We start from the raw sequence: 72,089 nt of genomic DNA, 5'->3' as shown, positions 1-72,089 counted from the left end.
ACAGGAATTGGGCTTCGTTATTTTAAATCTAGTGGGTCAGCCGAGAACTTTTGGAGGATAAGATGATGATGCCACTAATACAGAGAAGCTTCAGCAAATCCGATGGCAGCAGCTAAGATTAATAGCCGACAAGTGTTCCAGTATCTCTCATCCAGTGACCATAATGTAACTGTCAGCGAAGGGGAAAGTGGCAACAGTAGAAGGAGACAAGCAGAGGGAAACATGATTGGATTAGATATCAGGAAAACGAATTGGATAATTTCTTGTCTAACACACGGAGCATATTGATCCAGGTTCTCCAACTGTGGTGTTGATCTTGAATAAAACGTCAGTTCAACTCAACTTGTACTGTTCTTGTTCTTTAAAAATCACGACCTGTTTCGGACCCTAAGGCCATTACCCAGTGGTATGTGCCAGACGTCTTGAGAGAACACATTCGTTCTATGTTTTCTCATGACACCTGTCATACACCAATGTACAATGGCCTTAGGGGACGAAACCGGTACGATTTTTAAGGCAAAAATGCAGTTTGAGGTGATACTTTATTCTGTATGGCGGTGCATACATAGCAGCATTTCCGAAGGAATGCTTCAGATACATGTTGACTTGGGTGCGCAGCCACTAATCGAAAATTTGCAAAGAGTACAGAACGGCTATACTGCTAAGAAACAGGCAAATAGCCAAGCTACAATCCCGTCGAGCCCAGAACTCACGAGGTTGAGACGAAAAGCAAGAAGCTTATCAATGCGCTGTAGGCCAATCGTCGCGCACTGCGAGGCTCAACGAATGCAGGACAAGATGTGCCTCAAACTGAAAGAATACACTGGAGAAGTTTCATCGAGGGAAATTGCTATCTGACGTATGAGGAAGACCGTACAGGCTGTTGCCAGAAAAGGTGAAAGGATTTACTGTCATGTCCACGATTCGTAGATGATGTGTCAATGACTGCTGGACTGAGGGAGTCAGCAGAACTAGATAACGAATACGTCAATCAGGTATTCGTGTCATCTTTTGCTCAGGAAGAAGTTGCTGTCACAGTTTTCGAGCTCAAAGCTCCGGATGGCGTCTCGCTTGACGTGCAGATGACATGTCCACAGATAGTGCCCTATTTGACAGTATTAGTGAACGATGCCTTGAGAACAGAAAGGATTTCGGCGTCGGGAAACAACTAGAGTATTAGTAATTAAAAGGCGAAAGGATAAAGATCCGGCGTCATCGTAAAGCTAGAGACTCGTTTGCTTGTTGGAAGTCTTGGTCAAGATCCGGGAGCGTCTGCTTTCCACGGTTGTAGGTACACAGGGAGCACTTTGGTACGAACCAGTGTCAATATGTAATCACAAAAGAGAAGACTATAGGTAATGCGGTTAATAGAGCTCGAAAGATTTTAAAAAAATTCGATTTCGAAGAAAGCATTTGCACTCACGACTAACATCACAGGCGCATTCAGTAATCTTCGGCGGCCTGCGATGTTCACACCCCTCGAAAACCTCTGGGCCTTCGGACATGTACAGAGTTCTTTCTCTTATTGACGTATCGGTCAATGGCTTGCGGGGTAAAGGAATTTAATCAAAAAAATTACCAATATCTGACCCAGGGCTCCATAAATCGTCTGTTGCTTTGGGGTCTTAGTACTGAAGCCTCTGTAAGACGGACGAGTATTGTTGAAGGTGTTGTCATACTTGGACGGTGTCCATGCAGTTGTCTCTGCGCTCTTCAAGACGAAACTTGAGGAATAGAAGAACGATGTGCTTCTTCAGACGTAGTGGTGGCGCACAAGCAAGGGGCTATCAACAGACACCCATAAAACTTCGTAACTTCTTCTGATGGGAAGACACTCTGCCACGATAAATGTTCTTGCCTGAGGCTTGATGGGATCGCTATAAAACGCAGCACTGTTTGCAGGTGTCTAGACGAGAAAAGGAACTTCCTGGCACACGTAAAATCTGTTACTCAGGAAGCGGCCAGTAACTATCTTCACGAGTGCCCTTGTTGGCATTTACAACTAAGAATTGCCGCTGTTTATTGTGCGGTTATATCATGCAGCTATCTTCAATGCTGCTTGCTGTGGGCTTTGCTGCCAGCGTCTGGGTGCATCGCCTTCGACTCGAGAGCTACAGAAGAATGTTTTGGTTGTGATCTTCAGTTCGAAGACTGGTTTGCTACAGCTCTCCATGCTACTCTATCCTGTGGGAGCCTCTTCATCTCCGAATAACTACTGCAACTTACAATCTTCTGAATCTGCTCACTGTATTTATTTCTTGGTCGCTCTCTACCTTTTTTACTCGGCCACACTTCCCTCCAGTACTAACTGATGATCCTTTGATGTCTCAGAATGTGTCCTATTGTCCGATCCCTTCTTTTGGCCAAGTTGTGGGACAAATTTCTTGTCTGCCCATTTCTATTCAGTACCCTCTCATCAGTTACATGATCATCCCATCTACTCTTCAACAAGCTTCTGTAGCGCCACATTTCGAAAGCTTCTATTCCCTTTGTGTCTAAACTATTCATCGTCCAAGCTCACTTCCATATATAGCTACCTCCAGACAAAGACTTTCTTTCTAACACTTAAATCTACATTAGATGTTAACAACTTTCTTTTCTTCACAAATGCTTTTTTTGCCATTGCCCGTCTACATTTTATAACCTCTCTACCTTGGCCAAAATAGCAAAACTCATCTGCTACTTTAAGTGTCTCGATTCCTAATCTAATTGCCTTAGTATCACCTGATTTAATTCGACTACATTCCATTATCCTTGTCTCGCTTTTGTTGGTGTTCCTTTTATATCCTCCTTTCAAGACACTGTCCATTCCGTTCTGCTGCTGCTCCAAGTCCTTTGCTGTCTCTGGCAGAATTACGTCATAGGCACATCTTAAAATTTTTGTTTCTTCTCGCTGTACTTTGATTCCTACTCACAAGCTTTCTCTAAGGCTACACATGCTATAAACTTAGGATTTTCTATCCTTAACCTACCTTCTAAGATAAACTGCATACACAGTATTGCCTTGCGTGTTCTTACATTTCTCCGGAACCCAAACTGATCTTCCCCGTGATCAGCTTCTACCAGGTTTTTCATTCTTCTGTAAAGAATTCATGCTAGTTTTTTGCAGTCATGTCTTACTAAACTAATAGTTCGGTAATTGAGGGTTGAACAACACTTAGGTGGTATTTTGTTCTACTTATTTTCATTTGTATGAACTAGTTTTATGCTTATTAGGCCATCTGCAGATCCGAATATGGCCTAATAAGCCGAAAACTAATTCATACAAATAAAAATCAATAGAACAAAAAACCGCTTAAGTGTTATTCAACCCTCAATATGGAATTGTTCTATCAAGAAGCGACGGAAGAATCCATAAACAATAGTTCGATAATTTTCACACCTGTCAGCGACTGCTTTCTTTGGGATTGGTATTACTAGATATTTCTTGAAGTCTGAGGGTGTTTCTCCTGTCCCATACATCTTGAACACCAGATGCAAGAGTATTGTCATGGCTGGCTCTCCCAAGGCAATCAGTAGTTCCGAGGATATATCGTCTACTTCCGGAGCATTGTTTTGACTTAGATATTTAAGAGCTCTTTCAAATTCTTCTCGCAGTATCATATCTCCCATCTCTTATTCAACTGCGAACGCTTCCTTTTCTCTAATATTGCCTTCAAGTTCATCTCCCTTGTAATAGACCCTCTATATACTCCTTCCGCCTTTCAGCTTTCCTTTCTATGCTTAGTACTGGTTTTCCATCTGTGCTCTTGATATTCATACAGCTGCTTTTCTTTTCCCCAAAGGCCATTTTAATTTTCCTGTATGCGCTATCTGTCTTTCGTCTAGCGAAATATGCTCCTAAATCCTTACATTTTTCGTCTAGAGTTTCCGGATTTGCCATTTTGCACTTCCTGTCAATCTCATGTTTTAAGAGCTTGGATTCCCATTCACCAGGTTCATTTACTGCATTCTTAAATTTTCTCCTTTCATCAGTTAAATTCAATCTGTCTTGTGTTATCCAAGGATGTGTACGAGGCCTTGTCTTTTTACCAATTTGATCCTCCGCTTATAACACCGCAACTCTGTGGAGGATTATACATTTTCTACGTGTTTTACGAAATTTGTTTTATTAGTTGTGCTGGATATTATTGTTGTAAATATGTTGTCATGGTACAAATGCTATTTGTTATTTGAGAAAGAGACTACGCATGGGATATTAACATTTTGTAAGTAGACACGTTGGCCTAATCAGGGAAAAGCTATTTTCAAAGAGTACATAAACTGTAGCCAAAATGGCTTCAAAAACTGTAAATGCATTATCGCTGGGCGTGCGAGCGCACCAAAAAAGTAGCAGTTCGGAGTCGCGAGGAGACTGCTGTTGTCGTTGGTTGTGTGTATTCGCCAGTGTGGCTCTGCAAAGGTGAAGAGATAAAATGTCTGCTTCCGAAGTGTGGAGCAGTGAAAACTGGAATGGTTGTTTCGGCGGATGTTTAATAAAGGCAAACTAAGTGTATGGCATTTAGTGGGCACAGTGCAAATGCACCAAGAGTAATGTAAATCACATCACAGTACTGTGGGCCCATGTTATTGGCTATGGCATGGCAAGAATATCAACCTGTGCCCTATTGTACCATTAAATGAAGCCGATCAATAAATCAACGGCATCATAAAGTAAAGTAAGGTTCAAATGGTTCAAATGGCTCTGAGCACTATGGGACTCAACTGCTGTGGTCATAAGTCCCCTAGAACTTAGAACTACGTAAACCTAACTAACCTAAGGACATCACACACATCCATGCCCGAGGCAGGATTCGAACCTGCGACCGTAGCGGTCGTGCGGTTCCAGACTGTAGCCCCTTTAACCGCTCGGCCACTCCGGCCGGCTAGTAAAGTAAGTTCTAGACTTTTTATAACTAGAAGTGTAATAGGATGACCAGCGTAGTCGTTATCCAAGTAGTATCCATCCTACCCTTTTGTACAAACCGAGATAATCAGAAAATGAACTGAAAAGAGCATTAATTTATTAGATTATCAAAACATAATTTATCCAACTTATGGACAACTACGAAATAATGAAATCTTTGGCTGTAGTACGAATAATGTTAGAAATAGAATGATGCAAAAGCCAGTATTAATTCATTTGTTAAAAATAGAGTAACTTTCATAATAAAAAATTGGTTGTAAATCTTAACGTAACTTGGACACTGAATTTCCCTGTCAATGACCAGCTTCTAATTTATAGCTTATGACATAATTTATAACTTTTATTACAAAGAAATATCAGAGTAACTGATAGGTAAATGACAGTCCTTATCAATAAGTATATTCAAACAATCTTTCTGCCTGCTACAGTTACAACAATCAGTATTACGGTGAGTAACGTAACAAAAAGTTTCCGTCCACAGCCAGTAAACCACCTTACTTTAATTGATCTTTGAAAATTAATGTAATATGTTGTATGTGTTTGCTATTTTATTATTATCTACTATGACGTGTGGTGTGACGTACTTGAGATAATGCGTTAGGTACTGTTCCTAACTCATGACGGCAATAACTATTCTTACATAAGACTGCTTACGAGTATAAAGTTCAGTTTCAATTTAATTATTCTTGTTGCGGTGAGGAACTGGCGACCTTTGTTTATTTTTATTAATGACATACTTTGAAAAACTTTTTTCCAGATTTTCCACTAACTACTATTAATTAAAAATTAGTTTACGTAATAAAAATACCTGAAGTTAACCGAAATTTGTTTCTAATCGTCATTGCTAAAGTACTGAGCAGTGGCGATTCGATTATAACACCATCTACTTCTCTCGATTTTGCCTTATTCTTCGGAGTAGATGCCTTTTCCCCACAGATTACGGACTTTAGGTACACGATCATACAGAAAAGCCTAATTAACCGGGGAGGTAGGAGAGTTATACGCTGTCTTCACTATTTCATCTCTTACAGCTAACTATTCGTCTTCTACATTATTCCTTCCTCCTCTTCTAGTTAACTGTTGCCTAATACTCACTCTGAAACTCTGAACAACAGCCAGTTCTTTCAACTTATCCAGGTCCCGTCTTTCTTCAGTTTTAATCTGCAGTTTATAATCAATAAATCGAGTCCACATCTGCCTTTGGGAACATCTTACAATATAAAATATGTTTCCTAAATCTCTGTCTAACCATTATATAATGAATCTGAAATATTCCGGAGTCTCCAGGTCTCTTCCACGTATACTACCTTCTTTTATGATTCTTAAACCAAGTGCTAGCAATGATTAAATTATGCTCTGTGCAAAATTCTGCCAGACGGGTTCCCCTCTCATTCCTTTCCCCTGTCCATATTCACCTACTATTTTGCCTTCTCTTCCTTTTCTTGCTATCAAACTGAGCAAGGTGGTCAGTGGTTAGCACACTGGGCTCGTAATTGAGAGGAAGACGTTTCAAACCCACGTCCGCCGTCCGGAATCAGGTTTTCCGTGGTTTCCCTACATCGCTCCAGGCAAATGTCGGAATGGTTCTTTTCAATGGGCACAACTGATTTCCTTCCCCATCCTTGACACAATCCGAGCTTGAGTTCCGTCTCTAATGACCTCGATGTCGACGGGACGTTGAACCCAATCTTCCGCCTTGCTTCATCCTACTATCAAATTCCTGTCGCCCATCAGGATTAAAGTTTCGTTTCCTTTAACTATCTTAATAATTTCTTTTATCTTATCGGACATTTCTTCATTCTCTTCATCGTCTGCAGAGCTATTTGGCATTTAAACTTATACTGCTGTGGTAGGCGTGGGCGTTGTGTCAATCTTGTTATCGAGTTCGACACATGTTAGGTCGTTGAAGTTTTCTTCGTTTCCCTATAAAAAGAGTCACGGCCATAATGCAGCACCTATAAATGTTACAAATTGCATGCATACGTCGTAAAATTTGCCACATTGTATGCTATAACTTGGTGAAAATAGCGTTTTGATATATTCACTAATTCTGGATATATTTGGAGTGGCTTATCTGAGCTGCCTAACCCTCTATAAATGTGTATATAGTTACGAAAAGTAAAACAATTTATTCGGATTTATGTTTGTCGTGTATTATCAGGACAACAGCTGATGACATTCAAGCAGTCTACTGGTTTTCTAAAAATCCAACGAATACATCGTCCTGGTGCTGTCCTCGAACTATAGCTTTGGTTGCTTTACCGCTGTCTCTATATTCTTTTCAATCAAAAAAATGTACGCAATGTTATTTTCCTAAGCTTTGCGGGAGATATTGGCGAGAAAAGAGAAAAATGAATGGTAATCAGAACCACAGAAGTTCGTAACAGAGCGTTATTACGTGGTGTGTGTAAGCTGCAAGATTAGTCGGCCTCGTTCTGGAAAACAAAAGAAAAAAAAGAGAAAGAGGAACAAGTCGCCGCGGTACACAACTTTTTGCACGAACAGGTGCGCCGTGACTCGGCGGAAACTTGTAGCTCGCACGCGACCAAAGCTTCGCAAAGACTCTCTCAGTAAGATATACAGACAAGAGTGACTTTTTTTGCTTAATTGCATAAACGTGTCATGGTGCAGTGAAGCAATGAAATTTTCTCGGAATGATGAACGTCATTCGATATTAATCATATAGCCCCGCAGTTTTCACAGTTCCTTTTCTTACTATGTTCTATGAGATTCCATAGAGCCTTAACTTGGAGGTACTATTCAGTGCTTTTTATTTAGCACCTCTATGAATGTTCGGACAGATTAGGCTCAGAAATAGAGAGAAACGGGCTTGGCAGGTTGTAAAATGTGGGCAGTAGGCGAGAGACACTGGCAGAATTGAGCGGTAAGGACTGGTCATGTCAGGCGTGTCCAGAAAGTAATTTCCGATCTGCCGCGAAATGGAAACCTCAGTGAAAATCCCAAGAAGCTTTGCACAGATGTTTTGGGCAGTGTCTCTAGTATGCCCGTCAATCATGTCACGTTGCAGTTCGCATTTATGAGAGCACTCCAAGCAGTTACAGATGCCTAGAAAATTGTGACTCCCGAGCCTAGCATGGGTGCCTGCCGAGAGATTTCGCCTGATTTATGCAAATTTGATGGATTTCCTTCTTCATGACATTTCTCTGCCACACACTGCAGGGGAAATGAAGACGCTCCGGCAGCGTTTTCGGTGGGAAGTGTTTGATCACTCGCCACACAGACCAGCTCCCTCTGATTTTCATCTCTGCTCGCATGAACCACAATGGCTATGAAGACAACTTTTTGGCACAGACAACGAGCTGCAGACAAGTGTAGGCAATTGGCAGACGCACAGGCGGCTGGCTCTTATGAGGAGGGAATTGAGAAGCTGGTACATAACTACGATAATGCCTGTGGCGGAGCGGCTAGTATGTAAAGAAGCAGTTGGAAAGTGTAGCTAACTGTTGCAAATAAAACATTCCTGATTTTCACTGTGGTTTCCATTACGCCAGCGATCGAAACTTATTTTCTGGACAACGCTCGTGTAATGCTCCGCTTTTTCCTTGACTAAGTAGTTAATTTGAAGCCCTTTACCATAAATAAGAGAGTCTCTAAGAAGCTTACTATACAATGTTTTCTACGTACTAAAATTCAGTTATATACTAAGGTATTTAGCAGAGGGCGTTCCCGGACGACACAAGCGCTGTACAGGGATTTTGCGAGAACAAGTCTGGCCGAAACAGGCTTAGATCGCCACACACACGTCAGCTACCCTCCTACTGTCCTTTTTTTTTTTTTTTTTTGTAGTGTGAAGAGCCTGTATATAAAGACAGGTGGTGCACCACCTCATATCTCAATACCATACTGAAGATGTGGATTTATCACTCCTACGTATATTTGTCTCAAGCTATCATGATCCAGGAATACCGATTGTGAGACTCTTTCCAGTAGATTTACGTTGGTACTGATTGTCCTACAAATATCGTTTATACGTTCTTTCCGTTGCAGGTGTTCGTCGACAATTATACCCAAAAATACGAGGTGTGAAAAAAATGTTGCTTACCGTTTTAGTCAAGTTTAGTGTTGTCTCCATCAAAGTAGTTCCCTTTTGATTGCACACACCGTTTTCAGCTCTTCTGCCATTGATGCTAACATTTCTGGAACTCATCTTCTATAATATCCTCCAAGACCCTCGTCACAGCTTTTTGAACATCTTGTGTTGTTTGAAAATGGTGTCCCTTGACCGCCGTTTTGACTCTTGAAAATAGAAAAAAGTCACATGGAGCGGTATCTGGTGAATAAGGTGGCTGTGGTAGTACTGATATTTGTTTTGAGGTTAAAAATTGCTGTACTGACAGCAGTATAGGATGGCGCATTATCGTGATGCAGAATCCAATTATCAGCAATATTGGCACGGACGAGAAGAACTTTTTTACGAAGTCTTCCTAAAATTCAGTTTTCCGCAATCATTTTCACGGATAATCTATGATCAGTTCATGCACCCTGGCCAAGTTGACATCCGTCCGTGAGATTGATGGTCGTCCACCGCGGTCTTCACCTTCAACATTCGTTCTGCCTTCACTAAACATTTTATGCCAACGAAAAACTTGAGCTCTCCAAAAGCCTCCTGAAGCTTACCGTAAGTTTTCATCGCGTTTCACCCAATTTAACGCAAAAAGAAATGGCATACCATTGCGCAATATTATGCGGTTCCATTTCCGCGACACAAACACGTGTTATTACAGCACAAGTCACGACTGAGCAGTTGCATCGATGTGCCGCTTGGACTAGAAACATCTTATAGACCAAGGTCAAAGATATTGTGCCTAGGCAAGCCTGCAGGGTTGCCACATCTTGCAAAGAAAACCAGTCTCATTACTTTATTGTCGCACCTCATATGTGTTTGTGTAGCTAAAGGCCAATGGAAGTGTAAAGATCTGGTAGAGAAACATAGCTGTTTTCCTTGAGTGGTCCATAGTGTAATAGTGGAAAGTAAAATAGCCTTCCACTTTCAAATGGTTCAAATGGCTTTGAGCACTATGGGACTTAACGTCTGTGGTCACCAGTCCCCTAGAACTTAGAACTACTTAAACCTAACTAACCTAAGGACATCACACACATCCATGCCCGAGGCAGGATTCGAACCTGCGACCGTAGCAGTCGCGCGGATCCAGACTGACGCTTAGAACCGTTCCGCCACCGCGGCCGGCCCTTCCACTTTGAAAGGTGTAGTAGAGTGGTCGTTCATATTGCTATATGACATAATTACAGAAGCTGATAGTCAAGGGTGCCTCGATGTTTGGTAGAGCCTTCTGTGGGTGTTTGGACTTGTGGAAGATAGGGGTTCAATAAAAGTTGTTTATGCCAGTAATTACGTTCTGTGTACTAACTAAAGACTGGCGTTATATGGATAATCCAGGTTTTCCTAGGAACAGGAATTCTGCGCTGCGTAATACTCAATGCGCCGGGCGTAGTACTTCGTCCCTTCGACGGTGACAAAATAGTGGTGCTGCCTTCTAAGAGATCGCAATGCGTAGTGCGCCAACGCTTTACGCCAGAAGTGACAGGCAAACCGGCTCTGGACGAGTCTAAATCGTTGTACGCTGCGTTATAGTGCAGCAGTTGCTGCAGGTCAGGTAAAATTCGTGTGTAAAATGGCCAGAAAGAATTCTGAAAGGCTACAAGTGCGTTTGAGTGCCGTGGAAAATGAACTGTTAATTGACACAGTCTCTCAGCATATCGATGTATAGGACATGATGAATCCACACTATACAAATATAGACCATGACTTGGTTTGGACAGAAATTAGGAACCATATCAACATGACAAGTAAATAAACTCAAATGAAATAATGTAAAAGTTAACGTAGTTTTTGGTTTCATTTACTGGGTGAACATAAATGCGCGACGGATTTAAGCATTGCATTCCAGCCGAAAATGCACTATCCTGTTCGTGTGGCACAAAATTCCAACCTCTAGGGAAACCCTGCTTTATACTGCATCGCTGTCTATGCAACATGCATTCTCCCCTCAACTAAAACAGACATTCCTTCCTTAAAGGCTTGTTGATGCAATCGCGCGACAAAAGTTTGCTCCATAAATCTGTCTGAGAACCGTTGGCGTCATTCCAGCTGCGTGCCGGTTAACAGTGGACAAGTTAACGTGCCGGTACATAGCGGCGCTTGTCTAGCAGAAGATAGAGTGCGGTCTTAATTTGACATTGCGCTAACGGAACTCTGGCGACCGTTTGGGAGAGACGCGAGCCAACCTTTTGTCGATAACAAAGATACTGGGTCACAGTACATGTTTATGTCGTAAAAAGCAGTTACAATGGCGACACTACGTCTTACGACACGCAAGTGCCGAAGACCTTGACTAAACATGGTTGTAGGTAGAGGTGAAAAATCAACAATGCACACTACACCAAACGCATAGAGTTACCAGGCGTTGATTAGTGGGACTTCCTCGATAGACGCGAAATGGATAGAGGGGAGATGAGTTCGTAAAGTGTCGTGAAACCTTAGAGGAAATCTTCCTACACATTTGAGGAAAGTTTGTTTAATGTGTACAACAAATGAATTACAGCAATACGAACGTCAAGGAACAAGAAACGTAGACTGGTTTTTAACATCTGTCGACAAAAAGGCTATTAAGAATAAAACATCATCAATCCTCCTCCAATAAAACGTTTATTTAATGTGAGCGCGTGATCACGTTGTTTATAAAACTAGAGCTTCGGCTACTGTTGCAAGTGCGCATCATCATGGTGATGTATTTACATGACGATGTACTCACGTATCCGGAAACGTTTTACTGTGGAAGAGAATAGTCAAGGCAGTCTACGCTCGCAAATGAAGCTTTAGTGGAATTAAATACAGACGGCGAAGAAGCTGTCCGGAATGACCAGAGACACCAGGAAGTACTAAAGTAAAGCAGTTCTCAACATAGAGGCTGATTTGAACATGGTTCAAATGGCTCTGAGCACTATGCGACTTAACTTCTGAGGTCATAAGTCGCCTAGAACTTAGAACTAATTAAACCTAACTAACCTAAGGACATCACACACATCCATGCCCGAGGCAGGATTCGAACCTGCGACCGTAGCGGTCGCTCGGTTCCAGACTGTAGGGCCTAGGACCACACGGCCACTCTGGCCGGCTGATTTGAATAGTGCAGAGCTTTACTAGGCACGGTTTTATTGAAGATGATGATCACAATGTAATATATAAAACGAATATTTGTTTGTTTGTTTGTTCGTCTTCTAAGCTTTTCTATAACGTTCATCCGACTGCGGTGAAACTTTGGTGAGTTGCTGTTACAGTCGGGAACCGCGCGACCGCTACGGTCGCATGTTCGAATCCTGCCTTGGTCATGGCTGTGTATGATATCCTTAGGTTAGTTAGGTTTAAGTAGTTCAAAGTTCTAGGGGACTGATGACCTCAGCAGTTGAGTCCCGTAGTGCTTAGAGCCATTTGAACCTTTTTTTTTTTTTTTTTTTTTTTTTAAGTTGCTGTGCATAGGCCCGCGAAGGTTTCTGTAGGGATAGGGACCACTATCTCGGGCAGAAGTGGATGTGCGTTTCCAAATATGGTGACAAAACAGCGTAACTCAGGAACATCTTGATCAATTTCAACCAAATTTTGTATATGTATGCGTCATTATTTGTGTGTTCATTTGTATAAAACTACAGTGAGGATAATATACCCCGACCACCCATAGAGGTTAGCGTGGAGGATTAGAAGCCGCGACGTGTAAGAACATTCGATGACGATCGATAGTAGAATTGAACCCATAGTGTTTAAGGTCAACAGGTCATTGGTGACAACTGGGATTAATATTCATACCTAGGAAAAAAAATGGTTCAAATGGCTCTGAGGGGTACTGCCTTAGTTCAAAATGGCTCTCAGCACTTTGGGACTTAACATCTGAGGTCATCAGTCCCCTAGAACCTAGAACTGTTTAAACCTAACTAAACTAAGGACATCAGACACATCCATGCCCGAGGTATGATTCGAACCTGCGACCGTAGCAGTCGCGCGGTTCCGGACTGAAGCGCCTAGAACCGCTTGGCCACCATGCCCGGCCATCCCGAGGAGTCGTGTGCATGGAGTGAGGGCGCGTAGACAGTGACACATCAGTATATCTCTGTAACGACTGAAGCAGTTTCAAGCAAACTTGGTACACGTATCACTGGAGAAAATTACTGTGACACTAAGGCAGTAGCCGGCCGGGGTGGCCGAGCGGTTCTAGGCGCTACAGTCTGGAACCGCGCTACCGCTACGTTCGCAGGTTCGAATCCTGCCTCGGGCATGGGTGTGTGTGATGTCCTTAGGTTAGTTAGGTTTAAGTAGTTCTAGGTTCTAGGGGACTGATGACCTCAGAAGTTAAGTCCCAAAGTGCTGAGAGCCATTTTGAACTAAGGCAGTACCCCTATCGCTGAGCCTAGGGATAAAGTGGTTGGCGTTAAAGTGTTACTCTGGAAGGCCTGGAGCAACCAAATCTGGTACATACATGATTTTTTATCTGCTTAAAAACACTGTTCCAATAAGATCAAATAAGATACCTTCTAACCCTAGGGTTGGGGTGCTGATGAGAATGGATGACACACAAACAAATTCGAAAATAATCCATCGATATTACTTTTCTGTACTTACAATTAGTTAAATTGAAAAACTTTAAAAGTATGAATCGCAATGTGCCACTTGTTCTTGTTGTCGAATGCGTCAAACGGGCCTTCAGAATGTACACTGTACAACAGCCAATAATTTTCTCAGCGTATATTTGCATATATATGTGTATATAAGCATGAGGCCGAAACCATGGGAGGAAAAATTTAACGTCGAAATCTAGCCGCCTAGCGAGTTGCAGCAGTGCTTCAGTCTCTGGACTCACATGAGGTGGGACGTTTGTACAGTTCCCGCCTGACCGTCCATATTTAATTTTTCGTGGTTAACCGTAAGTGATTTTAAAACAAACGCCAGGGTGGTTCGTTTCACAAGGACACGGCCGATGTCCTTCTCCATCTTATTTAAACACGTGCTCCGTCTCTAACGATCCCATCGCCGACGGTACGCTAAAGCATAATCTACTTTTATTCCCTTTCGAGGGCCGTTTCTCCGGTCATGAACCCGAAGGCGCGATGCGCCTCCCCATTCTTGCATCGTACATCATCGACTACGTCCCTTATAGACTCATATCTAGACCTGCCTGCAATTTCTTTCCTTCCACCATTCCTCAACTACAATTTTCAGCATCCACCCAAGCAGAAATGTGATTTCAACTACTTAATTTTTTTTCGATTCATAGTGTTATATACTGTGTTTTTGACTCGCTGACTCCTTGCTCGACGTCTTTATTCCTTGCTCGATTCATATATCTTATTTTCAACAGTCCTTGCGACATCAGACTTCAAAGGCTTTTCATTCCCCCGCTCCAATTACCCACATTTCACATCTATACGGACTTGTGTCCCACATATGTTGTTGTTCTGGTCTTCAGTCTAAAAACTGGTTTGGTTGTAAAAGTTATCGCCAATCAGTGTTCCTACTAGAGGTCTCAAGGGTCCTACTATTAGGAGCCGCAAGCGGATGTTCACTACTGTTTTGACGCAGCCACTGACGAAGAAGCATTATGGGCCTCTGACAATGACTAAGAACTCTAAACTGGCCAACCGAATAAATGTGAGCATTCACTGATAACATTTACATGCAAATTTAGTGAGTTCACAGACCCTCTGTGTCAACAACATGACAAATATGAATGAAAACTCGTTCGATTCAGCTCTCCACGCTGATCATTTCTGTAAAAAGGTTCTTCATCTCTGAATAACTGATGTAACCTACAGTGAGGTGTGGGAAGTCACAAGATAGCAAATAACTGTTGTAACCTACAGTGGGGTGAGGGATAGCGATATGCGCTTAAGGGATGGTGATAATATCGTATACACAAGGTATAAAAGGGCTGTGCATTTGTACTCTAGTGAATCATGTGAAAAGGTTTCCGATGTAATTATGGCTCCACGACGGGAAATCGAACTTTGAACGCGGAATGGTAGTTTGAGCTAGACAAATGGGACATTTCATTTCGGAAATCGTTAGGGAATTCAATATTCCGAGATCCACAAAGAGTGTGCCAAGAATACTACATTTCAGTCATTACCTCTGACCACGGACAACGTAGTAGCCGACGGCCTTCACTTAACGACAGAGAGAAACGGTGTTTGCCTAGGATTGTCAGTGCTGACAGACAAGTAACACGGCGTGAATAACAGCAGAAATCAATGTAGGACGTACGACGAACGTATCCGTTAGGTCTGTGTGGCGAAATTCGGCGTTAATGAGCTATGGCAACAGACGGTCGACGCGAGTGCATTTGCTAACAAGCACATCGTCTGCAGCGTGTCTCTTAAGTGACTGGAGAACAATGACCTGCTCAAATGAGTCCCGATTTCAGTTGGCAAGACATGATGATAGATTTAGAGTGTGGCGCAGACCTCGCGAAGCCACTGACCCAGGTTGTCACCAAGGCTCTGTGCAATCTCGTGGTGACTCCACAATGGTGCGGACTGTGTTTACGCGGAATGGACTGGTTCCTCTGGTCCAACTGAACCGATCATCGAGTGTAAGTGGTTATGTTCGGCTACATGGAGCCCATTAGCAGCCATTCATGGGTTTTATGTTTCCAAACAACGATGGATTTTTTAAAGGTAACAATCCCCGATATCACCAGGCCACAATTGTCGGCAATTGGTTTGAGGAACTTTCTGGACAATGCGAACGAAGGATCTGTCCACCCATCGAACATTTATGGGACATAATGGAGAGGTCGGTTCAGCTCAACTATAGAAGTAGCATGGCTTAATATTTCTGCTGTTGACTTCCAACAACTTTTTTAGTCCATGCCACGTCGAGCTCCTGCGATATGCCGGGCAGAAGGAAGTTCGACACTGTATTATGGGTGCCTCCTGACTTTTGTCACCTCAGTGCACATCCGCCGTTTATCTTGTAATTTCTTTCCCGAACACTACGTATTTCGCTCAGATGATCTTCCAAGTGAAAATATGCCAAATAAGGCACCACTCCTGTCTTCAAATAACACAGTGAAAGATACCTGTAAAGGCGCATGCACACCAGGCCAACGAAGGCCAACGAGCGATAGCCAATCGATTCGACAGGACGTCGGTCGTCAATGCATTGGCGTTCGGCCTTCCGTTCTCAGCAAACCAAGAGGCCGGGACCAAGGGCTGCGGCCACGTGGAATCGCAACTGGCTTTGACAAATTGCCGACGTTGTTCCCGTTATGTTATTGTTATGAAATTGAGTTTTAGTCCAACGTTATGTGGGAAAAAAAGGATTTAGCAGTCGTCGCAAGTAAAGAACTTACTTTACTGCAAGACGCTGATCATCAGAAAACGCTGGTGGATAATCTCTCTTTTAAAAATTAGGGAGCAGTGTGGTGGGTCGAAATTAATGTCTCAGCCTAAAGCTGAATCGAAATATGGGCTATTTAAATTTTTTTCCGAATGAAGGTTACAAATTTCGAATCGTTATTGAATTGTGTAAGCTGTAAAATTTCCGAAGGTGACCCTTCGTTTAGGCACCGTTCAACACCACCCGAGTTTTGTTTCTCTTGATGGTTGACAGTGAAAAGATACCAATAATGACTCCATTTTCTTTATTACATCATGCACGTTACTGTTAACTGCTCACTTACACTTATCAGCCAGCATATTATGACCACCTAGCTAATAACCGTTACGTCCACATTTGGCACGGATAATGGCGGCGACGCGTCTTAGCAAGGAAACAGCGAGGCCTTCGTAGGTCGCTGGAGGGATTTGGTACCACATCTGCACACACAGATCACCTAATTCCCCTGAATTCCGGGAAGGGGGCCGAAGAGCTCCGATGCCATATTTAATCACATCCCAGGTGTGTTCCGTCGGGTTCGGATCTGGCGAGTTGGGCGGTAAGCACATCAAGTGGAACTCGCCACTGTGTTCCTCGAACCACTTCATTACACTCCTCGCCTTGTGACATGCCTCTTTTTCTTGTTGAAAAATGCCACTGCAGTCGGGGCAACATGATCGTCATGAAGGCGTGTACGTGGTCTGCAACCAGTGTGCAGTCCGCAAATGGTGGTCTAGTGGCAAGTGGGGTCTCGGGTTTTATTCTCGGCAGGTTTGGGGATTTTTCTCTGCCCAGGTGCAGGGTATTTGTGTTGTCGTCATTATTTCATCGTCATTCGTGAAAGTGGCTACATTGGACTATGTAAAGATTGGGACTTTGTAAGGGCGCTGATGACCGCGCAAGTGAGCGCCCCATAAACCAAACATCATCAACCAGTGTACATTACCCCTTGGCCGTCATGGTGCCTTGCACGAGCTCCAATGGACCCAAGGATGTTCACGTGGATATTCCCAAGAGCACAATGGAGCCGCCGCCAGCTTGTCTCCGTCCAGTAGTAATAGTTGTTCCTGTTGCCCAGGAACATGACGGATTCGCGCCATCCTAACGGCATGATGAAGAAGGTACCGGGATTCATCAGATCATGCAGCACTCTGCACTGCGCCGAAGTCCAGTGCCGATGGCCACGTGTCCATTTCAGTCATAGTTTCCGACGTCGTGGTGCTAACATTCTAACATTGGCACACGCGTGGCTCGTCGCTGCCAGAGTCCATCGTTAAGAGTGTTAGGTGCAATGAGTGTCCAGACTCAGCATTAAAGTCTGTTGTTAGTTCTGCCACAGTTCGCCGCCTGTCATGTTTTACCAGTCCGCCCAGACTCACTTCTGTAATAAGGAGTAGCCGCCCAACCCCAAGATGTCTGGACGTGGTTATACCTCGGTTTTGCCACGTGCTGAATACACTCTCCACAGTACTTCTCTAACATCTGGCAAGTCGTGCAGTTTCCGAAATGCTCCTGCCGAGTCTCTGGGCCATCACAATCTGCCTCGGTGAAACTCAGATACATCGCGCATCTTTCCCATCTTATACTCCGACAGCACGCTCACAGACACTACATGCACCGTGCCTGTGTCTGACTAGCAGTCATTCCCCTGCAGGTGACGCTGCTATCGCCTGGACGGGTTTGTATCGATATTAGGTCGGTGGTCATAATGTTCTGGCTAGTCAGTGTATTTCCCTCCAAGTGACTATTCTTTTCAATTTGTTTTTATAATCCCAGTCCCATGAATATTGCCGTCCATAATGAAACTCTTTCAGCTTTAATGCTGTCTCCGTATTCCACTTCACACTTCATTATTTTTAAATACAATAAATAACCGCCCGTTAAACAGCAAATCGCTACGGGATCAACGAATATTCGACCCAGAGTCCACAATAGGAGAGCAGTAACGAGGTCAATCAACCGCCAACGATCTGATGTTGCTGCCAGCAGATCGAACCGCAACCAGGGCCAACCGCTTCGTTGGCTCCGATTTTTCACCTGTACTCACTAAGCAAATCTCGTCCAACAAAGCGTAACCCATTGACCTTCGTTTACCTAGTGTGTACGTGACTTAAGAACAAAGCGTGATGATGCATGTGCAGCATGATGATGACGATGATGATGATGATGGTGATGATGTCAGTCATGGGTTCGAGAGATGACTGAACCGTTTCTCAGGTCCCGTAACTGCCCTCTGACCGTATACTCCGTTTTCTGGACGGGTTGTGGTCTGCAGCGCGGAGAAGAAACTTTTCTCGCACCTTATCGTCCGCCTAAGTCGCGGCCCCCTTTCGGGCGCGGCAGAAGACGCGGAGGTGGAGGCGGTGCGCTGCGTGTTTGTGGCGGCAGGTGCTGCGGCGGCGCAGGTGCGTCCCTTAGCAGCCAGCAGCTGCCTCTCCGCCCGCGGATAAGGCCCGCTCTCTCCTGCGGATTCCTGCGCCAGGCAGCAAGCGGCAGGCGCGCTTTCTCTTATAACCCCTGTGCCCCCACCTCGTAAACACCGAGGTTATCTTACACGGCTGTCTTCCGGCGCGTTAAGAGTGGGCAATAGTCGCGCCAGCGACATCATACTGAGTAAATATTCCCATTAAACGGCCAGGAAATGCCACGCAGAGCCTAGCGGCTCCGCCGGCCAGTTCGAGTTCCACACTCTCCGTGGTATTTTCAGTGGCAACCTAAGCACATACTGGACATGCTACAGGTAGCGCTGAGCTATCGAATAACTGTGACGAGCAGTAGGTAGTTGATATAGCGGTTGATGTAGCCGGAGGTTTCGACAGCCTCTAGTGGCCCGCCTTTTCACCAGACTTATAAACTGGAACGTACCAACATACACTATAAGACAAAAAAAGGGCCGTCCGCGAAGAAATTATCCGGATGGCATGGAACTCAGTAGATGTGATCTACATGTACAGACAAATTACAGTGTCAAAAAAAGTGGAAGATTTATTCAAGAGAAAGAGATTCAAGTCAATAACGTGTTGCTCCATCTCTGGCTCTTATGCAAACAGTTATTCGGCTTGGCATTCGTTAACAGAGTTGTTGGAAGTCCGCCTGGTGCTCTCATGAGCAAACCCGATGGCCAAGGTAGGGTTTGGCTAGCACGAAGACAAACTGTGGCAACTCTCGTCATATGCGGGCGGACACTCTCTTGGAGAAATGTGAGTCCAGGATGTCCTGCCTTGAAGGGCAAAAAAACAAGGCGTACAATATCGTCGACTTACGCGGTGCTATAAGAGTGCCTCGGACGACAATCAATGGGGTCATGCAATGAAAAGAAATGGCAACGCCGGCCGGTGTGGCCGAGCGGTTCTAGACGCTTCAGTCCGGAACCGCGCGACCGCTACGGTCGCAGGTTCGAATCCTGCCTCGGGCAGGTTGATGACTCAAAAAAAAAAAAAATTATTTGAAACACCTAGCTGTAGATTTATACACTCTTAGACAGCCATTCATAGGTGTCTGACGTAGCGCCTTACCACAATACTTGCTGACTGTCTTACGTCTTTGACAGATGCCACCGCTAGTAGATACAGAATAATCGAGCCTGCCGGAAATAGAGAAAATACTTTCACAAGCTTAACGATGAAGCAGTGATATCATCCGCTCTTTGTTTGGTGACGTTTCAGGAATCATAACGCTAATAACGCACAAAAATTGAGGACAAATTCTGAACTGTACGCATGCTGAGCCTGTAAATTTAAGCCGAGGAGATTGAAAGGATCATAATAATTTTGGACTTCTCTGATGGAGCTCGAACATGAATCCTTATCCTTCGAGATACCTATAAATACATATTTGTAACTCCATAACTTCTTCAACCTGCCAGCTGCTTTCTCCCATTTTTCGAATCCCACGAAGGGTCTCCTGACATACTTAGCTGGACTAGAGTTTGATATTCAGGACGAGTAAGTTGAATTTATCGAAATACCCATCCGTCGTGCAGCCTCGCCTGTTCTGCTGCTTTTGGCAAGACCTTCACGTCAGAATTTTCCAATTGAGGAAACTGGTATGGGCTGGGCCAATCCGCATTAAAGTTGTCGGCATCTGTCGCAGTGAAATTATATTCAGCAGGTGCGCTAGCCACCTGTCGTGAAACACGCGTAAACTTTCAGGGAACGTGACGAGTATCACTTCGTGTGATCACTTATTAGGAGTAACAACTACGACTGCGCAGTTATGTAACTAACACTTCATAACCCGTGACTGAACTTTTTAATTGCGACAGGCTTCAGTTAACAATATAAGTTCATAGCTCAGCACCATTGCTCTCAAGAAATACAATACATCGCTAATTCTACGGCGGCGTGCTGAAAAGTAATGCCTCCAAATTTTTTTGTGGGAAAACTCTTAAAGCCTTAAAGCTTTTTAAATAAAACAAACATTATTAACATTCTGCAACTTTATTCTTCATGTCTACATATGTTTTCTCAACATATTCAACCTGACAACGAACACATTTCTCCCAACGTGAGAGCAGGTTGATATTGTCGCTGTAGAACGTCTGACTTTCATTGACGGATCCACATCTTCACCTCTGTTTACACCGCTTAATCACTGTCTACATCTGCATCTACATAGGTACTCTTCAAGCCACCGTGCGGTGCATGGCGGAGGGTATCCTGCATCACTATTATTCCTTTCCTTCCCTATTCCAACCGCAAACAGAACGCGGAAAAAATGACAGTCTATATTGCCTTCCTGTGAGCCCTAATGTCTCGTATCTTATCTTCGTGGTCCTTACGCTCAATGTATGTCGATGGCAGTAGAATCGTATGCCAGTCAGTTTCAGATGCCGATTCTCTAAATTTTCTCGATAGCGTTTGTCGAATAGAACGTCACCTTCCCTCCAGCGATTTCCATTTGAGTTCCTGAAGCATCTGAACACTTACGTGTTGTTTGAACCCACCAGTAAAAAATCTACCAGCCCGCCTCTGAACTGCTTGATGTCTCCCTTCAATCCGACCTGGTACAGATCCCAGACACTAGAGCCGTACTCAAGAATGTGTCGTACCAGCGTCCTACAAGTGGTCTTTACAGGTGAACCATTCTTTCCTATAATTCTCCCAGTAAACTGAAGTCTAGCATTCGCCTTTCCCAACACAATTCTCACATGTTCGTTCCATTTAATACGCTTTGCAACGTTACGCCTAGATATTTGATGGACTTGACTGTGTCTAGCAGGACACTTGCAATACTGTATGTGAACATTACAGGTTTGCTCTTCTTACTCGTTCTCAGTAACTTTCATTTTTCCACATTTACCATTCATCACACCAGCTGGGGATTTTGTCTGAGTCGTCTTGCATCTTCCTACAGTCACTCGACTTTGACACCTCACCTTACACCACAGTATCATCAACAAACAACAGCATATTAATGCCGACCCTGTCCGTCAAATCATTTATGTATATAGAGAACAGATGCGGTCTTATCACACGTCCATGGGGCACTCCTGGCGATACTCTTATCTCTGATGATCAAAGTGACATCGCCGAAGGCATTCTTTAAATTTTGGAGACAGATGAAAATCGGATGGGGCCAAGTCGGGACTGTACGGATGATGATCGATGACAGTGAATCTAAGGCGTCTGATTCTTGCAGTACTTGTGAATAGTCTGCGTTGTCATACTGAAGGAGAGTGAGCCCCATGTATGGACGAACTTTTCCAAGTTCGAAACTCGATTACAGCACGCTGTTTCTCACACATCGACATACATCGACGGAGAAAAATCACAACATCCTTTTCACATTTTTAGGTTGCCTACCACATTCAAACTTCTGACATTCCACACTCCCCGACTCGCAGAACTTTATCCTTTTGCTGGTTATTCAGTCTTTTTCTCATGGTTACCTCCCCCTTGGCAGTCTCCTCCCTTTGCTCCAGATGGGGAACTAGCCCGCAATCTTTTGCCGATGGAGAGATCATCATGACACTTTCCAATTACAGGCCACATGTCCTATAGGTAGATACTATGTGCCATTAATGCAGTGGTTTTCATTAAGTTCTATATCGTCATGCCTTTGTTCATTCCTGATTGCTTCGCGTTTTAGGGAAAATTTTCCAGACCAAGAGAAAGAGAATACTCTTAACTTTTGACCGCTTCTCCTCCCTCTCTGACAAGCCCATTGGCAGAAAGAGGGTTGTCTTCTTATGCCGGAAGTCTTTGGCCGTCCTGCTGATGATCTGTTAAAAATGGTTCTGAGCACTATGGGACTTAACTTCTGAGGTCTTCAGTCCCCTGGAACTTAGAACTACTTGAACCTAACCAACCTCAGGACATCACAAACATCCATGCTCGAGTCAGGATTCGAACCTGCGACCGTAGCGGTCGCGTGATTCCAGACTGTAGCGCGAAGAACCGCTCGGCCACCTCGGCCGGCGCTGATGATCTGTACTCAAAATTTAAGCAGTGGCGAATTTCGAACCTGAGACCCAGATTGTTTTGATTACTAGTCAAAACAGCTACTACTTTTTCTTTTTTTTTAGGAATGAATTAAAATTTGTGACACGGCAGGGACTTGAACACAAGTGGCCTGCTTACATTTTTCAAGGATTAGTGTATTTTTTATTGAAAAAATATATGACCTTTCCAGTTTTTTTCCAAACCCTTTTTTATATTTATTTAGATCACATACGACGCCTCCCAGGAGAAAAATAATGACGTATAATTAACATCAATAACAAACAAAACACAAACGGAATTAAAAACATCCTCTTTGCAAAACAAACAAAATCACTTCCTCGCCCCGCCAACTTGTGGGTGGACACACTCAGAATCCCAAGGCAGTCAGGCATGTTCCGGGCACGTCTTCAAGAAGAAAATTCCACTTACCGAGTCCTGAAATTACATACGCTGAAACCACCTTCTCATATCCGGGACACAGTAGCTGCATGGATCTCGAAGAAGGCACCACCCAAAAAGTTAGCAAAGTACTGACGGTATCTCGGACTGTGTGCGAGAAAGGTAAAGCGATCTTGCAGGAATGTCCAAAACTCAAGAATACTCCTATCGTCTTTATGGAACAAATAAGGGATCGAGAGGCCTTTTATCCAATTCATCGCGTTGGTCTTAAAAATGTGGAACCCTTCACAATTCTGCGTGCGCAGGGGCCATACTAATCTTCTCTGAATCATTCCAATTTTAGTACGCTTACGCCTCACGGGGTAGCCGAGCGGTCTGTGACACCTCGTCAGGGTTCGCGAGGCTTCCCCCGTCGGAGGTTCGAGTACTCCCTCGTGCATGGGTGTGTGTGTTGTCCTTAGCGTAAGTTAGTTTAATTTAGATTAAGCAGTGTGTAAGCTTAGGGACCGATGACCTCAGCAGTTTGGTCCCATAAGATCTTACCACGAATTTCTAATTTTAGTACACGTACCACCGAAGCGAGTACGACTAGACCACTGGTACAAAAGGCAACCACTTCATAGCTCGTGACAAAACTCTATTACTTATTAACTGTGACATGCTTCAGTTAACAATATAAGCAGTTCCGGCCTGGGTTGCCGAGCGGTTCTAGGCGCTACAGTCTGGAACCGCGCGACCGCTACGGTCGCAGGTTCGAATCTTGCCTCGGGCATGGGTGTATGTGATGTCCTTAGGTTAGTTAGGTTTAAGTAGTTCTAAGTTCTAGGAGGACTGATGACCTCAGAAGTTAAGTCCCATAGTGCTCAGAGCCTTTTGAACCATTTTTTGTAGTTCAGCAGCATTGCTCTCGAGAAATAAAAGATGTCACTAAATCTAGAAATAACTGAAATTCATCTGGCGAGTCATAACAGCTGCAGCCGTATTATTAATATAACATTTCTTTTACAAATTGGTAATCCATGTATCGAGTTGTGAAGCTCCCACTCTCAGCAGTATTCGTCGCTTCATGGCACTGCACGTTTTAACAGCTATAATCCTAGTAATACTTTAAAATTTTCACCACATAAAATTTGTGTTAATGACACAAATCACAAGACATGTTTCAAGAGCGGGTTGTCATCTTCAGACAAAACATACAAGAATCTTCAAAAATGATCAATACTTCAACAGTGTAAAAACTGTAAAACCGTGGGACTGAGCTGTCTCCATCTTATTTTACATCCTGCCCTCTTCATAACATGCTGGCACCGCTGAACCGCCACACTTGTCTCCTTCTGCTCATCGTCTTCTTCCGTCGACTAGCAAAGTTGCCTCGTATCGCGTGTTACGCTGCGGGTTTACCGGCATAGGTCAACCAGCTGCCTGGCGCACTCGTGAAAAGAGTAAGTAGTGCACTGCACTATTGCGGCAGGGGCGTAAAACGAGTCACCGACATTCATGAGCATTTTTCACGGTCGCTGGGATGTGGCACAGCAATTCTGTCTGTAGGTGGCGACTGGACTGCTAGTTTATGCAGTAGTCGTTCTTTGACTGCACTTGTTTGGTATATCAACCCGAGACGTGAGGGAATTTTAAGTAACGTCCTCGAAGAGCTCCTAATGAAAGTACTCGAGACATTCACGAGTTGATCGTTTAGAATATTATCGCTCTTACTATTAAACACATCTATTTCCAATTTTTCACGTAAGCAAAAATTTCTTCCTTTTCTGAAGTGTGTGCAAAACTTCAAAATCTTGATTCAGTTCGATTAGTCGCTGACCTATATGAGGAACGTGGGCGACTGACGCTGATCTTGAAACTTCTTTATTAAAATGTGTGAATCTGCATTCAAACTGCTGAGCGACTGAGAAATGAAACTTCTACGTTATTTGATTCTGAAACAGCTGAGTAATACTGAACGTACTGAGCCTACTTTCTCTTTACTTTGTCTTATCATGTCAACACTGACCCGCTATATTCTAGCGCAACGCAATCTGACTGCGCAAATATAATAACCTGACTTCAAATAATTAATACAAAAGAATGGCCCTGACTAAGAAGAAATCCTAAGAATAACCTATACATTTCATTAATCACTTACCTCACAAAAATCTTCATTACGCGAACTACTGTAATACAGCAAGCGCCAATAGTGACAGCTAAATAAAAAAATCTAACTACTAATGCCTTAACTACTAATAGGCAAGTGGTTATCAAAGGAATGATATTGTTGCAAAACCAAATAATGTTTTTTTTTACCTTAATATCTAACATCCAGTTCAAACACGAATATAAATCGTCAACGACATCCAGTACAAAGATATATAATCATGAATAATCTCCAAGTCGGATACTTCCAGATCAGACCTCCACCCTCCATCAATGGTAACTTCTCACATTTAATATCCATCACTGCTGGCTGTTCACCTCCAACAGCCCAACAGTACTTCCATCACTGCTGGCGACTAACTTCCAACTGTCCAACAGTACTTCGATCATTACTGGCGTCTAATTTACAACAACGAGTCCAAGCAGCCACAGAGTCTCTTACAAAGAAAGCGCAGTCAGAGATCCAACGCAAAGCGCGACACAGCGCTGCCAACACAGAAGCAGCCCACTTACAATCTGCCGAAACTGATCAGTCTGAAGGCATATTTATTCTCAGTGTTTCTTATTTCAAAATCCCTCCAAGTCAGTAGTATGCGCATTTTATCTTGTATCCTCTCGATTTGTCGTACGTATTGGAATTATTTTTTGGATCGCGATGCACTTTGCGTCCCAAAGAAATTTCCGTTTGACAGGCAACTTTTATATTGATACCCGTGTAGACTGATGTCCACTTACTTTCGACAAAAGGGCAACAAGGTATTCCACGTAATGAAACTGTTGACGGCCTCGCTAAAAGGAGCATTATCGAAGGATACTCCACCCAACACCAGTCCTTTGTACAGATTCCAAATCGACGCTCAAGAAAGCTTCTTATCGCTACTGGTACCGTGAGTCGCGCAAACCCCAGCACTACAAGGGCGGCCACCTCCTGGGCATAAAACCTAACGTCGGTGAAGCTTAGTAGACTTCGTGTGAACTCTCCCATGGGGCAGGGAAGTTGCTCCGGCAACCTGTAACGGTTGAAAATCATCGGTTCTGAACGCTGTGATCAGCACACGGCAGTGGTGGATCTGAACCACGTCATACTGGCCTATACCAAGTACTTAGCCGCAAAGGCGATCTTGTACAAAAAACTGGTTGCGAGGGGTACCCCCTCCATACAAGTGTAACAGCTTTACTTCACCGGTCCGATACATTCTGTTATTATTTCAAAATTTTAAACATGGCTGTAGCAGCAACTGTTGAAAATCTTCATGGTAAATGATAACAGCCAAACAGTTGCAGGATAAAGATTTATTGAAATCCTTGACTACAGTTTCGATACATCTAAATATACCTTCATCATTAGCGAATATGCACCTGAACTGGGAGACACCTTCGTTAGCAAAAAACTTAGCAACATAGCTGAGATAAAAGAAGAAAACAAACACTTATAGCTTTAGTCGAGATAAAAGTTTTCTGGGTTTGGTACCGCGTCATAATGTAAAAACTACTCCTGCTGGAGAAAAACCAACGTTTCGGCCACGATTGCAGCGACCTTCTTCTGGGTGTATTGGTTAGACCCAGAAGAAGGCCGCTGCAATCGTGGCCAAAACGTTGGTTTTTTTAATTTTTCCAGCAGAAGTAGTTTTTACATTATGACGCGGTACCAAACCCAGAAAACTTTTATGTCGACTGACTCTGGCCGCAGAAGCCTACGCAATTATACTTATAGCTTTAAATACCATATTTTATTTATTAAGACAGAGGATTTGAAGTAGCGCACCTTTAAAATTTTGACGCGCATGAGTATGTATCCCAGGTTTTAGCGTGCGCGAGTGTTTCGCGCATACCATAAGTACCCTCTCTCGGTGAAATTGTCTGCCCTAGTGCTTGCACACCTTTATTTCTTTCGCTTGTGCCGTTTTTCCCGCGGATACACAGGGTCGGCATGGTTAATCGGATGTGGTAATAATAGTTGAAGGGGTGGCCGGATGCCCTTCCTGCCGCCACCCCGTACCCCCTGGGAAGGAATTAGTGTACCCCAACTGTCTGTGACTAGTGTAAGCCATGGAATAGTGCGAAAGTGTTCACCTGTCTGCGAGCCGTGTAACTGAGGTGGGACGAGGGGACCAGCCCGGTATTCACCTAGGGGGATGTGGAAAACCGCATAAAAACCACATCCAGGCTGGCCGGCATACCGTTCCTCGTCGTTAATCCGCCGGGCGGATTCGATACTGGGCCGGCGCTTACCCGTGTCCAGGAAACAGCGCGTTAGCGCGCTCGGCTAACCTGGCAGGTAGTGTGTGCTTCCACACCCTCTTACGCTAATTAATAGGCTAAGTACTGATAGTATGCCGTGTTCGCATCAACCATCTCTTGGCTCTGAGCACTATGTGACTTAACATCTCAGGTCATCAGTCCCCTAGAACTTAGAATTACTTAAACCTAACTAACCTAAGGACATCACACACATCCATGCCCGAGGCAGGATTCGAACCTGCGACCGTAGCGGACGCGCGGTTCGAGGCTGAAGCGCCTAGAGCCGCTGGGCCACCAGTGGCCGGCTGACCATCTCTTCATAAATATGCTGTACTGATGGTACTGATATTTTAATTCTAACTACTGGCGACGCCTTTGGCACGATTGTTTTATGCACCTCCACTGCAGAATGTGATCTTAGTAAGTTCAAATGGTTCAAAAGGCTCTGAGCACTATGGGACTTAACTGCTGAGGTCATTTGTCCCCTAGAACTTAGAACTACTTAAATCTAACTAACCTAAAGACAACACACACATCCATGCCCTAGGCAGGATTCGAACCTGCGACCGTAGCAGTCGCGCGGTTCCGGACTGAGCGCCTAGAACCGCTAGACCACCGCGGCCGGCTTTTAGTAAGTGACTAAATGCTTTTGTGCTTGTAATACTTTGGTAATTTTCATGGTATTTAAAGCTATAAGTGTTTGCTTTTTCTTTTATCTCAGCTATATTGCTAAGTTTTTTGCTAATGAAGGTGTCTTCCTGTTCAGGTGCATTTTTGCTTCTGATGAAGGTATATTTAGATATACCGAAACTGTGGTCAAGGATACCAATAAATCTTCTGCCTGCAACTGTTCGGCTGTTATCATTTACCGTGAAGCTGTTATTATTTGCTTGTGTACTATTGTATTTAAAAGACACTGGTATCCAGCTTTGATCCCTTGTGTGAAACTTGTCCTCCCATGGAACCAGCCTGGTTCGAAAACAGGCACGTGAGTTTGTATTTTTACTTTGCATTATGAACTTATCTTTGTAAACGACGCCCTTCTCCAACTTTCAATTATAAGTTCCTGTGGATACCATTCTCCTCTTGAGTCTCTCCGGTTTGAACCCCCACCCCCCTCTCCCCTCGGGTCGTAATTTTGTGTTTTCTAATTTATATAACGAACTTATCTTGCTACTTCACACTCCTATAATTGATGTATTATGAAAATTGCACTAAAGTTAACTTAGCACTCTTGTAACTACCGCTGGTTCTCTGGTGTTCGTCTTTTAGTGTTTTTATTTTACATAAAGAAATTATGTTTGTTCATCGAAATCTTTTTATTGTTCTATTCTCAAAATCGCAATTATGTTAATATGACACTTTTGTAACTACTATTGGCTGCATGGTCTTTCCTGCCCAAAGCCAAAAATAACAAAAATACCGATGTAAATGGATGATGCGCGAGCAACTACTGGTCAGTTGCTAATAAAGGAAATAGGTTTCCTGTATTAAGTCAACGATCATCGAGGATATATTGTGAACAAAACTGTCTAGGTCACACGACGAATGTCCATATTTAGAACGTCGTTTCCGTTATTGCCTGCTTCCCGCGCCCGGGTTCCCGGGTTCGATTCCGGGCGGCGTCAGGGATTTTCTCTGCCTCGTGATGACTGGGTGTTGTGTGATGTCCTTAGGTTAGGTAGGTTTAAGTAGTTCTAAGTTCTAGGGGACTGATGACCATAGACGTTAAGTCCTATAGTGCTCAGAGCCATTTGAACCATTTCGTTATTGCCATCATCAAATCAGATCAAAACAACACCCCGATCATGCATAAGTTTAATTGTACTGACAGTGAATTTTGTTTTACAAGTTCGAAGTTTTGATCTGATGATAACAGTAGCCAGAACGACGTTATAAATGAAGCATCTATTAAGCGATTTGGACTGTTTCTTTTTTTCAGAAAAGAACGTTGTTCAGTTGATACTTTCTTCTTATTTATTGTCAATATTCAATACGAGAAATGTAATTAAGTAAATTAAATTCAACCACTAAATCTGTTTGCTAGTTCAGTCTTCTTCAGTTATAAGAAGTAAGTTAGCAGATATAATTACTGAAAAGATGGCGTAAGTTTATTCAGTGTCATTCTTCTGAGGAGGAAGGCCACTGAATTATGCACGGCGTATACTTGATACTGTAAATACAGGGAAGGGCTGTTGGAAAGGAGTAGACATAATTTGGAGATGACCTGGGCACCCGAGTGCGAGAAGAACATATCCTTTAGAAACGGCTAGTATTAAGCACAGCAGACTGTAACTCGGTGCTCGGCGCTAGCTCAAGACGCCACAGGGGCAGGCAATATCTTCTTCCACCGGGGCTGAAGCAAGGCGCAGCCTCCGAAAGACGGAAGCAGACTTCTTAATGAGAAGGCGAGGATCCCCTTTCACGACACGGCGGAAAGATAAACCCTGAACTCGCCTGAGCCGCGTGTTTTCATTTTAAGTGCTCGACCGGAGCTAAGCGCTAGCCGGCCCGGCACTGGAAATACTTCACGCTGAGCCGGGAAGTTGGCGTGCTCGGTGTTTACAGCCGGCGCTTAGGGCGCTCTGCGAGGGCGTTTACTGCGCCACTGTGAAAGCCGCGGCGCTGGGGAGGCGATGCGAAGTGTGCGCTGCTCTCGGGAGTAAAACTGGGGCTGCCAACACCCTAGCTGCTCCGAATCCTCCAAAGTTGGTTTCGCCTTCTGTACTTGACACAGAGACTTGTAAATTTCGTGATCGGCCTACCCTTTTATTCGTTAGCTTATGGCGCAGTCGAAAGGCATGAAACGAAACTTCCTCAAGCAGCAATACCAGTAACACTACCATTTTCCCCTTAAACAGGTTGTGATGGATCTGAAATCTGGTTTCGCAGGACATAGTGGATCAGGTTGTGGAAAGGGGCCAAGATCAGTTACACAAGAACACACAACTTTATTCCTCGTAAACCAATGCACAGTTTTCTCTTTAAAACTACAAGGATCAATTCACGGCTGAGGGCTCAAGTTACTTCTCAATAATAAGGTTTAAACAATTCCTTTTAAAACACAAGGACTTAGAGAAACGGCTGAAGGCCTTCATTTAGTAAAATTAAAATATCCTTAAATAATTCTTTTTAAGGCATCAGAATTTTAGACAAACGGCTGAAGGCCTTACTTAAGTAAAATTAAAATATCTGCTCGACTAAACACCCAAATAATATTTCAGATCAGCAAGGAAATTCTTTAAAGGGCAAGCATTTAAAAACCTCGGGTAAAAGCCAAATTAAGGAAAATTTTAATTAATTCCTCGGCTGAAAGCCCAATAATTTTTCAACATATTAAAAGGCAACCTTTAAGGACAAGCATTTTTACAGTACAACAGAAAATCATCTTAAGAAAACTTGAAATATTTTGACGGATGAAGACCCAAACAATTATTCAAAATAATTAAAGACAAACCTTAAGCCGGTCGTTGTGGCCGAGCGGTTCTAGGCGCTTCAGTCTGGAACCGCGTGACCGCTACGGTCGCAGGTTCGAATCCTGCCTCGGGCATGGATGTGTGTGATGTCCTGAGGTTAGTTAGTTTTAAGTAGTTCTAAGTTCTAGGGGACTGATGACCTCACATGTTAAGTCCCATAGTGCTCAGAGCCATTTGAACCATTTTGAACAAACCATAAGATAAATATTTACACAGTACGGCTGAAGGCCATTTTAAGAATTCAAGATAATGAAAGAGAAACCTTACAGACAGGAATTTACACATTACGGCTGAAAGCCACAGATTTTAAAACAAACTCGGCTAATGGCCTGAATACAGAGCAAACAATAATTTTCAATAAACACGACTGAAAGCCTAATCTTAAAATACTTCACATAAGATTCGGATGAAGGCCATATACTGGACATATAACAGCCAAAATTAATACACGGCTAAAGGCCTCGCACAATACTTGTGCCAAAAGAAAATCACAATCACAAAGAACAGAACAGTGGTGCTCAGAAGTGTTCCAAGGGTCACCCCAGGGAGGAAACTGTAACAACAGTTTAGGAGAGAGAGACACTAAATAATCGGGTGGCAGCACGACCTAGGGACGGCTGAAGAACCAACCAACAACTTAATCAATTCCGGCCTGACCTGACGCCGCGGAGATGTCCTCGCCGCTTTGTCGCAACCGACCGACCGACTACTCCAGTACGCAGACAGCATTCATTTACTCAGTGGAAACCACAGACGCTACACACAGTTCCACGAACAAACTTGCACCAATAACTCCGACAATCTTAAAACCAATCACCGTGGAATAACAAGGAGAAATAACAAGTCACACACACACAGAGTTTCCATAAGCGCTCGGCGACCAAATACACGTCGCGCGATGAGACGACCGACCGAACGACCAACCACGGTCGTCCCCACTCAAGTTCTGATTGTCGGCAACGGTCGGGGGAGTCTTGGATGTACGGAGCTCACTGCAGCTCCAACCCGACTCAAGTTCTGATTGTCGGCAACGGTCGGGCGAGTCTTGGATGTACGGAGCTCACTGCAGCTCCAACCCGACTCAACTCGATGTCCGTCCGGAAGTCGAAGACACGGCGACCTGGGCACACTAGCTCAGACCCAACCATGCAGAGGTACCTCTTGCCCATTGGCCACCCGACTTCTCTGCACAAGGAAGGAACTGACCCACGTCCGGCAAGATGACGAACTGAAAAGGCCCAGAAACGGTCAAAAGACGATCGACCGAACGACGAACCAACGGTCGTCTCTGCTCAAGGCTCCTTCCGTCGGACAGTGCATGTGTGTCCCCAGCGGTCGAGCGAGTACCGGCTGTGCACACCTCACTGGAGGTGCATCCCAACTGAACTCCAGACACACGACGACCCGGAAATACTAGCGGTCGCTCCAGAGATGGTAAGACGGTGCCCGTATCCATAAGCGCTGCTGCAACCTAGTGACGCCAGTAAATCGAATTAAAAGAAAAACGAGGCTACAGAACCACAAAAACAAGATGACGAGCAATAAACGACACCGTCTCTAATGACCTCGTTGTCGACGGGACGTTAAACACTACCCACCACCACCAATAAACGACATGACACTGTAAGGTGGCAACGGCCTTGCACCTTACATGGTTCCATTTAAAGTGACACTTTAGGTTTTGTTGGAGTAATACTCTAAATTACGGAGTAGGAAATCTATGTGGAAACACATCGGCACGCGAGAATTCCGCGATTTTGTCATTATAAGATTTTGCGGTAAGGCAGTACGCGAGACAGAGCTCGGCTACCTCCCTGCCTAGCCACCGAAGGCGACAGCCTAACGGTATGAATGGTGAACTGGGCGATTTCTGTAATCTGTTTAGAGAGGCCACAGCAGTCGCCAACCTCTGAACGACATGCGGCTGCAGGTGTTCAAGTGTTTACCAAAACAGAGCAGTGGATAGCTGGACGGGCTTTCCTGTGCGTGCTCTCGCCTTTGTACCCCCAATTTTACGCCTTCGAGTAACTGAAGTGGGGCAGGCCAGGAGGTCCGAATAACAAACTTTCAGTGCAAGAATCTGTGTTCGCTACGACAGGGAATCTTGCCGGGAAAATCTCGAGTGGTCTCTTGGGAGACAACTTCCAGTAAACGTGTTATTGCCCACAGCTGTGGTTCTTCCCAGCCAGCGAGGGCGGAGTTTACTTGTGAAATTTTGTCGAAATAAAAGCATGGTGGAAAAAGAGTTCTGTTCCCAGGCCGTACATTGGTCGGCACTGGAAAACTGGGTATTTTGAGAGCTTCTAGTGGTGTGATTCACCCGGTAAAAGTTGAGGGGAGAAAACAAAGGTGAAGAGCGATCTTGCTAAACTCTCGGTAATGGTCTTCTTCCGTTCTGGGCTCTTGTACTGAGAGGACGTTAGCCAAGTCGTCTCCCGTCTTGGTCTTTCATTCTGAGTGGACGTTAGCTGCGCCAGCTCTTTGCTGCCGACAAGATCGTTTCAAATAGAGAAGTTTATGGATACAGCGGTCTGTTGTCCGAGTAGTGTAGGAGTGTACTTTCCGAGACTCCACACGCCAACTGCACAGCCGCACGTCGCCGCTCCAACAGGAACATTACTGTGAGGTTGCTCCCGCTTCGGCCTGTGTTAGGAGTAACGTTCAATAGTTGGATCACGTGCAACTGCTGTTTCTACAGAAGTTTCACGGTACTTTCGGGTGTAGTGGTTCTTCGTATTTTATGTTTTGTGTCGATGTCAGCCGGTCAGCCAAGTTGTAAGAGATCGCGTTTTGGACCAATTTTAACACAGTTCACTGCCAATGCCAGTCAGGAGGATAATTTGTAAATGGTTCATTGTGTTTTATTCAGCATTTATTTGAAGGTTATAATAAAATTATTGTGATTCAGTAGAGCCTTTACTTTCAGTAGTTGATCCTGAATTCACCTGTTTGCTTTATTTTATTTTTGTGTATGTGTTTGATGTCATTGAACACCCTAAGTGTTCGTGATCGTTCATGTTTGGAAGTAAAAACAGGTGTGATTTATCGTCAATGCTACCACCGCAGATTAATTAGGGGTGACAGGGCCACATTTAAATCTAGCGTTATCCATTTTTGCGTACAGTTCCACTCCCAGTTTCTCTGTAAGTTGTTTGTCAGAGGCAAACACACGCAAAAATGTGGACAAGCAACGGGTGGGGTGTTACGTATGGCGACCCTGCCAGGATTAGTAATTTTGGGATCTGCTTGAGATGCAGTTAGGAGACACCTCAGTTTTGTTTTTCATTGTGATCCAACTTGTCTGATCATTTTGATAGTAGAATCACAGATAAAAATAAGTAGCATAAGTTGTGTGTTTTTTGTTGTTGTTGTTGTGTTTTTTGCTTCTATGCTGCAAGCATGTTGCTCTTTTGTTGTTTTGTTGTGTGTCCTAATGTTCCTTGTTCTCAGCAAATGCTGAACAGTAATTGCACAAGCGTTTGTGTGTCAATCCTATTAGCAAGTATAAGTTGGTGGCATTTCTGTTCACTGCGCACATCCAGTTTAGCATTTTGTTTTGTGATTGGTATTTTGTTCCTTTTTATTGTTAAGACTACAATATACGTTGTTGTCGAGTGTACGATTCACATGAAAGTACGCATGTTGATGAGAGCGAAAGCCAGGGCCACAGCACAGCAGAATCTCGTCTCTAATAGTGATAAAATGAGTGACAGTCGTGAGGGTACTGCAAGCGAAAGCGACGAGTGTGAAATGCAGATGCCGGAAGGTAATGATAAGAATAGGTTCAGCCTAGTGGGTAGTAGAATCTACGAGTCCGACAGCGACGCTGAGGAACCGAGGCACGTGGAGGCTGATGTAATTCCATCGGGAATACGCGTCGCCCGACAGAACGACCAACCAACGGTCGTCCCTGCTCCAGGCTCCTTTCGTCGGACAGTGCATGTATGTCCCCAGCGGTTTCGCGAGTACCGGCTGTGCACACCTCGCTGGAGCTGCATCCCGACTGAACTCCAGACACACGACGACCCGGAAATACTAGCGCTCACTCCAGAGATGGTACGACGGTGCCCTTATCCATAAGCGCTGCTGCTGCCACTCACGGACAAGCAAACCAGCAACCTAGTGACGCCAGTAAATCGAATTAAAAGAAAAACGAAGATACAGAACCACAAAAACAAGATGACGAGCAATAAACGACACGACACGAGCGGCGCACGGCTCAGGATCTTTATCAGCTCCCTTCTGTCCTCCCCCCTCCCCCCCAAAAAATGTCTTGAGGCACGATGCTACACAATGACACTGCAGGTGCTTTCCGGAAAGTCACAATATCGGTAGGTCTGATGGACCCGCCTCAAGGCTTGCTGTTTCAATCTACGCTGAGGATAGCAGACTGTAGAATGCATTCGACAACGTTTATGTTTCGACAGGATACTCAGTTTCGAAGATAGTGGCAGTTTAAACGTTACTGAAGATCGTTTAGGAATGCTTTTGAAGAGGCCCATTTTTGTAAAATTGATGATTTCTTTTAGCGTGGTGAAGGAGAGTGTTATGAAAGGCAACAAAAGTTGCTGACAAATAATCTGACTGACGAAATAAAGGATCCAAACTGGCCAGTCAAGTATGATAACACACCAGAGCAAAATTTGCAGAATGTTTAGGTGGTGTCCTACCAGTCTGGAACATTCAGTAAATGCAGGGAGGTTATGGATGACTTTGACAAGTGTAACCAATGACCAGCAATAGTTTCAAGAATTCGTTTGTTTATGGAATTTCGTCTGATGCTACAATATGTGATATGTTTTCTTGGTGATGGTGGTGAAGGGCAGGGCTGTTAAAAAAATGGTTCAAAGGACTCTGAGCACTATGGGACTTAACATCTGAGGTCATCAGTCCCTTAGAACTTAGAACTACTTAAACCTAACTAACCTAAGGACATCACACACATCCACGCCCGAGGGAGGATTCGAACCTGCGACCGTAGCAGTCGTGCGGTTTCGGACTGAAGCGCCTAGAACCGCTCGGCCACCGCGGCCGACCAGGGCTGTTAATGACTCCATGTGTATACCTCCCCTTCCAGTAAGTTTGGGTTAACTTCGTCGCTGCACAGCAACAGCAGCGAATGCAATAATTGCAGAAGTGCTCGCAAAATTAGGCGTCGAGTTTGTGTGGATGTGTGTCGTGTGACAAAAGAAGAGCACATGGTACATTAATGACAGGTAAATGAAAAATATGCATCATTTGATTTTGCTGCTCTTTTATTGAATTACTGAATATAATGACCGCCTATTATGCAAAACATTGTTTGTGGAAGGCATTAGAAGAAGGAAAGCAGATTATAAACGGCTAAAGTATTATCTGCAGTGGCACTATACAGCATGTTAAAGGAAGATTATAGAAAAGACGACACAAATAGCTAAATATACACGCTCACACACACACACACACACACACACACACACACACACACAGAAAGAGAAAGAGAGAGAGAGTTAGGAAGGAAGTAGACAAAATTTAAATTTGTTGCCAAACGCACTCGAGAACAAACGTACGCCAACTTCGACTAAACACACAAAGCAACATTTACACTGTGTTTTGGCAAAGTTGAGAAATGTTTCCAGAATGTTTTGAAAAATGTTATTTACAAGCGAATTTCAGCAAAATATGCGCAGTGTTTATGTGTGCTTTCAAACAACTCATGGGAACGCAGACGAAATAGCATTTGCGATGGCTAAATTAAGTAACTGAAAATACAGTCGCGAAATATCTTAACATAACAACATTATGTTTAGATATAAAGTTATGTGATAACCCGCCATCTAATTCACACAAACATAATTTAGTTCCAGATGACCAGTTACCAGTTCTGGATATTGTACAGTATATCCTGCATAACCCTGTAATGAAAAACTGAATTAATGGCTACAACAGGTAAAAATCATTTTAGTCCTAATTTTAGTAGTTTAATTACCACTTATGTTCGCATTTTACAGACTTCAATAAGTATAATCCACTGACTATGGCATAAAGGTGTTGACACGTGTTTTCGTCTATATGAAAAAAGTATTTTGCATAACAGGCGGACCTTATGTGAAAAAGATAATGAAAACTTTGATCCTCAACGCAGTAGTAAGAAGTACCCCAAGGTTGCATGTGCACGCAAGTAAAAGATATGCCGTTGTAAATTCAATGGATAAATTGAATACAAACTTTGCAGTATTGCTTTTCTCCCACGATTCTATTTTCGTTCTCGTAGAAGATATAGTCTTGTAAAATCCGGTGGCTCTCTTCGAAACGACCCAAGTAACTTATCGTGTACACAAAAATGAGAGCAGGACGTCTGTATTTGTATTTACTCACGGAAAGTCAGAAAAGTAAATGTATTTGGTGTCTATGGTATCAAAGAAATCAGAAAATAACAAGATAAATATCGTATGGCCAGAACTATAATGTCTTCAATTGAAATTTATCTGAAAAAGAAAAGAGTCGTTTGCGTTGACGGCTGGGAGACCTCGAGGGACTGCACATCCGCCTAACCGGAAGGGGTTTTCTTCCCCTGCACAAGAGGGCGCTACGCCCACGGTGTGTGAGAATTGTTTCTGTAGAGTATAGGTGACCACGACGCTTGTGTGTATAACCGGGGGCCATGGTTAAGGTGAAACATAAAAATGTAGGTTATGCACCAAAGGCAGCAGGATTCAGCCAGTTGTCGACGTTGTAACAGGTTTATTTCATTAAAGGTTGCAGATAAATGGAATTGTGTCACAGATGGGACCCACGAGAAGACTTAAAAGAGGTGGTCAGTCACTATGGGCTCTGAGCACTATGGGACTTAACTTCTGAGGTCATCAGTCCCCTACAACTTAGAACTACTTAAACCTAACCAACCTATGGGCATCACACACATCCATGCCCGAGGCAGGATTCGAACCTGCGACCGTAGCGGTCGCGCGGTTCCCGACTGAAGCGCCTAGAACCGCTCGGCCAATACGGCCGGCTGGTCAGTCATTATAAATTGGATGATAAATATGCATGATCTCAAGTGGAAGCTGGGATGAATTATTGGAATTCATTATGGTATACCCTCCATTGTTACTAAATTGAGTCCCTGTTCCATCTTTAACTTTATCTAACGTCGATGAGACGGTAAAACTCATCGTTCCTTTCATCCTCCCGTGAAATAAATCACTGTATGTACAACATCGTGTCCAAGACAGGGCACACTCTGTGTACCAGAAGCACTACATCACTCAAGCTGTCGCGTGTGCTCCCGAAACCTACCCAGCCAAAAGGCAGTCTGCGCGACACCGCGGTAAGAAAACCGACCGTCGCTAAAACGAGATCCGTAACTGCCTGCTCTGGCAACGGGTAAGGCTCAGCCCTCATTGCAACAAATCTACTAGTATTAAAAACCTAAGAGAGATTCATATCTTTCTCGCCCGTTCACATGCCGTCTGTTATGTCTTTACAACTGTCTTATGAGCCACCTAAAGCCGAGCTTAATGACTCGCATAACAATTATAGTCACACTAGGGCGCAAGAAGTGCCGCCTGCTAATTTACAGCGCCTCCGGACAATGCTACAGTGCATATTAAGCAGGGACTAAAAACGGGTAAACGCTCGCTAAATCAGCGCGCTCTCTTTTACGACCTGCCCTTGAATCACTCGTCATGCAGCTGTTTGTTTACAGCTGTTCTTACGCCTCGTGCGAGTCTTAACGGCCCTCGTAACTAACTCGCGAGTCTGCGCTGGTCGAACGACGTGTTTACAACTGAGAATTCCAGATCCACTCGACCGCCTATCCCTGTCGTCTGTTGCCGTTGCAGCACTGTAACGAAAGTGACGCTCTACAGACGTTTGTATGAGGAGAAGTCGATGCGCATCTGCGTACACCGCTAGTACGTTACATACGGATGAGTCAACAAGGGATGGAATTTTCGTTTTTGATTGTGATGATGCATGACTCTGATGCATCTCCAGAATGACTGGACAGCCGTCTAGCACTGACGAAGAAAGCGACGACGAATGAATGTGAAAACTGACACACAATCACTATTCTACGGTTACATCAATGCTCTGTAAATGTGTGGCAGATGGTAATTTTTATCATTCATTGTATTCCCATTCCATTCAAGGAACTGGAAGTCTACAATACTCAGTGTTGCCAAAGTGCACAAAAAATTAATTGCATTCAATTAGAGTCACTTGTAAAAATATATACTTAATTACAATTGCAAATTATATTTTCCAAAAGTAATTGGTATAATTAAAGGCCTTGCCGTAATGGTAACACCGGTTCCCGTCAGGTAACCGAGCCGGCCGCGGTGGTCTCGCGGTTCTAGGCGCGCAGTCCGGAACCGCGCGACTGATACGGTCGCAGGTTCGAATCCTGCCTCGGGCATGGATGTGTGTGATGTCCTTAGGTTAGTTAGGTTTAAGTAGTTCTAAGTTCTAGGGGACTGATGACCACAGCTGTTAAGTCCCATAGTGCTCAGAGCCATTTGAATCACGTAACCGAAGTTAAGCGCTGTCGGGCTGGACTAGCACTTGGATGAGTGACCATCCAGTCTGCCGAGCGCTGTTGGCAAGCGAGGTGCACAGCCATAGTGAGGCAAACTGAGAAGCTACTTGATTGAGAAGTAGCGTCTCCGATCTCGCAAACTGACATTCGACCGGGAGAGCGGTGTGTTGGCCACATGCCCCTTCATGTCCGCATCCAGTGACGCCTATGATCTGAGGATGACGCGGCGGCCGGTCGGTATCGTTGGGCCTTCCTGGCCTGTTCGGGAGGATTTTAATAGTTAATTGGCATAATTACAATTCCAAATTACAATTACTTTACAGTTAGGTGGATCTAACTTTTAAAAAAAGCTATTAATAGAAAGGCTGCATGGGGCAAACATAAAACACAATAAAAGAATACTTATAGAACAAAACAATCCAACATCCAACCCATTCATGTCCACTTCATTACCGCCTTACGAGATCCCTTCCCTTACATCTAACCGAATAGTACATTGTTCAGCAGGCATAATTCGCTTACCGATTCTACTTTGCCTAAAGCAAAAGTGAAGCCGCTTACCCTATATTTTGATGATTAGAGGTCTGAACGAGAAAAATGCTCATTGGACAACCACCACTAGTAGCGGAAGATAGGGAGGATCATCATACTTTGTTGGTTGGGTCCTCTGCAATGGAGACAAAGATAGTGGGATTATTCGTAAAATGGTTACATTTTGCCATTTGTTGTATTTGCACCATTTAGAGTTACTTTGTTTCCTTAGGTTAGCGAAGTAGTCTTGGAAAACTGCAGTATCAATTGGCAATAGAGTGTACGTGTATTTCAATTTATAACTTTAATATTACATAGCACAGTTTCAAATTGCAATTACTTACCTGTATATGCTTCCTTCAGTTCGACGCCGTACTCCAGGCAAATATCAAAAATTTGTTTCCCGGGCACAGCTTACATTTTACGGTCATATTTTCTTTGTGCACCGTTTAACTCAAACTAGTTCTTTACGTAAGGAAACGGAAATACTCTCACGTCACTCTCACTGTTTTCCATTTCGTTGGGCATGCTGTATGTCAGAGCAAGGAACAAACAGGAAACATATTTCGACTTCGCTCTTGTCAAACAGTTTTAACAATGAACAAATGAAGAATGCGTCAAAGAGTATAGAGGCGACACATCTTTCCCACCTGCGAGAGACTGCTACACAGTGACGATTCCAATGCAATAACGATCACTGTACTACTGGAATAAGTTAATTACACATACAAAATACATTTTCTAAAATGTATCGCTTGCAAGGAAAAATTTCATGAAAAGTAATCGTTACATGTAATTCAGTTACTTTCTAATACATTATAGGAGTAACAGTGACCAATGTGTTACAAATATTTACTATAAAAACAGTCTTGATCACGATTTATTTATTAAGGCGACCGGGTTCGACCACTATTGTGCTCATCTTCAGACTACTAGTGATTCTCCAGCAGAAAAAGGTTCCTGCTCAATGGTCTGAAGATGACCACAGTAGTGGTCGAAACCGGTCACCTTAATAAATAAATCGTGATCAAGACTGTTTTTATAGTAAATATCAGTTACTTTCATTTAATTACTTACCATCACTGACAATCTTCAGTTATTATCAGTTTCTATTGAGGCAGCGAGAAATGGTTTTCTCATGAGGCAAACAGTTACAGCTTGAAGATGGCCAACGCTGGAGAGAAGCATTTTGAAATTACTGGCAGAGACAAGAAGACAAACAAATGAACTAGTGAAGATCCTGGGGCGAAGTATGTAACTAAGCTTGAAATGGATGATAGTTGGACCAAGGAAGTTCTCTGATAGATTCACGTGATAGGAGTTGGGTAGATGATACTAAGAACGTGTAGGAGCAGAGTGGATCTGTGAAGACCAGAACACTCGAAAAGTCTAGAGCAGGCTTCATGCAGCAGTGAATGTCAAACAGCACATGAAGGTAATTGTGATAATAGATACTCATTATAGAATGAACTCTACCTGATCAAAAGTATCCGGGCACCCCTACGTAATGCGTAACTGACCACTACACGTCACCAGAGGCGGATCCTCCAGTATAAAAGGAGGCCAGGCGAATTGGGTTGCAGTAGAGAAGCAGTAACCGCACAATGCGTCGTTCAGTAGAGCTCAGTGGCTTCGAATGTGTCGCCTAAATAATAAATCCATCAGCGACGTTTCTGTCCTTCTGTGATTGTCCAAGTCGACTGTTGATTATATGACAGTGACGTAGAAACGCGAAGGAACAATCACAGCCTAACAAAGACCTGACCGATCTCATGTAATGACGAATGGTGAATGTCGAGCACCACGGAGCGTGGTTGTAAAAAAAATGCTTGAAATCAAGTGAAGAACTCACTCGTGAGTTCCACAGTGCTACAAGCAGTCCAGTTGGCGCAATCACTGCCCATATGTAGTTAAAAAGAATGGGGAGCAATTGTCGACCAACTGCTAAGACACATTTTTCAGCAGTCAGTATTAAGCGACAATTGAGGTGGTGTAAAGAGCAACACCGCTGAATGATGGATGACTGGAAGCGTGCTGAATCACGCTACACTCCCGTGGCAATCCGATGTAACGGTTTGAGTTTCGCGAATACCCGGAGAACGCTACCTGCTATCATGCGTAGTCCCAACAGTAAAGTACGGAGGAGGTGGTATTACGGTAAGGGGGAGTTTTCCTGATTAGGGTGTGGTTCCCGTATTGCACTTAAGAAAACGCTAAAAGCAGAGGGATATGGACACGTTTTACAATATAGTGTACTGCGTACCGCAGAGGAACAGTTCGAAGACGGTCGTTTTGGTATCAGCATGATAATGCATCCTTTCACAAAGCAGGGTCTGTGAAGTAATGATCTCTGGACAATAACATTACTGAAATGGACTGGCCTGCCCAGAGTCCCAACCTGAATCCAGTGATACACCTTTGGGACGAATCAGAAAGAGAGCAACGCTCCAGACATCATGCTCCTACATTACTACCTTCTTCGCTTTCGCTTCTTGAGAAAGAACAGACTGCTTTCGGAGGATGTTTAAGGATATTTCTTGAATGATTTTAGGCATGGCTTTGGTGTAACTTTTACTCAAGTCACTGGACTCTGCTAGATGCCCTTAGCATAAATGATATCTGATCTAAGTGCACATTCGCCCCACACTGCTTTGTGGCACTTTATACTGATAACTCTCGTCTTGTTTCTTTTGTAGACGCGGATTTGGCACTTCTTCCTGTTTCTTGAAGGTTTTGGTTCCATATCCTCTTCTCTTGTGTGTTATCCTTACTGCTCTTCTGTTCTCTTGAGTTCATTCGCAAGCTGAAGTGTGAACTTCTTCCCTTCCGTTTCCTTGTCCGCTACTATTTTGGAAATGACCCATTTATTTCTTCCCTCCATATCCAAGATCTAGAAAACATGTATCAGCCATCTCCTACACGCTGTGTTTGTGGATCATATCATCAACCACATTCACCCCCCCCCCCCCCCCCCCCCCGCTCCCACTTCGTTATATTGTGGACTGTTGCTGTCTCAGGTTTTCTCGTTCCTTCTTTTCTTAATGGTACTTCAGGATGCAGTGTACTCAGAAGAAATACATTTTTAATCTTCATTCATTGATACATGGTCAGTGTGCAGTCTGTGTTGCCAGTCTGGGGTAGAACCATGGTGGAGTGTATTTCACCATTTGATTTCTTTACCTCATCAGGGGTTTCACAATGGATCATATTCAGTGTGTCAACTGATGACGTTTTCTTTTCTTTCAGCTTTCTTTTAGCAAGTTGAAAAGACATGAAGAAGTTGTTCATTGTCACATTTCTTTGGTGATTTGGAAATGGCTCCATGACACGCAGAATGACGTATTACCCAAGTGGTTGTTTCTCTCTGTGCGTGTACTCTTTTCCGAGGTATAGAAAAGAATTACACATATAATTTGTCGCTACAATAGCAGTAATCCAGAATTTGAGACTATATTTGTTGGGTTTGTTGTGGATGAGCTGAATCAACATAGATCCTGTTTTGCTTGGAGGTAGTTGCTTGTCTATATTTATATTTCTCCAAGTATGTACAGGGTGTTTCAAAAATGACCGGTATATTTGAAACGGCAATAAAAACTAAACGAGCAGCGATAGAAATACACCGTTTGTTGCAATATGCTTGGGACAACAGTACATTTTCAGGCAGACAAACTTTCGAAATTACAGTAGTTACAATTTTCAACAACAGATGGCGCTGCGGTCTGGGAAACTCTATAGTACGATATTTTCCACACATCCACCATGCGTAGCAATAATATGGCGTAGTCTCTGAATGAAATTACCCGAAACCTTTGACAACGTGTCTGGCGGAATGGCTTCATATGCAGATGAGATGTACTGCTTCAGCTGTTCGATTGTTTCTGGATTCTGGCGGTACACCTGGTCTTTCAAGTGTCCCCACAGAAAGAAGTCACAGGGGTTCATGTCTGGCGAATAGGGAGGCCAATCCACGCCGCCTCCTGTATGTTTCGGATAGCCCAAAGCAATCACACGATCATCGAAATATTCATTCAGGAAATTAAAGACGTCGGCCGTGCGATGTGGCCGGGCACCATCTTGCATAAACCACGAGGTGTTCGCAGTGTCGTCTCAGGCAGTTTGTACCGCCACAAATTCACGAAGAATGTCCAGATAGCGTGATGCAGTAATCGTTTCAGATCTGAAAAATGGGCCAATGATTCCTTTGGTCTCCGGCCTCACAGTACTTACTGTTGGGAATACCAATGACAACTCTCTCTTTGTCCCCAAACCTGTATTCAGTACTGCTCAGTTCTGTCACAAGTTTGTTTTATTGGAAATGTTAGTTGATAGCTGACATACACAACAAAATGGATAGCTTTTCTGATGAAAAGTTGGCCGATATGCGTCTTGTGTATGCAATCACCGAATGGAACGGAAGAGAAATACGACTATGCTGTGCTGAGACGACAGCCATACCACAATACTTTTGCATCTGTAGATAGACGCTTACAAAAAGCCGGATACTTACGTGTTAGAACATAAGATATTGCAGGTCTTTTCCCTGTTGTAAACGCATTTGCATAGAAACGGAGATAACTGTAGCAAAAAACCGAATTCACCACACTTACATTATTACCGCATAACGAGCCACAGAAGACCACGGGACTCTCAAACCAAAACCCTCAGATAATATCCACAAACACCCTCCGAAATTTTGTTGCTGGAGCTCAATTTCTCTCTGTCTATACTCATACAAGCATTTATTACGCCCGTCCCTACGATTCTTACCCTTAGCGATGGCTACAACTACAGTTTTCATCTTGGAAGCATGTCGTAATATGTGCCAGACAGCTGCAGATGGAGTCGCTCCCATGGCTGAGTGGTTTGTGTGTGGACTGGCGGCGTATCGCTGATGTCTTCCGTCAACAGTTCTCTGCTGGATAAGCGCCTTACTCTTGTGTGCAGCAAGTACTTAACTGAAGGGGTTGTGTTGCAGACAGTACTTCGCTGGAGGGGTTACTCACGTAGAATACTATAATATCGCAATCAACGTAAGAAGATAAATTGAAATTCCTTTTCGGTTGTAACTTTACACCGGCCGCGGTGGTCTCGCGGTTCTAGGCGCTCAGTTCGGAGCCGCGCGACTGCTACGGTCGCAAGTTCGAATCCTGCCTCAGGCATCGATGTGTGTGATGTCCTTAGGTTAGTTAGGTTTAATTAGTTCTAAGCTCTAGGGGACTGATGACCACAGATGTTAAGTCCCATAGTGCTCAGAGCCATTTGAACCATTTTTTGTAACTTTACATGACCGAAGCACACGTGCTGCACCTGTAAACTGTGTTGTTTACATGAAACTGGACAATACCGAACTCCATGAGAAATATTCTTGAATCTTGTTTGGGGGAGGGGGGGAGGGGGGAATTGAATCTTAAACATAACGATGATATTTGAGGGAAGTTACTGTGGCCCATGCAGGATTTTATCTTAACACCATCAAAATCGAGCTTCCGCTGAAAATAACAGCCGTTATTGTAGGAGAGTATGTTCCAGGTCAGGTAAATATCGGACTACGCATCCCTTCGGTGATAAGAGAACACTGTAACTGATAAGTAGTAGTTATCTAGTGGGCAGACCAGCTCACCTTGACCTTAAGTATCAGGTTACAAATACGGTATCAGGTGACATACTAAGGCAGGTGAACTAGTTATATTCAGTACGTGAAATGTATTTGCATCTGCAAATATAGACAACTACCATCTGTATAATGAAATGACGACAATGAAAATTTGCTCCCGACCGGGACTTGAACCTGATTTCCCACTTTATGCGAGCAGTCGCCTCAGCTGCTATGCTATCCGTACATGACTTATGACTAGATTCAAATTCCCATATCTCAACAGCTATGTGTCTACAACCTGCACCCATACATTCATTATGTATATTCCCGTAGACGAGCGACATATTAATTGAAAGTAGCTTCAAATGGCTTGGAGCACTACGGGACTTAACTTCTAAGGTCATCAGTCCCCTAGAAGTTGGAACTACTTAAACCTAACTAACCTAAGGACATCACACACATCCATGCCCGAGGCAGGATTCGAACCTGCGACCGTAGCGGTCGCGCAGTTCCAGACTGTAGCGCCTAGAGCCGCTCGACCACCCCGGCCGGCAAAGTAGCTTCTCCAGTGTTTGTGAATAAATACGATACTGTCCTTGCATTGTTTAGAAGTCTGATACAATGTTCCTTTGGACACGCATGCATGTATGAAAGAACAGGCACTGCAGCAACTACAGCGAGTTGTAGACATGTGGTTGACTTCATATGGACGTTTGGGTCTGATCATGAGCTGTGCTCAGATAGCCTAACGGTAAGGTGACCACTCATGATAAGTGGCAGATCTGAGTTCGAGTCCTGTTCTAGCACATATTGACACCGTTCTATTAAATAGCTGATGTTTGTCCATATTCGCAATCATGAATACATTTTATTTATTTCATGACAGCTGCTGAGGCACTGCAATATCATAGTTAAATTCTAGGTCAACCCTCATTTCCCACCCACAGAGACCTCCTGTCCCATCTGTAGCGGCACCACCGTTTAGGATAGGGAAAGTTAGTTTTGTGAGATATTCAGAGCGCAAGTTACAGCAGGTGTGGGCCGAATTGCAGTAATTTACGCTGACCAGTAATTGCCAAGTGGAATGGAGGCCACAGGGCCATCGAACCGCTCGAAAGAGTAAATGCAGTGGTTCGCAAGACACAAGCTATAGGCAGAAGAGGCACACTTGCGCAACTGGGGTGTGGTGCCTACATGACACAAAGCGGTGCGTTAGCAAAAGAGAAATGCACAGCCGAGTATAAATAGGTGCCATTTTCTAATGAGATTTATTCAAGTGTGACAGCTCTCTTGGACGGCGAGGCATGTCACACTGCCAGCTACATGCAACAACAGATGGGGCGCCAGCATCCCAGTCCACGGCCGGTCGTTGGTTCGATCCTCTGAGGCCGACGCGGAGTCCACAGCCAGCCAGGGTGGGCCACTCTTTGGCTCACTATCGCGGGCAGTCGTCTTGGCTCCCAACACACACTGAAGACTTCCCGAGGCGAGGGCCGCCGATTCGGACGCATGATCGCAGGCTGTTGTTGCTACCGTGTTCTCAGCTATGCCAGTGAGGAAGAAGCAGCAGCGGGGCTGGCCTAAGGCTCCCAGCGGAGCAGCATGGAAACAACTAGGATGGTGGCTGGCGCAGCCAACATGATGTAATCGGAACTCTGTAGCTGGTGTACAAGGCCGACACACAGCAGTGCGTTGCACTGGGTCGCTGGGGTGGTGGCCTCAGCATTGCAGGACCCTATGATGGGGACTTAGGTGAATAGGGTGCTGTAGTTCGAAACAATAAATCATTTGCAAAAGCTCAGACGAGTTTTAACACAGCACCTCCTGGCACCCACCCACTAAATTGGGTGTCTTCCCACTACATTTGGTCATCCTGACATATTCAGTGGCAGACGTCGCCATTACACATCCAAGCAGCTGAAGCAATCATGCGAGCTATAATGTATGTCAACATCCCAGGCCCCTCCTCCTGTGTAAGCACCACTCAGCCTTTGCACCTGAGGCAAATGTACATCATATATTCAAGGTCTTTCTGGGGAACCACCGCCTTAACCACACACCTGAAGCAATTTTACATGGCACTGAACGTACCCTGATACCAATCTACATGGTTGTCTTTGCATGTGTCAGCAAAAATTTGGCAGCAGTTTCATGGATGACATCAGATCCACCATAAGGAGAGAATCAAGTTTATAATAAACAAATTATTATTAATAATAATTTTTCTCTACAGTTCAAAAGTAAAATGGTTTGGAAATAATAACAATGATGTAACAAAAGAACATATTGTTTATCTATAACAACATTTTCTGCAATACAGATTTTTTCGATATTTCTTTTTTGTTCGTTAAATTCTTTTCATGGAGTTATTTAAAAATGTAATGTACAATACATATTTAAGGAAGAACTTAAAATTAGAATAACAGAGTCTGTCGTTCCTAAAATGATGGAAAGGGGTCATTTTGAAACCACAAAAAATACAGTCACATTTGACTTACAAAAGAACTTTACGTTACTGTGTGTTAATCCCTACCTGTTCATGATTTCTAACAATAATTACTTTACAAGGTAATTAATACATTATGTACTTACCTGAAAGAAATTTCTAACCAGTTAATAATTGCTCATGCTAACAACTTTCCTGAACTGCAGGCTGCATATATTAAGTATTTGTAAAACATGCTAGACAGATTTAGTACATATGGTCCATGTTGCACGTATATGTATTTTAGGCATGGCTTTGGTGTAACTTTTACTCAAGTCACTGGACTCTGCTAGATGCCCTTAGCATAAATGATTTCTGATCTAAGTGCACATTCGCCCCACACTGCTTTGTGGCACTTTATACTGATAACTCTCGTCTTGTTTCTTTTGTAGACGCGGATTTGGCACTTCTTCCTGTTTCTTGAAGGTTTTGGTTCCATATCCTCTTCTCTTGTGTATTATCCTTACTGCTCTTCTGTTCTCTTGAGTTCATTCGCAAGCTGAAGTGTGAACTTCTTCCCTTCCGTTTCCTTGTCCGCTGCTATTTTGGAAATGACCCATTTATTTCTTCCCTCCATATCCAAGATCTAGAAAACATGTATCAGCCATCTCCTACATGCTGTGTTTGTGGGTCATATCATCAACCACATTCACCCCCCACTTTGTTATATTGTGGACTGTTGCTGTCTCAGGTTTTCTCGTTCCTTCTTTTCTTAATGGTACTTCAGGATGCAGTGTACTCAGAAGAATTACATTTTTAATCTTCATTCATTGATACATGGTCAGTGTGCAGTCTGTGTTGCCAGTCTGGGGTAGAACCGTGGTGGAGTGTATTTCACCATTTGATTTCTTTACCTCATCAGGGGTTTCACAATGGATCATATTCAGTGTGTCAACTGATGACGTTTTCTTTTCTTTCAGCTTTCTTTTAGCAAGTTGAAAAGACATGAAGAAGTTGTTCATTGTCACATTTCTTTGGTGATTTGGAAATGGCTCCATGACACGCAGAGTGACGTACTACCCAAGTGGTTGTTTCTCTCTGTGCGTGTACTCTTTTCCGAGGTATAGAAAAGAATTACACATATAATTTGTCGCTACAATAGCAATAATCCAGAATTTGAGACTATATTTGTTGGGTTTGTTGTGGATGAGCTGAATCAACATATATCCTGTTTTGCTTGGAAGTAGTTGCTTGTCTATATTTATATTTCTCCAAGTGTGTAGGTACGATATCACAGTTTTTCATGAAGTTCCTACAAATTTCGGATACGAAAGCAAATTTGTTAGCTGACAGGCGTTCAGCCCAGGTTAATTTTTATCAAAATGGATAAATCGGGGAAGCGCCTGACACCTCTCCCTTGCCACTTTTGAAAATACAGCATGTCCCCAAGAATTCGATCTTAGGTAATCAACAGATATACGTTTTGTACAAATGTCACCTCGAGCATATAAGATGGCTATCAATTTTTCCATTTCTTCAAGTGTCGCTCGTTGTTTGTAGTGCTACTGTTTGATTCTGTGTACTTCTTTTTGAGATATAAACCTATTTCATCAAAAATACGATAGAAAGCACTGATGCCAGAGCCCCCATCTTGTGGGCAAGTATAAATAATGGGACCACATTACTCCTTTAAAACATCCACAGCCGACCTTCTACCAGAAACTGAAAAATTGGTAATCTCCCACTCAGTTCCCTCTCTAATGGCCAACCTCATAGAGGCATTCAGCTGGGCCTGCTGTGAAGGATGACATGTAGCAGTGCCTGTATCCACCTCCGCTAATCCTACTCGTTCACAATGTTTTCATCCTGATTTGTCGCTGGAACAAACTCTCCATCTTCGTCAGTGAAGACAGTTTCTGATTCAACATCAAAATGCTCTGAGCGACATAACATTTCTTCACCAGAAATTTCACATTGCTGGGTCATCACCAAAAACAACTTTCAATAACAAAGAATATTTCCAGAATGACATGATATGAACTATGACACTTGCAGCAACATGTGAAGAGAAACGACACATATACACAAATATATACGGTATTTACATGCACAAAGTTTGCATCCACATACAGTATGCAATCAGGCACACATACTCACATGCACTAATATGATAGGTTGCTCATCCAGTTATACCACATACACAACCACCAATTACAAATAAATAAATACACGAACACACACTCAGTCACTCGATGAATAGTGTGGGTACAGTAGTGTCCAAATCACATCCCCATAAATCTCGCCGGCTGCGGTGGCCGAGCGGTTCTAGGCGCTTCAGTACGGAACCGCGGTACTGCTACGGTCGCAGGTTCGAATCCTGCCTCGGGCATGGATGTGCGTGATGTCCTTAGGTTAGTTAGGTTTAAGTAGTTATAAGTTCTAGGGGACTGATGACTTCAGATGTTAAGTCCCATAGTGCTCAGAACCATTTGAACCATTTGAACCATAAATCTCATCACAACACAGCAGCCCTACATTCAGCTGTGGTGCAATATATACCTCAGGGCTTCTTGATCAAAAGACTACATGGCGCACTGTATGTGGAGTGATGTCAGTGCCCTTGAGCAGACACCTTTTGTAATCCACACTCATAACAGCTTTTGAGGCTACATGACCTGTGGGTGCTACCAGCATCAATGTGGGGTGTGTACATCTTAGACCTGAGTCCTACAATCTCTTCAACCTATTGTAATGTAATGAAATAAAATATGAGCCGTGACTTATACAAAAAAGAAACACACATTAATGCAATGGTTCAGCATAAAAGAGAAATAACTAATGTAGGAATATTATTAACAGTTTAATACGTGTATAAGCACTCAGTAAACGAGCTCAGTTCTCAGGATAGTTACGTAATCGTTGATACATCGTGGTTTCATCTCGATTCCCCAATATACGAGGGGCGTTCAGAAAGTAAGCTCCGATCGGTCGCGAAATGGAAACGACTATGAAAATCCGATAAAGCTTTGCACAGATGTGTTGGGTAGTGTCTCTAGTATAACCCCAGTTAGCATCGCGTCGCTCTTCTCATTTCTGAGCTCGCAGTGATTGCGTAAAGATGTCTAGAAAATAGTGTCTGCCGCCAAGTACGAGGGCCTGGTGAGAAATTTCGCCTGAACCTATGCAGCTAACATTACATAACTGTCGTGCTGTTTCTTCTTCAAGACAATTCTCAGCCGCATTCTGCAGGGGCAATGAAGATGCTCCTGCATCGTTTTCAAATGGAAATGTGAGATTACCCACAATACAGTCCGCAATTGTCTCCCCCTGAGTTTCATCTCTGGTCACATGAACCGCTGTCTTTGAAGACAACATTTTGACACAGACGACGAGGTGTAGGCCAGCGTGGAGAATTGGCGGAAAGCACTGGCGGCTGCCTTCTATGATGAGGCTATTGAAAAGTTGGTACAACGCTATGACAAAAGTCTAAGTCAGAACGGCGACTACGTAGAGAAGTAGCTGAAAGGTGTAGCTAATTGTTACAAGCAAAACATTTCTGATGTTCACTGTGGTTTCAATTTGGCAATCAATCGGAGCTTACTTTCTGAACAGGCCTCGTAAGATAACAAGAGTAGCATCTACAAATAAAATTCTATAATGGAACTGGAATCCTGTGACCAGACCTTTTCTGCCTGGGATGTTATCTCGTTATATAAAGGAAATCTGTAAATAAAATTGTTAAATTATTAGTAGCTGCCTCCGGTCTCGTGGGATCTGAAATAAAGTTAATTGTCCTAACCGACGGCACGTCTCGTAGATGAGCTAAAAGAAAAATGTTAAAGATTTTTCTAAGATGGCGCCTAACAATGAAAATTCTTTGTTAAGGCCCATATCTTTTGACCACATACACAAATTCTTTTGACAAAATAACCATTATATTTTTCGGGTTTTAAGTACAACTTACATCATCAGCTGGTACAGCAAGATGAGCTTTACACAAGCAGATAAGATAAGCGAATGACAAAGGAAAGATAGCTCATGCATAGAAGCGCAAGAATCCATGGAAAAACATGTCCATTGTAGTTCTATCTCTTCTTCTTTGGCGTACTTGTCGATTATTTATAAAATCTATCGTAATATTTAGTTTACATAAAAAAAAGAAGTCCACCCAGGAGAAACAGTACACTATGAACTATTTGCCGCATCTTACATCAGGCCAAGAATGTCCTTGTTTTGTGGTGTTATTCCATAAGGATATCCAAGTGTAATGATTGCTTCAGAAATGTACCTAATTACTTCATACATATAGCAGCCTTTCTTTCAGCAGGTTGAACTGTCTGTATCCATATAAAATAGTTTGGGATTAGGACAGTTTGGCCTCACAAGCTCATACTGGAATCGGTACATGTGGAGATTCGAGATGTTTAGAAAAGACATACTAATGCAGACAGCCTTCATGAACTGCCCTTAAACCGAACCCATCTACACAGAGACTAGTCCTTGATTGAAAGTGGCAGCAAATGGTTCAAATGGCTCTGAGCACTATGGGACTAAACATCTGAGGTCATCAGTCCCCTAGAACTTAGAACTACTTAAACCTAACTAACCTAAGGACATCACATACATCCATGCCCGAAGCAGGATTCGAACCTGCGACCGTAGCGGTCGCGCGGTTCCAGACTGAAGTGCCTAGAACCGCTCGGTCACAGCGGCCGGCAAAATGGCAGCAAGTTTGAAATTTTGGCTGGTGGTATAATCCCTGCCCTGAAATGACCAGCCCCTCTTCCGGTAAACTAAATGTCTTGGTCCAATTTGACACTTAGCCATCTGTCATTCAGTCAAGATGGTGTACTCAGTAATGAAATAAAGCAGTAGGCTCTGACAGAAATATCGACTCTGAGACAATGTGTCTAATAGTGCACTTTAATACGACAGTATGTCAGCTAAGGCAATTTACAACACTTAAAACACTTGATAATGGCACTTTGAAGCAGAAATCATGATTGTGTAAGTGTAAATGTAACACTGTAAATAAACAACAGTCTAATGGCGGTACTGAGTTTAAAGAAATTCCTGGACTAGTCTACCCACAGTCCCGTCCTGAATCTGAAGGTACAGCTTTGGATGAGTTAAAATGTCGAGTTCATTCCAGATTCCAAAGTGCAACATCGCTACACTCTCTGGATTGGACTCTTGATGAAGAATGAACCTCCATTCCTCCTCAATCGGACACGACTTTGAAAGTGTGCCCAGCAGAGATCAAGCCCTCGCGAAGGCGAAGGGCACACATTCTCTATATGAATGTCCAGTAGTAGGTGTCCGGATACTTTTGACAAAAGTTAAGAAGTTATGCATCCATCACGTTCAGCTGCTGCAAACACCATTATCTAAGTTCGGTACCGTTTACGTTGACTCAACTGTCCTGCAGCTGTTCTCAAAGGCAGCAGCAGCACAAACGACATGGGGGTAAAAGAATGAGGCGGCTGCTGGCTCCAGCGACGTCACGACGGCAGCGGATCCCACGCCGCGGCGAGCAGCGCGGATCGGCGCCGGCTGCCTGCCCGGGCCCGGCTGCTGGCATCCTTCCTTCCTTCCTTCCTTTCCTCTCCCTTCCGGCGCCGGCCCTAATCTCGTTAACTATTCATTCGGCCGGAGGCTTCCGCGTGAGGCGACGCCGAGGACAGGCGGATCAGTCGGCGCCGCAGCCGCAGCCTCCGCCGCCGCAGCCACCGCAGCGCCCCTGGCGGCGCGGAGCCGCACTACGCCGCGCCGCTCCCAGCCAGGGCGCCAATCACAATCAGCGCACACTCCCGCAACCCTGCTAGATCCGCTTCTCCGCTGCCGAGCATTTCAACTGTTTGTAAGCTACGCTTCGCCCGGGAATGGCAAGCCTTTTCTCTGGGGAGGGAATACGAAATTATGAGACGGGGGATTGCTTCCCATGCGCTACAGCGCACGAAGTTGCAGACTACCTGCCTGCTGGCTGGCTGTCGCCGTTGGCCTAGACCGACACCGTGATCACGGGTTCGGTTCGGGAACGGTGGGGAGCGGTCCTTACGTAATTTTTTACTGCTCTTCCCCCCATGTAACTTGCTGTTTTCTGCTCACATGTACAAGCCTCAGATTTTAATAATAACGGCAGTGACATATATAAAATCTTTTGATATAATCTGTATAAAACCGTGGTTAGTACAGCACTGTTACATAACTTGCAAGAAACTGCATTTATTTATTTATTTTATTCATTTGTTGCCAAATTATAGACCTGTTACCTGATGTTTAAAACAGTTCGTACGTCTTACAATTTTCGTTTTCCATCTTTTTACAGTTTTATTTTCTTTTGTTTTATCTGCTTATCTTATCTACTTATCTACTTATCTTATCTTCGTAGATAAGAAACTGCAATCTAGAGAAATCAATTAAATAAAATTTTTCCGTTTCATTCACTTCTTAATAATATTTATTAGTACGGCGCATTTCCGTAGCATGTTGCCATCATCAGGTGCTTCACAGTTACACGTACATTAATTTTAACTATACATTCGTTTGGAGTGTGATGAGGTCAATATGTGTGTCAGTGATGTTATGTACCGAAATTTATTCCAGTAGCAGACTAATTTATTCCAGTTGTAAGAGGTCCATGACTACGGACTTTATTGCTAGCGCACTCAAGCAGATGTAATTTCGATGGATTGCTCACGTGCTGCCTGCGATATGTAAGCTATAAGAGAATCTCAGACCAGAGAGCAGTGTTGTATGCAGTTAGAGCAGTGTCAGTAGCAGTAGGAGTAAGTAGTAGCTAGCAGTCGTGTGTATGAAGTTGGCTGGGCCGGTCGTGGGGAGCGACGGCGGTGCCTGAGCGATGTAGTATAAGGTAAAAGCAGCCTCGCGCATATGTACTGTTGTTATATCAAGTCCCATGTAAATATTTTTTAAAAAAATCTCTTAATAATAATCTTTCTTATAAAATTTAACTTTTGACACTCATTCATCTCAATTCGAAGAATTTACTAATTTCTCCAATTCACGGTCATCCCGATTATTGTAAAGAAAAATCAGTTGTTTCTTTTTATACATGACAAATCTATCGGCCAGCATTGCACTGGGCTGTGCCAGTAAAATTTCTTATAGGAGCAGATATATACGCGTTATCCGGCGACCTTATTGAGGTAAGAATTTTCAATTTACTCAGAATGATCTTTCAGGGCCATGACGCAGCACTGCTGACGTCCAAATTTACCAGTTTAGATTTACAGACAGTCAATTTTTGAAAGGTTACATATGAGTCACATTTTTTATTAGTAGGTTACTCACGTTATTATTCCAAGGTTACGGAAGTAAACTGTTGGTAGGTTACGATGAAATTTGAATTTGAATTTTTTATCTGTTGGAAGATTACGCTAAATGTGAATGATATAAATATATTTTTTCTGTGGGGAGGTTACACAGTCTTTACCTTACTTAAGTGAGTTGCATGTTTAAATCCTATCATTGATGTGTTTACTTACATTTTTCCCTGAATATGTACTTGTATGGTACACAGAGGAAAGCAGTATACATAACACCATCATTTAATACCTACAGATTCATGTCATTACATTTCAGAGCCTGGTAACTGCGCCGGCTGGAGTGGCCATGTAGTTCTAGGCGCTACAGTCTGGAGCCGAGCGACCGCTACGAACGCAGGTTCGAATCCTGCCTCGGGCATGGATGTGTGTGATGTCCTTAGGTTAGTTAGGTTTAATTAGTTCTAAGTTCTAGGCGACTGATGACCTCAGAAGTTAAGTCGCATAGTGCTCAGAGCCATTTGAACCTGGTAACTGCCAAGAAAAAACTTGTTTCATTTGATAAGATACTAAAATCAATCAAAATACTGTCCTCTTTAAATAAGCATATTTATGTCATGGCATATATGATGTAGAATGATTATTTAGAACTTCTCGGTTGTTCAGTATTCTTAAGACAGTTTTCATTTTCTCCGCAGCTAACTAAGTCTATTTAGTATTCAGGAGACAACCTGGTTTGTGTTGACAGTATACGGCGGATATGCACAAAGATACAAAGATAAGCATGTCGCATCTGCTCGGCGACACTCACCAAGTAACGCTGCCAGCAAAACTCGGAAGAACTACCGTACGATGTTTCTCTTAGATGGTTCAAATGGCTCTGAGCATTATGGGACTTAACATCTGAAGTCATAAGTCCCCTAGAACTTAGAACCACTTAAACCTAACTAACCTAAGGACATCACACACATCCATGCCCGAGGCAGGATTCGAACCGCGACCGTAGCAGTCGCGCGGTCTCGGTGTGAAGCGCCTAGAACCGCTCGGCCACCGCGGCCGGCATTCCCTTACACCACCAACCTTTTTCCCGTATTTCACTACAGAAACGTTTAGAGCGTTTTGCGGCCAACGTACATTTTTTTAGATAAATTGATCACTATAACGTAACCATTTTACATATGAATTAGTTAGTCTTGTGTTCTTCTGCCCTTTCGTTTGTGAGCAACAGAAAAGAAGCCATAGCTGCATAATTATGAGGTTATGTGAAAACTTCTCAATTCTTCTCAGCAGTCCATTCTTCTTCAAGAGTCAAATCCGGAGAGTGTAGTGATGTTTTGCTTTGGGACCTGGAATGAACACGACATTTTAACTCATCGAAAGCTGTACCTTTAGATTCAGGACGGGATTGTGGACAGATCTTCGATGTAAATACAAAGGTCACCATGTATACTGTCTAAATTCTAGAATTTTCACAGAAATACTTGAAAAATTATTTATGTAGTCTTCTTTCATACAATTTACGTTAATGTTATTTCAGTTAATAACTTTACACTGATCTGCCTGATATTATGACCGTCTACCTAATAGATGGCATGTCGACCTCTGGCACGGATAACAGCGGCGACGCGTCGTGGCATGGAAGCAATGAGGCCTCGGTAGGTCGCTGGAGGGAGTTGGTACACATCACCTAATTCTCATAAATACCGGGGAAGGCGGAGATGAGCTCTGACGCCCAAGTTGAAAGATATCCCAGATGTGTTCCATCGGCTTCCGATATGGCAAGTTGGGTGGCCAGCACGTCAATTGGAACTCGTCACTGTGTTCCTCGAACCACTCCATCACACTCCTGCTCTTGTAACATGGTGCATTACCTTGTTGAAAAATGGCACAACCGCCGGGAAATACGATCGTCAAGAAGGGGTGTACGTGGTCTGTAATCAGCCAGTGTATGACACTCCTTGGCCGTCATGGTGCCTTGCACGAGCTCCGTTGGTTCCGTGGATGTCTACGTGATGTTCCCCAGAGCATAATGGAGCCGCCGCTGGAGCGGTGTTCTCCAGTACTGATTTAAAAAAGTAATGACGATATTAATAGAAATTAACTTCCTAATTAGTATGTATTAGATAAAATCAACACAGTTCTATAATTACAGCATTTAGTAGTTTATTAACAGAATTGAAATCTTTAGAGGAAAAAATACTATGAAATTTCAAACTTCAAGTTCTTCTGTACAACAAAATGCAGAAAAAATATCTAGATTATAGGAGTCAGTTGAACATAAATTGCAGTCTGCCTCTTAATGAGTTGCAAAAACGAGACCATTCAAGTGATTGTTTTTTACGATGTATCTATTATGCAAATTGCAACAATGAAAGAAAGTGTGCTAGTTATTTATTATATAAGTCACATCAGGGAAAATGGAGCTGCTCTTCTTTGCTACGTTTCGTGAATCTATGCTGCACTCGTGATATAAAAGGAGATGGGACATCTGTGATGCGAGCATAGCATATAGCGATTGTCGCCAATATCAAACTAGGAATGAAACATCACTTCAGTATAATGAAGTTTGTTTGCATTTTGCACCAATTCAAAAATTTTAATGTTGCGATTACTTGTTTATTTACTCAGTTGTTTTTTTTAGTAACAGCATAGTAAATAGTAGTCCGTGCTACTGATGCAAACAGAAATACGACGAAGGAGGAAAAGTTACTTTTCATCGATAAGAATGACAGTATGACCAATGTATACTTATAATGGAGTCATATTAGTAAGAGAGCTTTATATGTTGAAAAATATAGACACACAGTTTAATAAAGATTCGTACTATAGGGGTAATTTATATGACTGTACGCCCAAAAAATTAAGGGAAAAGCAACTAAATAAATTCTAAAGTGTGAAAGTGTCCGATCAGTCAACCCTCTGATTACTTTTACAGTTCGAGAAAGTTTATGTATGACTGACTTTGCCTCGTGATTATACAAGTCGCCAAACCATTCTGTTTATTAATCACATACAGTTGACGTTACTGGGACATATTGTGTCTTACATTTATCTACGACGATGATGTAGTCTGAAGCAATGAACTGAAATTTGTACCAGCACCGTGATTCAAACTCAGGTCTTCTGTTTAGTAGTCAGCCGCACTATCGCTTGCACCACAATGGCGTTCCCGCTACGCCACTTGCAAGAATTACCCTAGCGTGTCTCCCTGCCGATGCAAATTCCATTTTATGCTTCAGCCCATTGCTGTTCGCCTTCTAAACTGGTATCAGTATCGCCAGTAATGGAATAGGACCTTAGCAATGAGCTAAGGTAAGGGAACGGGCAGAGGCATGAATTAGAATTTGTATAGATATCTACTAGAGTAGGCCATAGAGGCGTTTGAGCCAGAGTGTCAATGTGGTGGAACGGGCAGCAAATCTGCATAGTAAGCAGCAGATCTGGTTTCGAATTCCTGTGCTGGTATAAAGTTTAATTCACGGCTTCAACCTACATCATTATTGTAGACAAAGGTGAGGCTGAATATGCCTGAGGAGCATCAACTGTATGTGATTAATATGTCACGTACACCTGAGATACAGCAAGATTAGTTCAGTTTTACTCGTTGCTAAGGGGGCTTGCCAATACCGGAGAGTTTCGGCAGTATTGATGCGGGTTTATAAGAGAAACAGCAATGAGCTGAGAAGTGAAATGGAATCTGCACTAGGAGGGAGACGTACTAGGCAGACCATGCTAGGATAGTCCATGCAGCTGTGGTAACTGGTGTGTTGCGGCTCAGATAATGCATCTGCCTAGTATGCAGAAGACCTGGGTTTCATAACATTCGCAAGTACGACTTTCAGTTCATTGCTTCGGCCTACATCATTTTCGGTCTGCTCAATTTAAAGAAATGACAAATGGAAACATGCTAGTACATATGACGAGGAGAACGTATGTGTGATTAATATTTAAATTTCCATAGCGAAGAAAGAACTTAAAACGTATGACACCAGAAACTAAAAACTGATAACTTTCACCCATAGAGATGTTTCAGTGCCAATTTGTTGCACGTCATAGACCCAAACTCGATATTTCTGGGATACTTTGGTGTCTGGAAACCCATTTCGTACTGTCGTCGCAGAATAATGTATTAAGACAGAGACTTGCCAATACGTTCAGGTGGAGTGCAAAACCTAAAAATTAGCAATGGCCATCTCTCCTATTCCTTTTGTAAAAAACTGGCGACATGTGGGCTGCGACACTCGCCGTGAACAAACTAAATGCCTCCTGCGTTTATCTTTTCCAGTCCTAATGCCACGTCCCTCCAGAAACGGAATGCAAATTATTAAGCTGCCTCTAAATCGCTTGCCCAAAATCCACAGCAGTTTTGAGCGGTATCAGTCTATTGCAGTGATGCAATGACGTTCAAAATCTGCAGAGCGCTTACGAACAAAACCGGCGCTCCCCACAACTTCGTGACTTGGTGAGAAGTGTATGTCGGCGACGAAAATTCTAGTTTGGACCTCTATATCTCTACATCTACATCTACCTGATTACTCTACTGTTGACAATAAATTGCCTGACGGAGGGTTCAATGAACCACCTTCATGCTGTCTCTCTACCGTTCCGCTCTCGAACGGCACGCGGGAAAAACGAGCACTTAAATTTTTCCGTGCGAGCCCTGATTTCTCTTATTTTATCGTGACGATCATTTCTCCCTATGTAGGTGGGTGCCAAAGAATGTTCTCGCAGTCGGAGGAGAAAACTGCTGATAGAAATTTCATGAGAAGATCCCGTCACAACGAAAAACGCCTTTGTTTTAATGATTGCCAGTCCAATTCACGTATCATGTCTGTGACACTATCTCCCCTGTTTCACGATAATACAAAACGAGCTGCCCTTCTTTGTACTTTTTCGATGTCATCCGTCAGTCCCACCTGATGCGACTCCAGTATAGGGCGGACAAGCGTAGTCCAAGCAGTCTCTTTGGTAGACCTGTTGCACCTTCTAAGTGTTCTGCCAATGAATCATAGTCTTTGGTTTGCACTACCCACAATATTATCTATGTGATCGTTTCAATTTAGGTTATTCGTAATTGTAATCCGTAAGTATTTATCTGAATTTACAGCTCTCAGATTTGTGTGACTTATCGCGTAATCGAAATTTAGCTGATTTCGTTTAGTACTCACTTGAATAACTTCTCACATTTCTTTATTCAGGTTCAACTGCCACTTTTCGCACCATACAGATATCTTATCTAAATCATTTTGCAAGTCGTTTTGATCATCTGATGACTTTACAAGACGGTAAATGACAGCATCATCTGCAAACAATCTAAGACGGCTACTCAGATTGTCTCTTATGTCGTTAATATAGATAAGGAACAATAGAGAGCCTATAACACTTCCTTGGGGAACGCCGGATATTACTTCTGTTTTACTCGATGACTTTCCGTCTATTACTACGAATTGTGACCTTTCTGACAGGAAATCACGAATCCAGTCGCACAACTGAGGCGATACTCCGTACGCACGCAGTTTGATTAGAAGACGCTTGTGAGGAACGGTGTCGAAAGCCTTCTGGAAATCCAAAAATATGGAATCAATTTGACATCCCCTGTCAATAGCACTTACTACTTCATGAGTATAAAGAGCTAGTTGTGTTTCGCAAGAACGATATTTTCTGAATCCGTGCTAACTATATGTCAGTAAGTCGTTTTCTTCGAGTTACTTCATAATATTCGAATAGAGTATATGTTCTAAAACCCTACTGCAAATCGACGTTGGTGATATACGCCTGTAATTTAGCGGATTATTCCTACTTCCCTTTTTGGGTATTTGTGTGACTTGAGCAATTTTCCAGTCTCTAGGTACGGATCTTCCTGTGAGCGAGTGGTTGTATGTAATTGCTAAATATGGAGCTATTTTATCACCATACTCTGAGAGGAACCTAAAAATAAATGGTTCAAATGGCTCTGAGCACTGTGGGACTTAACATCTGAGGTCATCAGTCCCCTAGAACTAGTTGTTGTTGTTGTTGTTGTGGTCTTCAGTCCTGAGACTGGTTTGATGCAGCTCTCCATGCTACTCTATCCTGTGCAAGCTTCTTCATCTCCCAGAACCTACTGCAGCCTACATCCTTCTGAATCTGCTTAGTGTATTCATCTCTTGGTCTCCCTCTTCGATTTTTACCCTCCACGATGCCCTCCAGTACTACATTGGTGATCCCTCGATGTCTCAGAACATGTCCTACCAACCGATCCCTTCTTCTAGTCAAGTTGTGTCACAAGCTCCTCTTCTCCCCAATTCTATTCAATACTTCCTCATTAGTTATGTGATCTACACATCTAATCTTCAGCATTCTTCTGTAGCACCCTAGAACTTAAAACTACTTAAACCTAACTAACCTCAGGACATCACACACGTCCATGCCCGAGGCAGGATTCGAACCTGCGACCATAGCGGTCGCGCGGATCCAGACTGCAGCGCCTAAGACCGCTCGACCACTCCGGCCGGCGAGAGGAACCTGACTATTATACAATCTGGACCGGAGGCCTTGCCTTTATTAAGTGATTTGAGCTGCTTTGTTACACCGAGGATATCTACTTCTACCGGGTGATCAAAAAGCCAGTATAAATTTGAAAACTGAATAAATCCTGGAATAATGTAGATAGAGATGTACAAATTGACACACATGCTTGGAATAAAATGGGGGTTTATTACGACAAAAAAAAATGCAAAAGTTCAAAAAATGTCCGCCAGATGGCGCTTCATCTGATCAGAATAGCAATAATTAGCATAACAAAGTAAGACAAAGCAAAGATGATGTTCTTTACAGGAAATGCTCAATATGTCCACCATCATTCCTCAACAATAGCTATAGTCAAGGAATAATGTTGTGAACAGCACTGTAAAGCATGTCCGGAGTTATGGTGAGGCATTGGCGTCGGATGTTGTCTTTCAGCATCCCTAGAGATGTCGGTCGATCACGATACACTTGCGACTTCAGTAAACCCCAAAGTCAATAATCGCACGGACTGAGTTATGGGAATCTGGGAGGCCAAGCATGACGAAAGTGGCGGCTGAGCACACGATCATCACCAAACGACGCGCGCAAGAGGTCTTTCACGCATCTAGCAATGTGGGGTGGAATGCCAACTTGCATGAACATCGTACGTTCCAGCAGGTGTTTATCAGCCAGGCTTGGGATGATGCGATTCTGCAACATATCGGCGTACCTCTCACCCGTCACGGTAACAGTTAGAAAACCAGAATCACGAATTTTCTCGTAGAAAAAAGGCCCGATAACGGTAGATATGGTAAATCCAACCCATACCGTGACTTACTCGTCGTGCAATGGAGTTCCCACGACAGTTCTAGGATTTTCGGTAGCCCAAATTCTGCAGTTGTGAGCGTTGACAGACCCTCGGACGGTGAAATGAGCTTCGTCGGTCCACATGTTACTCAACCAATCGTCATCTTCCACCATCTTTTGAAACGCCCATACCGCAAATGCCCTCCGCTTTACTAAATCACCAGGTAACAGTTCATGACGCCGATGGATTTTGTACGGATAGCATCGGAGGGTACGCCTAAGTGCCAACCAAACAGTAGTGTATGGAATGCCGGTGCGACTGCACGAGTGCTGACTTCCCCGTGCATAGACGAACCCGCTACAGTCTCCATTTCTTCCTGAACAGTCCCAGCAGCATTACGCCTTGTGCTCGTTTGGCCACTACGGGGTCTATCGTCTAAACAACCCGTGGCTTCGAACTCCGGAATCATTGTCGCCACAGTTGCATTTGTCAACGGAATCCCCTTCCTATGGCGATAGGATCGTAACGCTGAACTAGCACATTCTGCATTCTGATAATACAGCTTCAGTAAAAGGACTTTTTCAGGTAACGTCAACATGCTGCCACTGCTGGCGCATCTGATTCTCTCTCTCATTAAAGCTCCTTTCATACACGATTGTCATGCGCAGTTACTGACGCTTTGCTGTCCAGCGCCATGTGTCGGACATTTTATGAACGTTATTTTTTTTGTTCTAATAAAACCACATGTCATTCCAAGCATGTGTGTCAATTTTTGCCTCTCTATCTACAATATTGCGTGGTTTATTAAGTTTTCAAATTTATACTGACTTTTTGATCACCCGGTATGTTTCTCATTTGAATGCTCCCTTCGTAGATATTCGTGCTCTTTTGGTATGCGCGAAGCGATCAAAGATGTTAGTTCCAGCCAGCGAAAGTCTGGAGGATAGGTGTAAGGTGTCCCCCTGGACCAGCAGGTAGACGGCGCGACGTGGCGTCTTTGTGAGGTCCGCAGCCTCCGTCGTGGACCGACGGTGCGGGTTGCGCCCTGAGCCGCGGGACAGGTGGCGGCCGCGCCAGAAGCCAGCTGATTCGCAGCTGCGCCCTCCACGGTAGCGCCTGCCCGCATTCCAACGGCTTCCGGAAACCCGACGCTGGGTGCCTCCACGACCGCCGCACCTTGCTCCCCTCGAGAGCCCACGTCGCCACCGCTGGGCGCGAGCTGCGGCCATCTCTGAACTTAACCAGGCCAATACATCACCTCTGATTTGCTCCTCACGTAACAGGTTTCTTAAGCAGGTGTTACTGTCGCAGTGAGCCGCGCGGTGAGCTAATGGTCTGTACGGCTATTTTATTGGTAAATAAAGTGGGGCAATAAATTTTAGAAACCTGTTTCTTTCGAGCTTTCTGCAAGGAGAAAAGGCAACTATAATTCTGTTGACAAATTTGAAGAGATCGTCTGTCTCTTCGCATTCTTTTCCACATCACGCGTCTCAGTATATTTCTTTACACTCAACTTACTCACTACACCCCATTACGCAGTTATTTCTTTTACACTATTCTAGATGCATCTGTACTGAGTACCACCGTCTACCCTTCTGTGACGAAATTACAGGGATCTGCATCTACATCTACTTCTACATCCATACTCCGCAAGCCACCTGACGGTGTGTGGCGGAGGGTACGTTGAGTACCTCTATCGGTTCTCCCTTCGTTCCAGTCTCGTATTGTTCGTGGAAAAAAAGATTGTCGGTATGTCTCTGTGTGGTCTCTAATCTCTATGATTTTATCCTCATGGTCTCTTGGCAAGATACACGTAGGAGGGAGCAATATACTGCTTGACTCCTCGGTAAAGATATGTTCTCGAAAATTCAACAAAAGCCCGTACAGAGCTACTGAGCGTCTCTCTTGCAGAGTCTTCCACTGGAGTTTATCTATCACCTCCGTAACGCTTTCGCGATTGCTAAATGATCCTGCAACGAAGCGCGCTGCTCTCCCTTGGATCTTCTCTATCTCTTCTATCAACCCCATCTGGTACGGATCGCAGGTGGGAGTGGCCGAGCGGTTCTAGGCGCTACAGTCTGGAAACGCGCTACCGCTACGGTCGCAGGTTCGAATCCTGCCTCGGGCATGGATGTGTGTGATGTCCTAAGGTTGGTTACGTTTAAGTAGTTCTAAGTTCTAGGGGACTGATGACCTCAGACAAAAAATGGTTCAAATGGCTCTGAGCGCTATGGGACTCAACATCTTAGGTCGTAAGTCCCCTAGAACTTAGAACTACTTAAACCTAATTAACCTAAGGACATCACACACACCCATGCCCGAGGCAGGATTCGAACCTGCGACCGTAGCAGTCCCGCGGTTCCGAACTGCAGCGCCAGAACCGCACGGTCACCGCGGCCGGCTGACCTCAGACGTTAAGTCTCATAATGCTCAGAGCCATTTGAACCATTTGGTACGGATCCCACATCGGTGAGCAGTATTCAAGCTAACAAGTGTACTGTAACCTACTTCCTTTGTTTTCGGACTGTATTTCTTTAGGATTCTTCCATTGAATCTCAGTCTGGCATGTGCTTTACCGACGATTTACACTCCTGGAAATGGAAAAAAGAACACATTGGGACCGGTGTGTCAGACCCACCATACTTGCTCCGGACACTGCGAGAGGGCTGTACAAGCAATGATCACACGCACGGCACAGCGGACACACCAGGAACCGCGGTGTTGGCCGTCGAATGGCGCTAGCTGCGCAGCATTTGTGCACCGCCGCCGTCAGTGTCAGCCAGTTTGCCGTGGCATACGGAGCTCCATCGCAGTCTTTAACACTGGTAGCATGCCGCGACAGCGTGGACGTGAACCGTATGTGCAGTTGACGGACTTTGAGCGAGGGCGTATAGTGGGCATGCGGGAGGCCGGGTGGACGTACCGCCGAATTGCTCAACACGTGGGGCGTGAGGTCTCCACAGTACATCGATGTTGTCGCTAGTGGTCGGCGGAAGGTGCACGTGCCCGTCGACCTGGGACCGGACCGCAGCGACGCACGGATGCACGCCATGACCGTAGGATCCTACGCAGTGCCGTAGGGGACCGCACCGCCACTTCCCAGCAAATTAGGGACACTGTTGCTCCTGGGGTATCGGCGAGGACCATTCGCAACCGTCTCCATGAAGCTGGGCTACGGTCCCGCACACCGTTAGGCCGTCTTCCGCTCACGCCCCAACATCGTGCAGCCCGCCTCCAGTGGTGTCGCGACAGGCGTGAATGGAGGGACGAATGGAGACGTGTCGTCTTCAGCGATGAGAGTCGCTTCTGCCTTGGTGCCAATGATGGTCGTATGCGTGTTTGGCGCCGTGCAGGTGAGCGCCACAATCAGGACTGCATACGACCGAGGCACACAGGGCCAACACCCGGCATCATGGTGTGGGGAGCGATCTCCTACACTGGCCGTACACCACTGGTGATCGTCGAGGGGACACTGAATAGTGCACGGTACATCCAAACCGTCATCGAACCCATCGTTCTACCATTCCTAGACCGGCAAGGGAACTTGCTGTTCCAACAGTTCAATGCACGTCCGCATGTATCCCGTGCCACCCAACGTGCTCTAGAAGGTGTAAGTCAACCACCCTGGCCAGCAAGATCTCCGGATCTGTCCCCCATTGAGCATGTTTGGGACTGGATGAAGCGTCGTCTCACGCGGTCTGCACGTCCAGCACGAACGCTGGTCCAACTGAGGCGCCAGGTGGAAATGGCATGGCAAGCCGTTCCACAGGACTACATCCAGCATCTCTACGATCGTCTCCATGGGAGAATAGCAGCCTGCATTGCCGCGAAAGGTGGATATACACTGTACTAGTGCCGACATTGTGCATGCTCTGTTGCCTGTGTCTATGTGCCTGTGGTTCTGTCAGTGTGATCATGTGATGTATCTGACCCCAGGAATGTGTCAATAAAGTTTCCCCTTCCTGGGACAATGAATTCACGGTGTTCTTATTTCAATTTCCAGGAGTGTATTTTATATGGTCAGTCCATTTTAAATCACACCTAATGTATATTCCCAGATAATTTATGGAATTAACTGCTTCCAGTTTCTGACCTTCTATATTGTAGCTAAATGATGAAGGATCTTTCTTTCTATGTATTCGCAGCACATTACACTTGTCTACATTGAGATGCAATTGCCATTCCCTGCACCATGCGTCAATTCGCTGCAGGTCCTGCATTTCAGTACAATTTTCCATTGTTACAATCTTTCGATATATTACAGCATCATCCGCAAAAAGCCTCACTGAACTTCCGATGTTAACGACAAGGTCATTTATGTATATTGTCAATAGCAACGGTCCTACGACACTCCCCTGCGGCACACCTGAAATCACTCTTACTTCGGAAAACTTCTCTCCATTGAGAATGACATGCTGTGTTCTGCTATCTAGGAACTCTTCAATCCAATTACACAATTGGTCTCATAGTCCACATGCTCTTACTTTGTTCATTAAACGACTGTGGGGAACTGTATCAAACGCCTTGCTGAAGTCGAAGAAAAACATGGACAGAAATGCTTACTTGAAAATGAATGCAGATGCTGGCCAAATCTGCAGGTTCTACTGATGTATTTTACCACGAACGGCACCTGTCCTCGATACGTTTTAAGTGTCAGTTGTAGTCCGAACAATGTTGCGTGTAGCAATGAGTGGGTCATGCCAGAGCTAAGTGAATTCGAACGTGAGCAAATGGTTGGTGCCGTTATCGTAGGCCCTTCCGTAACCAGGGTAGCCGAAGTGTTTGATATCTTAAGAGGCACCGTATCGAAAATTTGTACCACATGTAGGGAAAGCGTTAAAACGTCATCCGCCAACTCATAACGGAAGTGTGTGTTGAGTGATCGTGACGGGCGCCCATTGAGGAGGAGTGTGACGAAAATTAAGGGGACAACAGCTGTGAAAGTCACTGCAGAAGTGACTCTCCCACTCGTGAACCATGTCAGCAATGAAACAACGCGAAGGGAGCTTCATAATCAGGGAACTGCAGGGCGAGTTGTAACTCCAAAACCACTCATCAGTGATGTGGGCTATGGAGCAGTGGAACAAATTTGGTTAGGTGTGTCGTGTTCCACACTGTTTCCAGCTTCCACTGTTTCCAGCTTCCAGTGGAACATGGTGAGGATTCGGAGATAATTTGGACAGGAATGTCGTGGTATTCCATGCCCCCCGGGGTCGTTCTTGCAAGGTCGCATTACTGCCAAGGACTATGTGATCAATTTGGTTGATCAGACCCATACTATGGCGCGATGTTTGTTCTGTAGTTGGGTTGCATTGTTCCAAGACGACACGGCAATTGTCCAAACAGCTCACATCATCCAGACTGGTTTTGTGTGAGCACGAGAATGGTCACATCTCTCCTGGCGATTATGACGTACCTACCTTCGATCTTATTTTTTATATAATGTAATTTTCCTCGATTTTAGCTTGTAACGAAACATCCTTACCGATGTCCTAAGATATACAAGGTTCTGAACGTTTTGGGACTTACCAGTTCACTATCGATTTATATTTACAGAAAGCACGTAATACATATTAAGCCCTGTCTCTTTTCTCCTGCCTTCTGAAGCCAAATCTGTTTACGTTTAACGTTCTCGAGGATCTGTTAAATTAGTTAATTGACGGATAGAAAGTAGTTGCGCGGCCCCTCCCGCCGGAGGTTCGAGTCCTCCCTCGGGCATGGGTGGGTGTGTTGATCATAGCATAAGTTAGTTTAAGTAGTGTGTAAGTCTAGGGACCGATGATCCCATCAGTTTGGTCCCTTAGTAATTCACATCCACACCCACACACACACACACACACACACACACACACACACACACACACACACAGAAAGTACTTTCCAGCAACTGACAGCACAGCGTTACGAATCCCTTAGGGACGTGGTCACAGCGCATGGCGCCAGTAGTTGCTATTCCGACTGCAGCTCTCTTCGCGTGCCATTTCCCTGATATGCTGCCCTTTTATCTGACTTCTCGCATTTAGCCGCGGCTTGCCCCGGCGCCGCCTGCACGGAACGTTCATTTGCTTGCAAATTTTCTTCCATGTGCGTCGTTGAATAAATGGCATTAACATATAATGTATTTTTTTCATGCAACAGCCCTTAACGCGCACCTTAGAGAAACGCTGTATCAGATACTGCTCACGCAGTTCTGATAAATGTGAGTCCGGTCTTTATGAGAACACAGAGTTAAAACCTATTTCATCAAAAAACCTGGTTTTTCATTCTACGATAATTAGCGTGAATTTTAGTACATTTCCCATCTTAGTTCGTAGATGTGAGACACATTGTTTTCTCATTCTCAGGGAATAGTCTGAGATTAATATCAGGCTGAATCGTAAACTGGGCTCAACACAAAAGTACAATCTGGAAGAAGACGCTGCTTCTCTCTAAGCACTATAGAAAGCCCTTTTCCTTGGACCTTAAAAAGAAACAGGCAGCAAAAGTTCATTATTCACAATGTTGATAACGGCTGTGATGTGGGGTCTGAGTGGGGTACTGTCAAGTGCGGGGTGCCCCAGGGATCAGTGTTGGGGCCACTCCTGTTCCTTATTTATATAAATGATATGCCCTCTAGTAATACGGGTAACTAAAATATTTCTGTTTGTTGATGACACTATCTTGGTAGTAAAGGATATTCTGTGCAACACTGGCTCGGTTTCAAATAGTGCAGTACATAACCTCAGTTCATGGCTTGTAGAAAATGAACTAACACTAAATCACAGTAACACTCAGTTTTTACAATTTCTAACATACAATTCAACAAAACCTGACGTTTGAATTTCACAGAACGGGCATATGATAAGTGAAACTGAACAGTTCAAATTTCTATGTGTTCAGATAGATAAGCTGTCGTGGAAAGCCCACGTCTAGAATCTTGTTCAAAGACTTAATACTGCCATTTTTACTATTCGAACGTTATCAGAAGGGAGTGATCGTTCGACACGAAAATTAGTCTACTTTGCTTATTTTCATTCGCTATTGTCTTATGATATTATATTTGGGGGTAACTCCTCCCATTCTACAAGGATATTTTTGGCTCAGAAACGGGCGGTTCGGGGAATAAGTGGCGTAAGTTCACGAACCTCTTGTCGACTTCTGTTCACGAGTCTGAGTATTTTGGCATTGGCCACTCAATACGTATATTCCTTATTATCGTTTGTTGTTACCAGTATTAGTTTATTCCCAAGAATAAGCAGCTTTCACTCGGTTAATACTCGGCAGAAATCAAACCTGCATTTGAATCGGACTTCCTTAACTCGTGTGCAAAAAGGTGTGCAGTATACTGCTGCATCCGCTTTCAATAAGCTGCCACTCGAATTCTAAAATCTTAGCAGTAATCTACGCACTTTCAAATCGAAACTGAAGAGTTTCCTCATGGGTCACTCCTTCTATTCTGTCGAGGAGTTCCTTGAAAAATTAAGCTGATTTTTATTGTATTGCTGATAGCGATTACTTAGACTTATGGACTGACTTTTTGAAGGTTCATGAACATTTATTTTTATCTGTTATTACGTTTATGTTGTAATTTCGTGTACTGACACGTTTCATGACCTTGGAGATCTGCCCCTCAACTTGATCCTAAAGAACTTGACGAGTAAATAAATAAATAAAAAAAACTTTTACAGACACTTGAACTTTCGATGGTAGATTGCCGTGATGATATTCTGCTATGTATTACCCGTAGCACTTGCACTTGGTGAAGAACAACGTCGTAGATCATATCTGTGACGTTTGTTACTTTGATCAGATTTACCAATGAATGAAAGGTAGCCTCGATAACACAGAGAGTTACATATGCATGTCTGCTTCACCGGCTGGTTACTGTCAACGGCCTCTCCTACCTCCCCTCTAACTTATCAGCCTCATCTGAATAGTACAGCACACACACTTGCTCTATCCAGAGAAAAGTCACTCCATCACACATTCGCCTCCTGCTAATTCTTATCCGTAACAGGTACCGGCGTTTAGAAAGATCTCACAATATCAGAGAACTAAATTACATATCGAACTTCAAACGCCATCTAATGACCTGTCTTCTACAGGAAGTCGAATTGTGTCCTAGTTTTTAATGCAATCCTTACATCGTTACCTGAATTCCTCCCTGTCTAACCCCTGCTGATTATAATTTAACATTGTCTATTATTATTAATGGTAGTAGTAGCGTTAGTGTGTAATATTTCTAATGCTATTAGTTACCATTGTGTGTCAGCTTTCCAAGTGCTAACACACTAGTAAGATTTGCAGTTCCTTGGACATTAGCTCGCGACTCGTGAGAGCTCCATTTATCTTGGCCACCACTGAGAAAATATGATATGTGAGTGAATGTGATGGTATAAACTTCGAACAAAATTATGTTTATAGGTAAGATCTGCGTGTCAGGGCGGACTTGGTAGTAGTAGGAGTGTTATTAAAATGGGAATATATCACAGACATTTTAAACAAGAACTTGTTTCATTCAGTAGCCTCTGTCAAATATGTCACAAAGAGCGCTTTTTGCAGAAGGAAACAGATCGATTTATGCACTCATAGCAGCTTCTTCAGGTTGAACCAAATTACACGACGGTTCACTAGTGGCGGATGCATATGGGGGACGCGCGGTGCCCCCCCCCCTCTCCCCCACCCACACTTGCGTGGCCGCCGGCATTGCCACCCACGCCGACCCCGCGTTTCTTTCGTCAGCCGACTCGATTCTCACCATTCTACTTTACATACGCTGTAAAAAATATTTGCTTGTCTACCTGCATCTATTGCTACAGTAGAAAGATGTTTTTCAACATTGCGGCATAGAATGGCGTGGCTGAGGTCGACAATGAAGAAGAATCGACCTAATGGCTTAGCTCTTTTTTGTGTGTGTGGTTTTAGGACGCACAACCACAGTGCTCATTAGCACCCAGACTATGTTATGAATGCACTGCGAGGCACAAGGTTAAAACAGCAACTAAAAAGGACAACACTGTAAAAGGCACATTAACAGGCAAGGGATTAAACTCTGTTAAACACTCACCCTGACACTGATTGTCCTATTGACGATGTAATTAACCAATTTGTCAGGAAGAATAGGTGCATAGAATTCATCATTTAAGGAAGACAACTGCAGTTGTACCTTTTTTATATCATAAGATGACATTGTCTTGTATATGTGTTTAATCGGTTTAAATAAAACTTTCTTAAACTTTCCTTGCAAATTGATTATTTTTTACAATCGGAAAGGTAAAGGTAGATCAAGACATAATTAGCACCCCCTCCTTGAGGTTTTTCTGTATCGACCACTGCGGTTCAGGGCAGGCCATGGTTCTCAGAAACTCACTAGGGTAGTTGAGTAATGTTCCAATGCTCCGCCGCAGTAGTCAATATTGTTCTGTGCTCCAAGTTGCTTA

At 43.8% G+C, this 72,089-nt stretch overlaps 1 pseudogene; it reads right to left on the bottom strand.

The window, feature by feature from the left end:
• Positions 1-23,424: 23,424 nt before the first annotated feature.
• LOC124617276 lies at positions 23,425-23,521 on the bottom strand (annotated as a pseudogene).
• Positions 23,522-72,089: the final 48,568 nt, after the last annotated feature.

This window comes from Schistocerca americana, chromosome 5 (assembly GCF_021461395.2).
Source record: "Schistocerca americana isolate TAMUIC-IGC-003095 chromosome 5, iqSchAmer2.1, whole genome shotgun sequence".
Taxonomy (NCBI): domain Eukaryota; kingdom Metazoa; phylum Arthropoda; class Insecta; order Orthoptera; family Acrididae; genus Schistocerca; species Schistocerca americana.
Note: the sequence above shows the minus strand (reverse complement) of the source record. Positions and strands in the feature narration are given on the sequence as shown.